Genomic DNA, 68,780 nt, shown 5'->3' with positions numbered 1-68,780 from the left:
AGATAAAGCACACCAAAAGAAGTGCCTACAGACTGGACTGACTGGTAAAGATTCCAAAGGGGTAGCTACGTCAGTCTGTCATGGCAAAATTAAACAGATTGGCGGTTTTGAGATTTTAGCTCCACACATCCTCTTTTAACCACATGCAATTAGCTTCACACACACACACACCTGTCTATGTCACATTCTTTAAAAAGCCAGATGTTTGGAGTCCTTATTTCCAAAAGAAAGTCCCTCTGAGCATGAACAGAGAGCCTTCTCTCTCCCACAAACTTAAGAGGGCAGGTGTGTCTCTTTTTAGAAGTTAATGGCAGGCTCTCATCCTCCCTTGATAATATTCTGAGACCACAAGTCACACGTTGTTTCCTACACATATAAAACTTGTGGCTGTGCTTCTATACCACTGCACTGTATAGTAAGTTGCTTTTACGACAGCGTATCCTTAAAGGAAAACATCTGCAATACAGTTCTGGTCGCCCTATCTCCTAAAGGATAATGCAGACTTTGGAAAAAGTACAGAAGAGGGCAACTAAGACGATCAAGGGGTAGAAGCAGCTTTCCTGGAAGGAAAGACTGAAGAATCTGAACTGAAGAAGAGTAAAGGGGAAACATGCTAGAGATTTATAATATTCTGGATGGAATAGGAAAAGAAGGTAAGAGGAACCTTTTCTCCCTCTCTCATAATACCGGAACTCAGAGTTTCTCTACACAAGACGCATCAGCACATGTTCGTCAAGTGTAGGGAGATGCAATGTTAGCTGGGAAGCATAATTTAAAAAGACAGAGCAGGTGGAGATCTCTCTTCAGAGGGTTTGTTAATTTCATCTTCACCTCCGCGAAGGCTCACCTCTCCAGTCTGAAACTGTACAGGATCCCAACCAGAGGGAAGCCAGGAATGGAAATGGGCTGGAGCTGCCTTCCAGAGCCAGGCTTGGACCTGGATAGGTTATCATGGGTTGAAGTTTCCCTTCTGGCATTTCACAGCCCCTTCACACAGCTCCCATGTATGGCAAATCCTTTGCCCTGCCGCCAGCTCTGTCTTTTTAAACTGCCCTTTCCAGCTAACATTGCATCTCCCGAACGTGTTCTTCATGTGTCAGATGTCTCGCATAGAGAGACTCTCAGGAACAACCAATTAAGTTGATGGGCAATAGATTCAGGAGAGAAAAGAGGAAATACTTCTTTACTCACTGAGTAATTAATTCACTGCCAGGGGACATAATGATGTCCACTAGCAGAGATTATTTTGAAAGGGGGTAAACGGATTCACATAGGAATACATCAGAGGACTAAATGAACTTCCACATCCAGAGGCAGTATACCTCTAAAACCTAGTGCTAGGAGACAAAGGTCATCATGGCCTCCATGCCCTTTGTTGGACCTCCGGGGAAACTCGTTGGCAGGATGCCAGACTCGATGGACCACTGTGTGCATTTGTTATGCTATATATTGGAATTACCGCCCAGTAAAGAAAATTTTGTCAGTCTCTCATATAAGTTTCAGTCAATTAGATCTGCAAGAATCCGCATACGAGTCAAACACCGATTTGGAAGGAAGGAGTCCAGAAAAGCATTCTTTCTTTGTAACTGCATGTGGTGGCAGACACCAACCTCAGAAGAGAGAGAAAGTGGACGGCCTCTTTCGAGACAGCCAGTTCCTGGTTTTGTTCTTATTTGTATTAAAAATATTACTTTTAATAAATTTGCTCCCCAATCAGGTTCATTAATCAATGAGAAAGGGTTGTTTTAGACATTTAATCGCTTAGTTTAGTTGAGCAGAGTAAACATTGACACTTACTTTAAATTGATTGCCGGGTTGGGGTGGGGTGGGGGGCTTTGTTTGGAGCTTCAGTAGATGAGATCTGAGAGATTCCCTACCCCCACCCCCTTTTTTTCTTTCTTGAAAGTGAATCAGGCCCAGTTGGTCTTCTTTCACGCCTAGCAGAACACACGGAGGACAGAGCTGCTGGATGCCATCAGAATTTGCAGTGAATGCGAATACAATGTCTGGCCTCGCCTGATAAACAAAAGAGAGATTAAAATATGCATATGTGCAAATGAGATTAGGTGGACCGGTGGGTGCCTAAAGGGATCAGACGTATTAAATCCAATATTCAAGGAGATTAAAGGAGATGAAAGCATGCAGATGTATAGATTAGGCTGGTTTATGCCAAATCTGTTGATTAAACTGATTAAAATAGGTTGGCACTATTAAAATAGACTAGGAAGGATTAGAGGGAGGCTTCTGTGGGGCTATTGATAGATTTAAAAAAAAATAAAACCCAGAAGGAGGTGAGCCACACGCAAGTCATATGACTTCCAGGGCAAGCCAGGAAATGTACCCAGAGACATTCCTGTTCAGAGTGGCCTCAAAGCATTCTTTGTCTTTGAGACCATGTTTGTTGGAGTAAGGAGTCCTGTTTGGTTCCCCCATAACTTTGCACGGAGGAAGAGAACACTGAGCAAGTAACTCTGCACAGCTCTAGCAAATGAGCCAAGTTGCATGTTGCATGGGGAGGCAGGAGGGCTTGCAAAACAGCCAGAAAGCCACACAGCCTTGGCTACCTTAACCAGTCAGTGTCCCATCTGCAGAACTTGCAATGCCATGTTATGTTGTTCTAGAGCTCCACAGCATTTTGCATGGTAATTTGGTCCCATTGATTCTGACAGCCCTCTCAGACAGAAGGAAAGGCACCCCACTGAGATTTGGGGCTGAGGTTCTAGCAAAGGCACAGTGACAGGAGGTCTGTAAGCCAAACCCCTACATTATTTTTAAAAAGTCACTAGCTATCAGGAAGCCTGATGTGAATGTGGACCATGGAGTCTGAGAAGGGGTTTATGCATCTCCAGTGCCACTTTGCAGATTTTTAAAATTTAAAAATGGTCTTTTCTCTCTAACACTGATCACCTTTCCTTTTATTTCCATATAACTTTGCAGCTATCTTTTCTTGCCAAAGTTTGTGCGTAGCGGGTGGTAGGGAGAATTGTGGTTTCTTTGGCGGCAGCCCCTGGGCAGGTGGAGGGACTTTGCATCTTTAGCAGAGCAAAGTTCACAGGACCCATATCTGGCCCACTGGAGGAGGTGCATCTCTGCATCTGCAAATTCCTCCCCTCACTTCATTCTCAGCTCAGTGTCCCAAGGCAGAATTCCTCTGAAGACCAGATGCTGAGGACAGGCCTCAGGGATGGGTATGCACTTCCTGGAGAGGTCCAGCTCATCAGTGCTGGAAGCAGGGGGGTTGGCCAGATGGACTTTGGGTCAGATCTGTTACCGGAAATGGTTTCCTAGCGAGCAGAGGGAATTAGCAGCAAGGAGAAAGCTATGTAAGAGGGATAACAAGTGGGATACTCCACCAACTTTTACGGGGTCCTCTCCCCAAGGAAACTGATGAGACAGATTCTTCGAAAACAAAGAGTAATTTTTATTTAAAGGGGAAAACTCACACACACAAGAAGTCACTCGCAAGCACCCAAGATTCCTAGGGAAAGCAGTGGTGAAATTGGAATAGATTTAAGGGGTTTTTGAGCAATAATTACCTATCCAAGAAGCGGAGTGGTCCACAGAGGAAGACAGCTTCAAACAGGCAGTGTTCTAGGCTAAATAATAGTGCCTCCATTTTAGTTATTTTACAATAATGGATAAGTGTGCACAATTTGAGGGGGGCAAAGCCTGGGTTCTTATAGGGCAAATCAAGCCCTGAGGTTGGCAACTACCTTAGCCGTTAGGATAAAGATCTTAAAGGTCACCTCCTGGAAATGACAAAGCTTTGAGTACCTTTGATTAGCGCTACTGGAGTGTGACAAAAGAAATCAGAATGGTTACTCCTGGTGTTTCACAAAGAAATGGCTGTTAATTAAATATTCCCGGAGCTTGGCTAATGAATTTAGAGTTTTGATTAGATGTTCCCAGGAAGGATTTACAAACTTATCAGAGATGATTGATGGCCCTCGATCATAGGATAGGATTTAATCAATGGGAAGAAGGGAGATTGGAATGTTCGGGGGGGGGACTCATGTCACGAGCACCTCTATTGTCAAGATTGCACATTCCGCAGCGTGGGGCGGCAGGAGCCAATCACACCCAGTCACTCGGCTTTGCATTCACATTCCATGCATGACTCACTTTCCCAGGCAGGATCCGGCAACGCTTTGTTCAGCCGGCTGGCTTGCTAATGCGAATTAAGGTGCATCAGATTCAAGGGGCTTATGATTTTTGTATCATAAGCAGCTCTTAAAGTAGCAGAGGCTGGGCTGACTGTTCACGGATCCTGCCAGGGCCTTACCAGACATGAGCTGGCAGTTCTGTGTTCAGAGCACCCAAGGATTTTTTAAAAACTGGAAGTGTTTTGAACTGCCTGAAAATTACGTTTTTAAAAAAATTGCTGGGAGTTCCAAATGTGGAACTGCCAGCACATGCGGCCCTTATCTTTCTACTGCCCCAAGTGAACATGAAGGCACCTGTCACCACATTTCCTTCCTGCAAGGTGAGATTCCCAAAGCCTCATGCGCATTGTTCTGACTACAGACAGTAGTAAACACTCTCACTTCTGAAGGGTTGGAATCGCCCCGGCAGCTGCATCTCAGGGGTCCCTAAGCTCATATGGAGGTCATCTCAGTAGCTTCATCGTGACTGTCTGGCCATGTCTGGTGGGTTCTGCTGCAGCATCTAGCTGCCCCCAGGAAGGGACTCCAGCTCCTCCTCGCCCCCCGCTCCTAAAATTCAATAAATGAAGGGCTGCTGGTAGAAGGGAATTGAAGGCAAACTGTCTGGAAGCAGCTCTGCAGGAAGCCAAGATGATCGGAACTGCAAAAGCCATTAGTTGCAGTGAAGAGATATAACGGCCTAATCACAAAAACATTTATTTTCCACTTAAGGGCCATTAAAACATGGATAAACACTAAGGAGATAATGAATTTTCATTCTCACGCATCATCTTGCAAAACAGCCTTGTTCTTTATCGCAGATAAGTGTTGCTATAGCCTCTTTCCCACACCTGACTGAGGATTCTGCATAATGCACACACTTGCACCTTCTGCTGATAACAAGTCCCTGCCGTCTCTTTTCATCTAGGGCCAAGTTAGCAGTCTCGAGGGAATGGGGATCACGGGTGCCGATTTGCTAGATCGGACAGGTCTCAATAAACTTTCATTCCAAACCTTCAAAATGCCTGTTTCCCCAGAGCATTCCTATATTTCGGTCACACCAGTTCCCAGATCTCTCTCCGACCCACACTTGTATGCACTTCCCCATTACATTCCCATTACCAAGAGTACCTGAGTGGGGTACAGAAACCCGATGGTCCATGCCTCCTCCTCCTTGAGATTAAACTGCCATGGGTGGGGGGGGGATACACAAGGGATGTCTTCTGGAGTTAGGATTGCCAGGTCCAGGTTGGGAAATTTCTGGAGATTTTGGGAGTGGAGTCTGGATAGAGCAGGGTTTGTGGAGGGGAAAGGCCTCAGAATGGTATAATGCCATAGAGTCCATCCTCCAAAGCAGCCATTTTCTCCAGGGGAACTGATCTCTGATGCCTGGAGATCACTTGTACTTCCGGGAGATCTCCAGCCACCACCTGGAGGATGGTAACCCTACCTGGAATGCTAGGCTCTTTTGAGGGAGGGGCAGGAGAAAGCAGTGGGGGAGGGGAATCTTACACTTTTAAATGTTTCACAGACTAGCCTCAACTGGTTGGAACAAATTGCCCCAGAGAAGTGGAGTTATCTGGGTATTTGCTAGCGGAGTATCACCTTAGGAAAAAGGTTAAGAGGGGGAAAAATGGACCTCCCCAAAACAGACTCTGCACCCAACCCTCCTCCTCTAGGTTCGGTCCCATCCTCATTTTGCTTGGCTACCCATCTTACGCATCTTCCTTAATGGCCCGTGCCCTCAGGGTGATCAAAGGGCAATGGGTGCATCGTAGCCGGTTCGGTTCCTGAGCTGCCTGGGAGCAGGATGGGAATTGTTTTAAGTAGGGTTGGTCGGTTTCCAAATGTGGGGTGATTTGCGTCCATAAATCTTGTCAGTGTCTCACCGCGCCCCTCCCATCATCCCACCTGTCACCCATCCACACGCATCACCCACAAAACTGTGCGCATGATGTCACCAGGGGCTTTGTATCCGGCAGGTGCACCAAATCTCCCAGCCCTTAAAAAAGTTTAGCGCTACCCTAAAGGGCAGTCATCTCTCTCCCACCTTCTCCACCCCGCCCAGGGATTGTGGCCGGACTTAGGAGGCATCAACAGAAGCGCTGGGGGCATGTTTTGGACAACAGGGAGCCGAAAACCAAAGTTATCAGCAGAGATGGAGACGGTGCTGAGATTGAGGTCCGATCTAAGGATAATTCACAGTTCTCAAATAGATGGGTGGGTGTGGTGGACAGAGTGGAAGTGCCAGAACAAGCACGCTGGTTATTATTATTTTTTTATGTACTTCATTTATAGTCCACCTTTCTCCCCAGGAGACCTAAAGCGGCTTACACCCTTCTCCTCTTCTCCTTTTTATCCTCCAACAATCCAGTGAAGTACATTAGACTGAGAATATGTGACAGACCCGAGGTCACCCAGCAAGCTTTCATGGCTGAACGGGGAATTGAACCTGGATCTCCCAGGTCCTGGTCCAATACTGTAACCACTACACCACACTTGCTGTCAGTGAGATAATAAGCCAGCACTTGGGAGGGGAGTTATGTCATAAGGGTAAGGGTAGAATTTAGTGGGAACTGAGAGACACAGGAGATGTTTTGTTGGGGGCTCAGAATCAAGGGGCATCAGGGTAGGGGGTAGGGTGCCAGCCTCTAGGTGGTGACTGGAGATCTCCCAGAATTACAACTGATCTCCAGTAACAGAGATCAGTTCACCTGGAGAAAATGGCTGCTTTGGAGGATGGACTCTATGGTATTATTCTGAGGCCCCTTCCCAAACCCTGCCCTCCTCTCCAGTCGTCACCCCCAAAATCTCCAGGAATTTCCCAACCTGCACCTGTCAACCCTACCTGACAGAGCCCCCTGCACGGGGATAAGGCATGATTCCATTTTTTTTGCAACCGACATTATCATTTGGTCACACACAGATGCGTCCCCTCCACGCACACGCATTGCCCCCACCCACAAAGGCCTGGAATGTATCACCTCTTCCGAGCGAACAGTTGTCTTCTTCTTTGGGTATCCACTTTATATGAACTAAGTGGACATTATGTTCAAGGAACAAAGCCAGAATTAATCCCGCCTCTGTCTTGCTTTCCTTTCTGCTTGACAGAGGAGACAAGGCCACCGGATAATTAACTGTCCCCTCCGCTCCCACCCCCAGGCTATTCCCTGCTCCTCTTTTGTCTCGATATAGAAAGCTCAGGATTCCAGCAGCCCAGCCAAGGTTGGAAGCTGTCAGCAGCAGCTGGGTGTGAAGCGAGATATTTTCCAGGGCCAAGAGAATGCTACACTCCCAGATAGCAACCAAAGACCCCCTCCTCCCCACATCGACTCCCCAGAAAAACTCTCCAATTTGGCTGGCATACGTAATTTCAGCCCACCCCCTCCAGTCTCCTATCCAGCTGCAAATCCTGGGGCTACCTTTAAATATTTCTTTGTGATCCATCAGCCCATCATTGCTGATTGCCGGACATGAGATCTAATTTCTGGATGCACAGGGTGGGCTCTGGTTACCAAGTGAGGGAATCACACTCTGTACACGCTCACAGAGATGCCTGGCCTTTTCTTTATTTCATTGGTTCCAAAGCTATTGAGACACGGCACCAGCAAGAGTATAACAGTGCACTGCTAAGAGCATTACTCTCCATTTAAGCCCTTCGAAATCAATGGGTTTAGACCGGAACGACTCTGCATAAGATTGTTCTGTAAGCCATGGGCAGACCGTATCCCAAACATGCCTCTGATGGCCAGGAATAGCCCTAAAACTGAACAAATGTTTTAAGCTCCCCGTGATCTTCTGGATACATCCCCCAGAGACCTTATGTGGTATTGGCTGAACCGGGCCTGTGTAGTTTCCAACAGCCATCTCTCGTATTCTGATAGAGGACTGATGAAGCAGGTCTATCAGGGCTTTTTTTCAGCTGGAAAGCAGTGGAACGGAGTTCCGGCACCTCTTGAAAATGGTCACATGGCTGGTGGCCCCGCCCCCTGATCTCCAGACAGAGGGGAGTTTAGATTGCCCTGGAGCAGCGCAGAGGGCAATCTAAACTCCCCTCTGTCTGTAGATCAGGGGGCGGGGCCACCGGCCATGTGACCATTTTCACCAAGGGCGATTTAAACTTTAAAAAACTCCCTCCTTGTTCCAGCTGACCCAAAGTGACATCATTGTGCAATCCTGGGTTCCACCAGTGAGTTCCACCACGTCTTTCCCCCAAAAAATAGCTCTGGGGTCTATCAACATTGGTTTGCCATGCTAGCTAAATGGAACCCCCATGTTCAAAGACAGTGTACCTCTGAATACAAATTGCTGGTTGATATACAGCCAGGGCAGGAGTGGTTGCCTTCATGTCCTCCTTGTGGGCTTCCCAGGACATCTGGCCACTATTTCTAACAGTGGCTGGCCACTGTTAGAAATAGGACACATTGGGCTAGATAGTCGGATCCAGCAGAGATCTTCTTTTGTGTAACAGTCCAAATCTTAAAACTCTCGGGTTTTTTGCTGCCAGCTGTGGACTGCAGGCTGCCAGTCAGCATTCAGTTTAGCAGCTCACAAAGTTTGTAGGTTTGCCAGAACTCACTGCAAAAGACCTGTTCAGACAGTTCATGGCAGACAAGGTGACCAATTCTCACTGAAGATACCGCAAGTTTTTCCCCTGTTACTGGGCCACTGCTGCTGTCTGGTAGCCATAAAATCATCACCAGGCTGTCTGAAGGACCTCAGCCGGGTATAATGCCATAGATCCCACCTTCCAAAGCAACCATTTTCTCCAGGGGAACTGATCTCTGTACTTGGATATCAGTTGTAATTCCAGGAGATATGCAGAGGAGTTAGCCATGTCGTCTGTAGTTGCAAAATAGTAAAGAGTCCAGTAGCACCTTTAAGACTAACCAACTTTATTGTAGCATAAGCTTTTGAGAACCACAGCTCTCTTCGTCAGCTTTAGAGAATCACAGCTCTCTTCGTCAGATGCATCTGACAAGGAGAGCTGTGGTTCTCGAAAGCTTATGCTACAATAAAATTGGTTAATCATAAAGGTGCTACTGGACTCTTTACTATTTAGGAGATATGCAGGGTCCTCACCTGGAGGTTGGCAACCCTGGCCTCTCCCACATTTTCCAGCTCACCTATTAAGACCCTCCCAAGCCCTGTTCGCTGCACTCCCAGCTACAGAAGTGAAGTGGGCAGCAACCAAAGACAGGACTTTTTCGGTGGTGGCACCTCACCTTTGGAATGCTCTCCACCTTGAGGCTCACCTAGTGCCCACCTTATTTACTTTTAGGTACTAGGCCCAATCATTTCTCTTCACCTGGGCTTTTAATTGAAGGGTTTCAATTTTGGGCTGTTTTTATGGTCTGCTTTTAGCATGAGGGCTGCTTTATGGCTATACTTCATGAGCTGACTCATATAGGTCTCTGGAGAGGTGGAGCCCTTCTAAAGAAACAGAGATAAATGATGGTGAATGGAATGGTGGGTTATGTGTGCTCCTGTCACATGCTTTCTTCTTATGCCACCAATCCTGATGGGGGATGGAAAAGCAGACTAGGACCTTCCACATTACTGCCAGGGACTTATGATACCCATAAATACAACATACAGCCAGACCGTAGGTCATGGTTCCCCAACTGTGGTGCCTGCCAACACCCTTGCTGGTGTCCACCAAGTGTTTACAGAGCCAGGTGGGGCTTTTGAACAGCAGGGCTTCTGGCTGGCAATTGGAAATTTGATTGGCTGTGCAGATTTTTAAAAACATTGCTCTAGTAGCAGCTGCCACCACACCATTTTGTGGCTGGCTCTGCCTCCTGTGGCAGCCATTTTGTGGTTGCGCCCATTGGGGGGGGGGACTACTGCCGTAGGTAAACCATTTATCAACGATTGTAGTGTTACAAGGGTATTATGCGAATGCCTTTGAACATATGCAGAGTGCCTTTCTGCATCAGTAAACCCTATCCCGTTTATCAAGCCACAAATCTCAAGGTTCTTTGAGGGAAGCCACAGGAGTTCAGTTTCCAAACTGGTTTAAATGCGTAACATAGCCTAGGCTTACATGTGCTATAGGTTAGGGTGTTATACTAGGTTCTGGGAGACCCAGGTGCGAATCCCTCCCTACTCTGCTATGGAAGCTCGCTGGGTGACTTTGGGCCAGTTACTTCGTCTCAGTCTAACCTACTTCACGGGGTTGTTGGAAGGATAAAAATAGAGGAGAGGAGAATGATGTAGGCCACTTTGAGTCCCCACTGGGGTAAAAGGTGGAATGTAAAAGAAGAAAATAATAAATTAAACATTGGTGCATGAAGAGAGAGCCTCTGGTCATATGCAATATGACTGTCCTTCAGCTCTGAGCCTCAATAACAGCCATCATGCATCAGGAAATTGGGGGAAAGGATTCCTGGGGTGAGGAGTCATAACTCCCAGAGAGATGTAATGATGTGGGAAGCATCAAAGGCCCACATGGCTTCCAGGCCCATCCTCTGATACCTAGAGGCCTTGTTTAGCCACCTGGATCTCCTAACCCTTTATCGTGGCAGTAAGGAGGGATAGAAACTTGCCCAGTTAGGTCATGAAAGCTTATATTTCACTGGTGCAAGGAGAGCCACAGAATAGGCAGAGATTTGCTGACGCTCTGGGACCTCTCTTTCGGAAATGAAGCACTGCAGAGCCCAACCTTACCCCCGCTTCACCGTGAGACCCATTGTCACCATTTCCCCCAATCCCACTACCTCTTCTTCCCAACCCAAAGACTCCTCCCAAAGACACTGCCCTCACCTTGGGCTTATAGGTTCCTCATTTCCCATCCCGCCCTTCCGTATCCCCCCGCCCCCGACTATAACAAAGGCAGCAGCCTAGAAAATTATCTGCAGGCATATGCCTAGTGACACAAACAAAGCAGGTGCTAATATCCAAACCCAGAGAGGACGGCAATCCTTTTCTCCCTGCTTGCTCTTACCCTTGGGCTTATCCTGGCTCCGTGCACCTGTCTCCATTCTCCGTCCTCCCACAGCCAGTCAACAATAGCAGCTGAGAATAAGCACAGGTTTAAAAGGCCTTGAGAGGCGTGAAGTTCCAGGGGCCAAACTCATTCCACTCGTTCCCCTCCCCGCCCTGTCTTTCATCTCTGACCTGCCTCCAAGGCACGGTCCCCTTAAACAACCCCTGAGTCCACCCAAGGTCAAGGAAGGTCACAATGGCTGATTGAGGATAGAGGTCAAATTCACGCTTTTTGTCTTGATCATGCATTGAGTTTTGCCTTTGCCTTCGACACTCAGGCAGACCCCAATTCAATGCAGCGCAAATCCCAAGAACTGGATCCTATGTTGGAGCCAGGGTCACCAGCCTCCAGGGGGTGGCGGGAGATCTCCCGGAATAACAATTGATCTCCAGGCCACAGAGATCAGTTCTCCTGGAGAAAATGGCTGTTTTAGAAGGTGAATTGGCTTGACTCAATAGCGAGATGGCTTGACTCAATAAAAGAAGCCACCTCCTCCAGTTTGCAGGATTTGAGCAAGTCTCTTAATGATAGGATGTTTTGGAGGGCTTTCATTCATAGGGTCACCATAGGTCGGAGGCAACTTGACGGCACATAACACTCACACAGAGGGTGAATTCTATGGCAATATACCCTGCTGAGCCCTCTTCCCTCCTCAAACCCCACCCTCTCCAGGCTCCACCCCCCCAAATCTCCAGGAATTTCCCAACCCGGAGTTGGCAACCCTCCCTGGAGCCTTTCAGACAAGCTAGTTGCAGGATCTTAGGGCAGAAAAAGCTCAGGCGCTGTCCGTCAAACATCATTTTTAGTTGACATAAACAGCTCTAATCTCTTCTTGTAAACAAATGTTTTAAAACCAATACCCATGGCAACTTTGAAGCAAAGACAAGATGATACCCAAGAAATGAAACAAACGCAACTCAGAGACCTCAACAGGTTCAGCTTTGTTTGCAGGTCAGGAGAGATTCTTCCAAAGGACAAAACTGGAGTTAGTTGGAAGGAGAGATGGACAGAGGGTGAAGGTGAAAGAGCTTCCGGATAAGAAGGCCAAAAAGAGGGGGCAATGAGTTTGATGTGTTAAAAAATCCCCAGATGTTTGTTGTTAAGAAAGGTGGAGGTATATGTGTTGTGGAGATTGGAGGATCTGTAGACGGCAAGATGTCCTATAAAGGCAATGCAATCACCATGAGATCCCTGCCCACTGGGTCTAAGTGGAGAGCCGAGCTGGGCATCTCAGGGCCAAGCAAGACGTGACAAATTACACTTGAATGGCACGTGTATTCCTCCCTGTTCACTTGTGCTCCACTTGCACTCCACTCGAGTGGAGTGCAAGTGGAGTGCAAGTGAACAGGGAGGAATACACGTGCCATTCAAGTGTCATTCATCACTTCTAGTTTGGCCCCTAGAGATAAAGCACTAGTGTTGTATGCCAAAGGTCCCGTCTTCAGTCCTGGTTATTGCCACTTAAAAGAAGCAAGGGTTAGGGAAGACCCAAGAGCAATTCTCTGCCCGAATCACCTGAACAGCTCCCCTAGGCATCTCCAGCAGCTGAGCTCCACCCTGGGATCTCAAGGAGCTGGCAGCAGAACTGGAGCTCAGCTCCCAGCTGGTGGCAGTGCAGATAGAGGCGAGGGATACAGCACATGCCCAGACCTACACTGCTGTCTGCTCTCAGGGTCTGCACTGTGCCCGGGTGGAGCTGCTGACACCACTAGGTATTTGCTTGCTCCCATGGAAGGATAAAATACCTTGAAGCAGCCCCTGAAGGAAGCCACCTGGGAGAGCCACCACCGCCAAGCCACAGGAAAGGACAGCGAAAGAAGAAAGTAAAGTAAAGGGCAGCATCAGTGGAATTGGGAAAGGGCAGTTTTAGATGCCTCCTCTCCACCAGCCCCAGGATTGCCAACATACGCACGAGTCCTGGAGATCTCCCAGAATTATGATTTATCTTCAGAGTTCAGAGCTCAGTTCCCGAGGGCTGCTTTGAAGGGTGGACTCTATGGCATTATACCCCACTGAGGTTCCTCGCCTCTCCAAACCCTCCCCTTCCCATGCTCCATCCCAAATCTTCAAGAATTTCCTTTCCCAGAGTTGGCAATCCTCACACTGGCTTGAGAGGTAAGCATATGGCCATTTGCTGTTGGCCTCTTGTCTTCCCTATATTGTGAAGGAGTGGGTTGCTTACTAAGCCCCTTGCAGTACAAGCGAAGCTAAGAATGTGAGTTCAAATCTCACCCTGAGTTTTCAAGCTGGGCTGGAAAAGGCGCCAAGAGGGTGAGTAGGGAAACCCTAACCTTAAATCTCAGCTGCAATTTATTCATCCCCTTGTTCAGGGCATTTTTATAGGGAAAAGAGGTGGTGGAACTCGGTGGTGGAACTCAAGAACGCACAATGACGTCACTTTGGGTCTGCTGGAACAAGGGGGGAGTTTTTTAAAGTTGAAATTGCCCTTGGCGAAAATGGTCACATGGCCGGTGGCCCCGCCCCCTGATGTCCAGACAGAGGGGAGTTTAGATTGCCCTCCACACCGAGCAACGCGGAGGGCAATCTAAACTCCTCTCTGTCTGGACATCAGGGGGCGGGGCCACCAGCCATGTGACCATTTTAAGAGGTGCCGGAACTCCGTTCCACTGTGTTCCTGCAGAAAAAAAGCCCTACCCTTGTTTAGCAATGCTGAGATGATAATCTATAATAATCGTTTGGTGCCAGAGAGAGTAAAGGAAGACTGCTGACCTTTGCAATTCCAATGGAGAAACATCATTTGGGGTTTTGTCCCTGTACAGAAGACGTGAAGTGCGACCTAACATCACGCTACCATTGTATATCAACTGGACCACTAACATTGTGCACAGAGATGCTGGTGAGAACAGGCCTTTAAAATCATAGTCTAGAACATCTTTTTCTCCCCCCTCCCCACCCCGCCTTTTTTAAAAAAAAAATTATTCTGTAACATCCATCCTAGGGAATGAGTTCTGGTGAACTCAAAATACTCTGCACTGATTTGTGCTCTGATTTGTGTCATTGTCGCTGGTCCTAATAAAAAGGTAATATGTGAATTGTAGTTTGTTCAGGGGTTTCGATTTTGGACCAGTATGGCTGCCAACAACTTTAAAGATAATATTGACCTACCTTGCAGGGCATAGCGCAAGATGACAGAGATAATGTGTGTCTATTGGTTTGAATGCTCTGAACAAATGGTACACGGGATTATTATTGTCATCATTCGTAATTTTTATTACTGAACCACTTGATTATGATTCGTTCAGCCTTTATTGGCATATAACAAAGAACACAGGATGGTACAGAGGAAAAAGAACAAAACATAATATAAAACAGTTGAGTGATATCAACAGTTATTTCTGAAACTTCTCCTGGTGCATCTTTATAGCAACTTGTAAAAACTTTGCTACCTTCTCCGTTATAGCAGAGAAATCATTTAAAAGACAGTAAACCTCATGGGAATCAGAAGAACCCGTCATCTTAGCTAAAACAGAGCTTAAATGTTTAAAACAACTATCGGCATGAAAAGGACAATAGAAAAGAACATGTGGAATTGTCTTGATACAGCTACAAATGGTACACGGGATTGTTATTGTCATTGTTGTTGCTAATTTTTATTACTGGGCCACTCCATCCATGCCATCTTCTGGGCATGGAGCAGGGGTCACTGGGTGTGTGGGGGGGTGGGGTGGGGGGAGGTAGTTGTGAATTTCCTGCCCTGTGCAGGGGGTTGGACTAGATGACCCAACTCTTATGATTCTGTCCCTGCAACCTCTATTCATCCCCATTCATTCTCTATCCTCCTCTCCTCTCCGTTCTATTCTGTTGATCCGCATCTCCTCCTCTCTAACCTAGCATCTGCCTTCCCACCCCCCCTCAACAAAACACATGTTCTCATTCCAACTCACTTCCCTGTACTTATCTGCCACTGGCCCCTTCCAAGTGTGTGGAATGCGACCCTCCTCCGGGAAGCAAGAGATTGGGGGTGGGGTGGGAAGGACAGATGAAGGGACGAAGAGGAGCCCATTCATGGTCAGACTATGGACTTCTCTGGAGCCATCTCTGGTCTTCCTTGTCATCACGTCACTCACAGCTGTGATGAGCCGGAGGCAGAGGGAGGGAGGGCAGATTGAGATGGGTGGTGGAGGATGCTATTTTGGATGGAAGGATATAAAGGGAGGGGGACCACGCAAGGCTCAGATCGCTCAGACGGGACCGTGTTACCTTCCAGGCGTGAGAGACGGGGCAGATTTATAATGGAGGTTGGGGTGGGGGGGATAAGGGTGGTGGTGGTCTAGAGGGAGGCATTGTGGATTTTAAAGCATAGGTAGGAAAGAATTGGGAAGGGTAGAATGTAAGACTGAAAGAGGTTCTTCAACCTAGGCCTCTGAAAACCTACCTTTGTTTAAATGATAGCAACCAAGCAAACAAAGTTGGGGTCTAGCCGGTAGAGATGGCATTGTGTTGCACCCTATGAGACCTGCAAGTAGGCTCCAGTTTGCTTTCGTGGGTCGAGATGCTGTAGTGGTGGCATAGACATCACGCATGCATGTGATACAGACCTCCCCAAGTGCAGTTTTCTGTGGGTGGAGCAATGGGGAGAAGCCAGACGTGAAAAGCAAGGTAGAAACCTAGAACTGATGGAACTGTATGTTTTTTAATCTGTCGCCCACATTGAGTCCTAATTGGAATAAAATTGAACTTATAAATTGGTTTTTTAAAAAATACATCTTTTGCTGGACCAGCTGGGAAGCTTCTGAGTTTCACAGAACTCTTCATCCTGCCAAGAAGGGGAACTTAGTGAGAATGGGGTGAATCGGGAAAAGTTTTGTGGGTGAAGAGGGTCATTCAGAAAGGGAGAGAAGGCATTATTTGCGCTATGGGAAGCAGCAAAAGTAAAGGCATGAAGAAGGAGACACAGGAGGCCAGTAGCACACAGAGGAGAGTAAGATGCTCTGAATTTTTAAATAGGACTAGAATCTTGAATCTGAGGCATGTAATAATGGATTATATGGTCTTAATAATAGTAAAGTTTAGTAGAAACCTTTTATGGACTATTTGCAAGGAGCATAAGGGAGTCAAGATTGGGGGGGGCAGCGTGTCTTGGTTGTGTCACAGAGAGAACATTGGAGAGGTGGAATAAATTGATCTAAAATAGGAAGGAGGACAGAGAATAAAGAGGACAATATAGTGGCCTTGGAAAGGAGAAAAGGGGTTGTGGATGACAGGGCAGGAGTGGATGTTTGGGGGAAAGGGCCTGAAACATATTCGGAGGAACGGGGAACTGGTTGGATGAAAAACATTAGATCTGGGGAGTAGGGAAGCCTTCTTAGTCTCCCCTCCCCACCCCCAAGCTTGCTAAGGGTTGCAACTCTCTGCACCTGACATCTTGCCACAGTTGTGTCTGAGCTTCCTTAGGGGGCAGCTGTTTGAGTCCTGCAACCCAGGAGAGATCAGCAACGGGTTGTGAATTTTTCTGAAGTCGTTCTACCGAGTAAGTAATGGCTCTTTTCTTTCCTCTCGATCTTTTCTTTCAGCCTTTAGATCGTCCACCTCTCTCTCCTGCAAGGTTTTCAGGTAGGAGTTATCTCCCAAATGCACAGTTTAGGTTTAAGATTGTCTAGGGGCTACTTGGATTTTGCTAGGTGAAGTAAATTGAGTTTTTGGAGTGGAGAGGGAGTATGGACTAGGGTTGCCAACTCCGGGGTGAGAAATTCCTGGAGATTTGGGAGTGGACCCTGGGGAGGGGAGGGTTTGGAGAAGGAAGGGACTGCAACAGGGTATAATGCCATATACAGCTGCCTTCCAAAGCAGCCATTTCCCCCAGGGAAAATGATCCGTGTTGTCTGGAGATCAGTTGTAATTCCAGGCACCATCTGGAGGTTGGCAACCGTAGAATGGACATGTGGGCGGGGGGTTCCTTTGCTTGGCATGTCTGGGGACCAGGGCCGATTCCAGACGACTAACCTGAAGGCGCTGCATGCCGCCATGTTCCGGATTGTGACTGGGAAAACGCGAAATATCGTGTTTTCCCTGTCGCGATCCGGAACATGGCGGCATGCAGCTCCTTCAGGTTAGTCGTCTGCAATCGGCCCAGCACAAGTAGGCAGTAGGGGGTTACTGATGCAATGCCTGTGCCAAAGGGTGGTGGGGTCCCTCTCATGTCCTCACTGCTCTCTGCTGCCCAGGATGACTGATGCCCAGATGGCTGAATTTGGAGCTGCGGCTCCCTATCTCCGCAAGTCGGACAAGGAACGTTTGGAAGCGCAGACGCAGGCCTTTGACATCCGCACCCAGTGCTTTGTGCCTGATGAGAAAGAAGAGTTCGTCAAAGGGAAGATCACAGGTCGTGAGGGTGGAACCGTTACCGTACAAACCGAGAACGGCAAAGTATGCCATGGACGAGCGGGCTGGGGCATGGGTAGAAAGTCAAAGAACGTGTTTGGGGCAAGGAATGTTGTTGAAAATGAAAGGCGACACATTTCAGAGGGTGAAAGTCAGTGGGGAAAGGTCAAGTGTGTGAAAGTTCAAGGGTCAAATGGAAGCAAGGACAGGGTCGGGGTGAAAGTATCTTGTATCTTATCAGCCCTTTTTCTTGTGGATTTTAAAACAGAAGTTGGGAGGGATCCCTCTGCCCTATTTCTTATTAGTATTCTGAATTAGATTACCCTGTCTTATTTTCCCCTCTGGACAGGGTTGGCGTTAGTAATGAAAGCTTAACAGGATAGCAAGATAGAGCAGAAAGGCCAAAGGGTTTAACGAGTTGACAAGATTCCAAAAGGAAAGTAGTAGGATTTAAGTCCAGTGGCACCTTAGAGACAAGTATCTGATGGAAGGAGTATTGACTCTCGAAAGCTTACACCATGAAAATCTTTAATCTCTAAGGTGCCACTGGACCTGCGGTTCTATTGCAGACCAACACGGCTACGCACCCAAAACTATCCGAAAGGAAAGTGATAGTGGCATCATGCCATCGTGCCTGATCAAGCTCAGAGCCGAAAAGGGAGGGGGGCAGCTGGCAAGTCCTTGGGGAGGGTTCAGAAAGATTAAAGTCAATTGGGACCCGGTAGAGCATTTGGAGAAGGCTGCTCTACGAGTCTAGGTGCTGCATTTCATTCTCCCCACCCACAGACGGTGACAGTCAAGGAGGCAGATGTCCACCAGCAGAACCCACCCAAGTTCGACAAGATCGAAGATATGGCCATGCTCACCTTTCTGCATGAGCCGGCCGTCCTCTACAACCTCAAGGAACGTTACGCATCCTGGATGATCTACGTAAGTCTGGGGGCTCCTGTCAATTAGAGCCATTCTCCTCCCTTTCCCCCTCCACTACTACACACACCTGAGCCATGCAGGAAAAGATCGGCACATAGTATTTCCTCACTATGCTAGCCACTCCAAATGTTCCAGGCCAGCCTCCGTCTCAGTTCTAGATACGGAGCACCTAGAACAGGAGGCAGGGTGACCCCAAATCATTTGTTCTCTTTGCAGAACTAGAGAAATATTCCCCTTGTTGGCTTCCTTCCAGATCAGGAAGAGAAGTGTGGCACAGTTGCTTTTCAAGACTAGCAATGATATTTTGACAGGTCTGAATCAGGTATTTTGTTGCATCAAGCAAGGTATGTCGGTGTGCCTTCTCCCACACCGACAGTGGCTGGAAGCAAGCTGAACCCCAGTGGCTGCTAAGTCCTCAGAATTTTCTTTCCTACCATGCAGAAATCTAACACCACTGTCTCACAGATATCCAGACAATGGTTCCTCTCCCACTGCAACCAAATACCTTCTCCCATTCACAGAGGTTTTTTTACTTTCTCTTCCTTTCCGCAGACATACTCCGGGCTCTTCTGTGTAACTGTCAACCCTTACAAGTGGCTGCCCGTCTACAATGCTGAGGTAGTGGCTGCCTATCGGGGCAAGAAGCGAAGCGAGGCCCCTCCTCACATCTTCTCCATCTCCGACAACGCGTACCAATACATGTTGACGGGTATGAACACCATGTTGCAGCTTGTCTTTTGCAACGCTTTCCCCCATGACCCAGCTGCTGACCCAGCTCATCATGAGTGGACTCTGGAGAACTCTTTCTCCCAAGCAAGCTGACAAGCCTTGTATACCTGAGCTTGGCTGGGTCATTCCCCCAAATTCCCAGCGAGGCCCTTTTGGTGATGGGAAGGGGCCCATTTTCCCACTGGAAAAATGGGTAAGATCCAACCCATGATCAGTTGTATGGGTTGGTGGCCTCATAACGGATCACTTGATTTTCCCATGCCTGATTACGGCACTTTTGATGACTGGCAGCTGAATGGGTGAACTGGCACCGCTGTGGCTGTGTGGAAGTTTTGTTATATCTAGACTGGCCTATACCTGCAGCAGAATGAGTTGGTATAGTCCAGACCTGGTTGAATGGACTTTACCATTGCCAGTGGGGATGACCGCTTTTATAAATGCTTCCTTGTATAACAAACTACCCGCATACCAAAACTTAACAGAGCAATGAGAGGGTCGGCAAGATCTTGCACCTGTGAATTGCATGGAGAAATATTTGGGTTTATTTTTAACAAGGGGGAGCATAGAAAAAATGCACCCACCACCTTTGCCCTCTTCTTGCATTAAGACATTCAGACTGAGGCTAACACTCTCCAAGCTAACCCTCGTCAAAGCTACACTGATCAGGGCCCTTTTCACACTGCTTACCTTCACTCGCAACGACATGGAAGATCGCGCTAAAAACACGGAAGATCGCGTTTTCTCGCGTGAGATTTGCGCGACATCGCGATCTTCCACGTTTTTAGTGCGATCTTCCACAACGTTGCGAGTGAAGGTAAGCAGTGTGAAAAGGTCCAATAAATCAACCTCTGAAATCTACATTGCCCATTTAACTTGGGCCATTTCCACACGTCTTACTTGCCTGCGGAACATCACGTGAAAGACCCGGAAGACAGCATCTTCTCGCGCAAAATCACGCCAGGAAGATGCTGTTATCTGGGAGTTTTGCATGAATTGCGCAAAACTCCCAGATAACAGCGTCTTCCTGGCACAATTTCGCGCAAGAAGATGCTGTCTTCCGGGTCTTTCATGCCATGTTCCACAGGCAGGTAAGACGTGTGGAAACGGCCTTGGTTTGAAACTGAATTAACAGCCATGGGCCGTTTCCACACGGCTCCCCACTGCTCGTAACAACCCGGAATATCGTGAAAAAACCGTGGAAGATCGCGTTTTCTTGCGCGAGATTTGCACGACATCACGTGACGTCATGCAAATCTCGCGCGAGAAAATGCAATCTTCCGCAGTTTTTTTCGCGATATTCCGGGTTGTTACGAGCTGCGGGGAGCCGTGTGGAAACGGCCCATGTCCCCCCCCCCCAGCAAAGAATCCTGGCCTGTAGCCTGAAGGAGTACAGTCCAGCCTTCCACTTTGAGATGCTGCAGTCTTACTCTGCATCGGCCAGGTTCCCATGATGGGCAGATCATCAGCTAATGTTGCAGTCACATGTGAACCTGTCCTGCAAGGATATATCGGGGCTGGGCTAACGGGAGGATCCAGGAACCCAGCTGGTTTGGTGGGAGGAGGCTTTTTTTACCCCACAAAAGTTGTCAACCAGTTTTATAGAGTTCCATTGGTTGAGAGTGTAATCTTTCACCTCACTGTTTTAACATACAACCTGGGCGATCAGCCTAAAACCACTTAATCCTGTTCTTCATCCCGTTCTTCTTCCAAACAGCTGTCTAAATCCTCCTCTTTGCATAAGTAACTCATAAAGTACAATGACATAAGAAATATGTAATAGCCACAAGGCATAAATGATATTTAAGGACTGGATAAATCAGCAGAGAATAGCTTTGCCAGTTGCTTGGCCACAGCTTGTAGCAACAGAACTTCCATGTTGAGAGTCTAACTGCCAGATACGGGGGTGAGGTGGGGGTAAAGGAACAACTTTCGGCATCTTACCTTGGCCCTTTTCACACTGCTTACCTTCACTCACAATGACCCGGAACATCGCGCAAAAAACAGGGAAGATCATCGTGCAAATCTCGCGTGAGAAAACGCGATCTTCCACGTTTTTTGCGCGATGTTCCAGGTCATTGCGAGTGAAGGTAAGCAGTGTGAAAAGGCCTTTGCCTGTGATATTTTTGGTTGACTCTGATTAGTCCCTGCTGGGTAAGGTGGACTTTCCATCTGGCCGAGCATTTGACCATCCTTACATTATCTGTTTCCTTCCAGACCGAGAAAACCAGTCTGTCCTCATCACGTGAGTACCAAAATACATTTAATTTTTTTAAAGCTTTAGCTGTTAAAATAAAAAAAGCATGTTCCAATTGTTTAACAATTGCAGATGTAGCATGCCACTTCCCATCCTTAGCTGGGGAGGGGTTGTAGCTCAGTTTCAAGGCACCTGCTTTGCAAACAGAAGACGCCAAGTTCAGTTGTTGGCATTTAGGTGTCAGCGGGAATGATCTGCTCCCGCCGAAGACTCTGTTGATCTGCTGCAGTCAGTGGGTTGGGCAGCTTCCTGTGGTCATATTCTCTCTCCTTCCTCTTTCCAGTGGAGAATCTGGTGCAGGAAAGACGGTGAACACCAAACGGGTGATCCAGTATTTTGCCAGCATCGCAGCCATTGGTGACCGCAAGAAAGAGCAGGCAAACAGCCCAAAGGTTCTTGCCAAATATTGATCCTGAAGCACGGGCCTGCTCCCATTCTTTTCTCCTCCAGGCTTAGAGTTTGGCTACACACTTCTCCAGAGGGGTCAGCCCTTCTTCCCCATGTCCCATCTCAAGTTAGAGAAGCAGATAGCTGCTCTGCAGGCAACCATTTCATGGAATCTCTTTGCTGGCTATGTTTGTTTGGATAGGATAAGGCATAAAAGCAAAAAATTAAAATTCTGCCCCAAGATCACCCAAATGCCAAGCCCAAAAGCTGGAATAAATACAATTGATTAAAATTGGCACCTTATTTTACATAGTTTATTCTGCTTTCATTAATAATAGAGATATACTGGGGTCCTAGAAGGAGATACGAGAATAGGGCATTCTTCTTTCAGTATTTTCCCTATGGGATTCTGTAAATTCACAGGGGTTTTAAACAGGCTAACTTCCCCTTCCTCCTATCCCCCCACCTTTCATCGACTCTCACTTCTGCTGTCTTACCATTCTGTGCCTCTTGGAGCATATTCAGTCCTTATTGGGCTAATTTTTATTTCCCTTCGGTTCATTTGCAAAGCCCGATCTTTCTGCGTAGCAGGGGATTCCCTGATGTATGTGGATACCACTGCCTTTACTGTGGGTAGCCCCACCGTGCGGCGTGCATGACTGGCACATTGCAGCCAGTCACTTTCTTATTAGACAGAGCAATAATCCAGAATATTTAGTACACTTTGTATACCTTATCTCGATAATCCCTCCAGCAACACTTCAAGGTAGGCCAATGTCAGAGGTTGATGACAGAGGGAACCATTGCTGGGGTCCCAAGTTTTGTCATAACCGGTGGTGAGTGGATTGGGCTATCGGAAGGGACTGGGCCCTCTTCCCTCCCTGCATGCACACACATCGCTTCTCCTGTTTCTGGCTGGCTGGAATTTGTCCCTGAGCAGCTGACAGGAGCCGCTGGGGGGACATACACTGAACAGCGAATGGCTGCTAGTCCCTGTGCCTCGGCAACTTCTTTGATCACTAGAGGGGCATGGCAGCTGGGAGCAGTTGTGGGCCTGTCCATGTGCTCGTTTCTCTTGGGCCCTTGCTGAGCATTGGTACAGTGCGCAAGTGGACCCTCCTAATGGTATCTTGATAACAAGGGCAGTATTATTGTCATCCCCCTCTGGGGCTGAAGACTCCATAGGGAACTTGCAACAGAGGCAAGATATGAACCAGGCACTTTGCAGCTCTTTGTCCCCCCTTCGGCTTATTATTGCCAATCCTGCTCAGACACATCTCTAAGGTTGGAATTTCAGTGAACCCATCTCATGGCCCCCACACTTCCAAGCCCATCTTTGAAACTGGAAGGATTAGAAATTTTTTGGACAAGGAAGGAAGGAAGGAAGGAAGGAAGGAAGGAAGGAAGGAAGGAAGGAAGGAAGGAAGGAAGGAAGGAAGGAAGGAAGGAAGGAAGGAAGATGTTTAAAGGAAAGTAGCAATTCCCAGTATGCTAAATTCTACATCCAGTACTAATTTCTGTGCTTGTGCCACGCAATTGCAGGATACAGGATACAGAGTAAAACAAATGCAAGCTATAAAGTAATACAGAACCCTGATAAACTAGGACTGAGTCTACTCAGAGACACCAGCCTAACTCTATCAGAGGTGGAAATTTTGTGTCCAGGCTTATCACTACAAGTGGAATGCTCCTCCTAAGTAATTTTCACTGTATAGAAAAGAATCATGTCAGGCAGATGGGTTTAAGCCTAGCCTTCTCCCTGACATGCTCATTTTCTATGCACGGGGATTTTTTCCATATGGAAGTATTCAGTCATGTGAAACCCCCCTCCTTCACAGCATGTTGGGACTCAGGCCTCTCCCCTTGTGTTCAGTCTATGCAGCCGGAGCCCACCTGAGTCCCCAATGATCCAGGCTTCTGCATGGCAGAGGGTGGGCAGGAGATGCAGAGATGTGAGAGGTCTGGGGTCACACCTGCCAATGCTGCTTCTCTGTTCTGATCTTGCAGGGGACACTGGAGGATCAAATCATCCAGGCCAACCCCGCCTTGGAGGCCTTTGGCAACGCCAAGACTCTGCGGAATGACAACTCGTCCCGATTCGTGAGTCCTCTCAACAATCTGGCAAAATAAAGGAGACACAGGGAAGGCCCCTCTGGATGACTTATGCTAAGGATTGGGGGTGGTATACCAGTTTTTGCCCTGCTGGGGTGTTATTTTGTTTCTCTCACCTTTCCTGCCTCCTAGGAGCTCATAGTAGCATCACAACAGCCCCATGAGGTAGGCCTGGCCAGTCTTGGAATGAGGGCTGAACTGCATGTTACGTGGGAGATCTGAAGTATTAACAACTTTTAAAAAGAGCTGCCCAAGAGTAATTGGATTGGACAGTACATGGAGAAGCCATATTTTAACTTTCCCCCTTACGTTTTCCTGGTGGAAATGCTCTGCCTTGAGCAATTATTAGCCCTGGTAGGGAAACAAGACAAGCACCCGTATTTTACTGACTAAAATATTTCTGTTTGCTGCTTTCTGAGGGTTCACAGCAGGTAGCCAACAATGTGCCAGCAGGGAAAAAATACCTCAGACTCCAAATCCATGTCCACAAAACCGAAGTTGGCCGAATCTTCTGCAGCCCAACCAATTCCACCCCAAACACCTCACAGGGTAGTGGCCTCTGTCAAAAGACCTCAGAAATCAAATTGATTTACAAGCCGCACTACCTAGGGTTGTGTCAACCTCCAGGTGGGAGCTAGAGTTCTCTCAGAATTACAGCTCTTCTCCACACTACAGAGAGAAAATGGCTGTTTTGGAGGGTGGTCTCTATGGCATTATACCCAGTTGAGGTCTCTCCCCTTCCCAAACCCAAGGCTCCACCCCCAGATCTCCAGGAATTTCCTATCCAGAGTTGGCAACCCCAGATGACACAGGGAGGGCATCTTTCATACATCCTCTGGCAGGTTTTCCATAAAACTGGCCCCATGACCGAGAACTTAGGCCTAAGGTCACCCTGAGAAAGACTCCTCGATCTGCAAAGATTGGGTTTCTTTTTCCTTTTCTGGAGCTAAGGGAATTCTACCAGGGAAATTGTACAGCAGGAAAGATTTAACACACTCACACCCCTTCACAGCTCCGATCCAAAAGCCCCTACATACAGTTGCTTTTTAAGGCTGAAAAATACTTCCGGAGATCTGATTACGGATCTCCCACATAAAGCGTTGTGCCCAAGGCCGGCAAGTGGGCGATTGGAACTCTGGGCTCTCTGGTCCAGGATCAGCCCCTCTCACCACACATTCATTCCTTTGTGTTTCCGTCTAGGGTAAATTTATCCGGATCCATTTTGGGGCCACGGGAAAGCTGGCGTCTGCCGACATAGAAACCTGTGAGTGAGATGGCTAACAGAAGTTTGTTTGTCTGTCTTATCCACGTGTCTGCCTGCGAGCGCGATCCTAAGAACGCTTTACTGAGAGTAAGCCCCTTTGAGTAAAACGGACTTACTTCTGAGCATCGCTCTGTAAATCAACGTCTTTTTCTTTCTGTCTTTGCTTCCTTTTTCTATCTAGCCATCCCTTTTGCCTCTCTCTCTCACTTCCTTATCTGACCACATGTGCACTCCTTCTAGCAAACGTGCTCTCAATTAAGGCCAAGGGATGGGACGGAAAATGAAAAGCAAGAACCCTGCCATATTACAAGCATGCAATTCGAAGTAGCTTAACTTGCTTGGCCTTGAACGGGCAAGAGATATTTGAAACAGCAAGACCGTAGAAGCAGGGACAGAGCTGGTTAGAACCAGCAAGATAAGCAAGTAGGGAAAATTCTACTTAGTGCTAAGAAGCAGACAAAAAGAAGGGGGCTTCAAAGCCTCAGCAAGAGGGTGGGGGGCTTTGCCTCAATTATATACAAACACAGATGTTGTTGTTGTTGTTCTTGTTATATTAGATTTTTAGTCCTCCCTCCCCGCCAAGCAGGGAGTGCCCCCAATTCTTTCTGCCGTGAACAGCAATCTGATTATTGTTAATTAAGGGAATTATTGACGTTGGAGAACTTTGAAAAATTTAGTCCCTTGCCCATCGTTGGGTTGTCTAGTTTACAAGCCCAGCACTCATTTTCCTCATTATCACCTTGAGTTCTGCTGCAAGCAGACCAGACTAGAGAGTGTATGACTGCCGCACGACATTATCCAGTGAACATCAAAGCTAAGTAGTAAGAAGACATTCGAACTGGGGTCTCCGTGCTACTCCAAGCCTTTTCTAGACTATGATTTTCATAAAGAAAGGAAAGATAAAATGGAGTTTGGGGAGTGATATTTGCTCCTCCACTCTTCTCACTTCTTCCTTTTTGTTGACATAACAGCTTTGGCTGATTTTTCCATTCCACACTAATTTCTTCACGTGGCCTGGCTCTTCTGCCCCACCCGCCCTCGCATGCAACTACTCATTCGTTTTCATATTCACTCCCTTAGATCTCCTGGAGAAGTCCCGTGTTATTTTCCAGCTCAAAGCTGAGAGAAACTACCACATCTTCTACCAGATCTTGTCTAACAAGAAACCAGAGCTTCTGGGTGAGTCTTCATTGTGGGTGGGTGGGTGGGTGAATGGGAGCACTTGAGTTCCCGCTGGGTCCTTAACAGGGACCCATTAGCAGGGCTTTTTTCTGTCAAAAGAGGTGGTGGAACTCAGTGGGTTGCCCTTGGAGAAAATGGTCACATGGCTGGTGACCCTGCCCCCTGATCTCCAGACAGAGGGGAGATTAGATTGCCCTCCGTGCCATGCGGCGCGGAGGGCAATCTCAGCTCCCCTCTGTCTGGAGATCAGGGGGCGGGGCCACCAGCCATGTGACCATTTTCAAGAGGTTCCGGAACTCCATTCCACCGCATTCCAGCTGAAAAAAAGCCCTGCCCATTAGAGAGAAAGCTTGTATCCCCTATTTTTTGGGCCGCCAAGAAGGGTAGGGGGTCTGGGGAACAAAATTCCAGGGGCACGGGTCATTCTGGGAGGCCATGACTCTAGATAAGTCCCATGATTTATTTTCATATATTGTTTGGATTTGATCTGGGTAGAGCAATGAGCAGGGGAACCTAGAGAGTATTATTGTCTGAGGTGCATGGTAGCTCTTGGCAGTCCCTTTTTTTCCAGTTTTTTTTGTTTTGCCTGGTTTGGCGTCCATTGAAGGATGCTGTCGCCTGTAACTAGACTTGAGTAATGGGCTGTGGGAGGAAGGAAGGCATCTTATCTGCACGTCTTCTGGTATTAATTGGAACTTTTTTTGCCACTTCGATGGCCTACACAAAATATACGTGGCTTTGACCGTAGAGATGATAGGGCCACAGCAACACCACTCTGGCCGTTTCCACACGGCTTACCGCTGCTCGTAACAACCCGGAAGATTGCGCAAAAAACGCGGAAGATTGCATTTTCTCGCGCGAGATTTGCGTGACGTCATGTGACATCGTGCAAATCTTGCGCGAGAAAACGCCATCTTCCATGTTTTTTGCGCGATCTTCCGGGTTGTTACGAGCAGCGGTAAGCCATGTGGAAACGGCCTCTGTGTCAATAAAGACTTAGAGCCAAGCTACATGTGACGAATTACACTTGCTTGGCAAGTGAACAGACTCATGTGTATTCCTCCCTGTTCACTTGCCATTCACTTGCACTCCACTTGATCAAGTGGAGCACAAGTGAATGGCAAGTGAACAGAGAGGAATACATGTGAGAGCCAAGCTACAAGTGACACCTGACACAGGTTGGACACTTGTCAGCTTCCCTCAAGTTTTGATGGGAAATGTAGGCGTCCTGGTTTTACAGCTTGGCTCTCCATTACAGCTGCAAGACCAGGATGCCTACATTTCCCATCAAAACCTGAGGGAAGCTGACAAGTGTCCAACCTGGGTCAGGCGTCACTTGTAGCTTGGCTCTGAGTCTGTTCACTTGCCATGCAAATGTAATTCATCACTTGTAGCTTGGCGAGGCAATGATAGCTTTCAGTTTAAAACTGGACGGTCAGGCTGTGAGCGTCAAATGCTCATCTTTCTCTATATGGCACAAATGTGAAGGCAGAGAGAATAAGCCCCAGGGGTTGGTGCTTTCTGCCCCAGCATCCGAAGCCGCCTTCCAGTTCATGACCTGGCTTGTTTCCATCTGTTTCTTCCCCGCTCTGACTCCGAACAGATTTGCTGTTGGTCACCAACAACCCTTACGACTACAGCTACGTCTCCCAAGGAGAGGTGACTGTGGCCTCCATCGACGACTCAGAGGAGCTGCTGGCTACCGACGTGAGTGATTTTGAGTCAGGAGGGAGAGGAAGGTCATTGTGCCAGCCTTCCAGGGGCAAATACAACGTTCAGCAAAAGCAGGAGATGGGTCAAGAAGGGCACGGTGTGGGGAACCTTGTCAAAGGGCCCAACCAGCTGTGCATAGCCGGAAGAAATCAACAACACACCAAGAAAGGTGCAACCATCTGGCTCAAACAAGGCCAGAATCTTGCCCTGGAAGTATTTATAGCAGGCCAGGGACCTTGTAGTCCAATCAATTCTGAGGGGGTGGAGCTATCTTCTAGAGGATGTAGTGGTTAAGAGCAGCAGGACTCTAATCTGGAGAGCCGGGTTTGTTTCCCCACTCCTCCGCTTGAAGCCAGCTGGGTGACCTTGGGTCAGTCACAGCTTCTAGGAGCTCTCTCAGTCCCCCCCACCTCACAGGGTGATTGTCGTGAGGATAATAATAACACACTTTGTAAACCACTCTGAGCTGTCCTAAAGGGTGGTATATAAATCAGTTGTTGTTGTTGCTGCTGCTGCTGCTGCTGTTGTTGATGATGATGATGATGGAAGGTTAGGAAACAACAAGGATGTCTGACTTAAGTTCTGCCCTCCCCAATGCTTGTTTTCTCACCCCTATGTGCAGAGCGCCTTTGACGTCCTGGGCTTCACTCCAGAGGAGAAAGTTGGCGTGTACAAGTTGACAGGAGCCATCATGCACTACGGCAACATGAAGTTCAAGCAGAAGCAGCGGGAGGAACAGGCGGAGCCAGATGGGACCGAGGGTGAGAAAAGGAGGGACGTTGTTGCAGAGAGAGGACAGAGGAGGTGTGAGGGTTGAAGCCTAGAGGAAGAGGTCTGAAGGACTAAGTAGTGTGTAGGGCTGCTTCTCCAGCTGAGCCTTCCAAGCCATTGCTTGGGTGACGCAGTGAGAAGGTCATCAAAGCACCACAGGAGTTTATTTTGCTTCTGGCTGCCAGTGGTGTGGGAGGTGAAGGGCACTGCCTCCTGGACCCTCAACCCTACAGCACTGTTGCCTGTGTATAGGCCTCCACTTTCAGAGGTGAGGCAGCAACCAACAAAGACAGGGCCTCATTGGGAGTGGCACCTCAGCTCTAGAGCTCCCTCCTGACAGCAGTTCATTTGGTGCCCAGCTTGTCTAGCTTTAGGAGCCGAGTGAGGACCTTTCCTTCTTCTTAGGCTTGTGTGTGTGCGGGGTGTGTGTGTGTGTTCAGGAGAGTCTAATTCCCACTTTTCTACATCTGTTTTGACTGACAAATGTTTGTGCTGGTTTAATTGTGGATTTTGCTGTTATCCTGGTTTTGTTGTTAGGGATCTCCCTTCCTTTCATGTTGGTTTTATTGTTAGGGTAAGACTATTTAAAATAATTTGGGGCTGCTCTGTCACTGTTTGGAGTGGGGAGAGCCCTCAATCATAGCTGACTTATGGCAAAAAAAATACACCCACTGGTGGGGTTTTCAAGGCAAGAGACTAACAGAGGTGGTTTGCCAGTGCCTGCCTCTGCAACTCTGGCCTTCATTGGAGGTCTCCCATCCATTACTAACCAAGGCCAACCCTGCTTAGCTTCTGAGATCTGATGAGACCAGGCTCACCTGGGCTATCCATCACTGTTCAGTGTACTGTATGTTTCCGTTGTTGCTTACTTTTATGGTGTGAACTTGGTTCTGCACATTCTGTGGGCCAAGCTACAAGTGACGAATGACACTTGAACAGCAAGTGTATTTCTCCCTGTTCACTTGCCCTCCACTCAATCCACTTGCCGTTCAAGTGTCATTCGTCATGTGTAGCTTGGCCCACAGTTATCATTTTCTTAACTAATCAATGGGCAAAATGATGAAACTGAAGCTATCGTACTTTGACCACATCATGAGAAGACAAGACTCTCTGGAAAAGGCAATGACGCTAGGAAGAAAGTAGGCAAAGAGGAAATCCTAACATGAAATGGATTGGCTCAATAAAGGAAGCCACGACCTTCAGTTTGTAAGTCTTCAGCAAGGCTGTCAATATAGGACAGCACTGGAGGCTATTACTTCACAGAGTCGGCATAAGTCACAAGGAACTTGACAGCACATAACACAAACAATGACTGGGAGTGGGAAAGGAAAACGAAGGTTGCAGGCAGTGGCTGCTGGTAAACTTATTTCCAAATGCCTTTTCCTTCCAGATGCAGATAAATCTGCCTATCTGATGGGCCTGAACTCGGCTGACCTCTTGAAGGGGCTCTGCCACCCCCGGGTGAAGGTCGGGAATGAATACGTCACCAAGGGACAAAATGTCCAGCAGGTGAGGAAGGGTCTCTCTTGAAGGCAGTGACACAGCTGGGCCCAGAACGTGATGCCAGCAATCCCTGAACGGATCTTCCAAAGTGTAACGGAACCTCAAAAATGTGGCATTGGGAAAGGAGGGCTTAACTCCCGGCCCCATATTCACACTGCGTTTCCATAACAGAAATTGGCCCTCCCAGGCTGCTTATGACTCCAGCAGGGGAGAAAGGGTAGCAACTTTTTCGAGTGAAAAGCAGACCGGGGTAGGGGGGACATTGTGGGCTGGTAGTTAGTGTCTTCGGCTAGGACATGATTGGGAAGGCCAAATCCCCACTTAGCCATAAGCTGGGAGACTTTGGGCCAGTCATTTGTCTTGGCCAAGCCTCCCTCACAGGGTTGCTGTGAGGATAAATTCTGTAAGGACAAAACAGGAGGGGAGAAGCACATGTGGCAGTGCTCTCTTGCGCTCCTTGGAGTAAACATGACACAGAGAGAACGCTTTTTAGCTGGAAAAATGCCACGTGGGAGGGGTACTAAGCCAGTTTGGGGTTATGCTTAATTGCAGCAGGACTCTAATCTGGAGAGCCAGGTTTGATTCCCCGCTCCTCCACTTGAAACCAGCTGGGTGACCTTGGGTCAGTCACAGCTCTTCCAGAGCTCTCTCAACCCCACCCACCTCACAGGGTGATTGTCGTGAGGATAATAATAAGACACTTTGTAAATTGCTCTAAACGGGCGTTAAGTTGTTGCGAAGGCTGGTATATAAATTGAATGTTGTTGTTGCTGCTGCTGTTGTAATTCCAGTGCTGCAGTCCCGATCCATGGCTAAGCAACACATCAGAGGATCTGGTCCTGAATCCCCATCCTGACATGCCATCTGGGCTTCAGCCACCTTCCCTAGACTCCCCTGGCAATGCGACAGGCAGAAATTTGCCCCAAAAGAGCTCTCCCTGGAGTAGAGTTCCAACATGATGGCTTTTAGTCTGTGATGCAGCGGTTTAAGGGCCCATTTCCTGGAGAGATGCAGAGAACTCACACACTATAGGCTTAGCAACGCTTGCAAAAACATGTTGGTTCTCACCTTTCCTAGATCCTTTGCACTACACATTGGGTGGCAGCTTCCATTCTTGCCTTGACTCGTGCTTTTTGTAACTGGACCGGCAACTCCCCCTCTTTCCCTGCAGAGTTTTCTCACTCTCTCTTTGTTCCCTCCCGTTGCTCCCTTGGATGTGCGGGAGGGCGGCTTCTCCGGCAGGTGTACTACTCCATCGGGGCCCTGGCCAAGTCGGTGTATGAGAAAATGTTCAGCTGGATGGTCGTGCGGATCAACAATTCCCTAGAGACCAAGCAGCCGCGGCAGTATTTCATCGGGGTGCTGGACATCGCGGGATTCGAGATCTTCGATGTAAGAGAACCCCTGAAGGGGCTGGGCAGAGCAAGATAGGAGCGTTGGCCTTGGAGAGGCCTCACTGCTGGGAGTGGCGCCAACTCACTGGCATGGCCAGCTTTACAGTAAGGCAAAGTGAGGGGGCAGATTGGAGGGTGCAGTAGCCTCTGCCACTGCTTCTCCTAGGGTTGCCAATTCTGGATTGTGAAATTCCTGAAGATTTTAGAGGCGGAGCCTGGGAGGGTGGGGTTTAGGCAGGGGGAGGGACCTCAGTAGGGTGTAATGCCATAGAGTCCGTCTTCTACTGCAGCCATTCCATCCAGGGGAACTGATCTCTGGTGTCTGGAGATGAGTTGTAATTCTGGGAGATCTCCAGGCCCCAGCTGGAGGCTGGCAACTCTAGCTTCACCCTTGCTCTCCCACCATCCCATCCCCATAGGAGCCAGAACACTTCATGCCCCATCCTTCCTTGTTCCCATAGCATCTTTAAACAGTGGGGGGATTCTGAAAGCCCTTTGGGGTGTGTACAATTTAGGATTGCCAGCTCCAAGCTGGGAAATTACTGGGAATCAGGGGGAGTGAATCCTGGAGAAACCTGGAAAAAGTGGGGTTTGGGGAGGGAATAATGGCATCATTCCATAGAGTCCCAAAGTAGCCATTTTCTCCAGGTGAATTGATCTCTGTGGCCTGGAGACCGGTTGTAATTCCGGGAGATCTCCAGCCACTACCTGGAGGCTGGCAACCCTAGTGCAACTTGCCACGCTGTGTTGAAAGATGCTTGGGGATCGAGGAGGGAAGGAGGGGGATCTGATCCCATGGAGGGAAGGGGAGAGAGCCAAAGAGTCGGGCTGCCCCTGCTCACTGGCTTCCTTCCTCTCTCTCCCGCTCCAGTTTAACAGCTTTGAGCAGCTCTGCATCAACTTCACCAACGAGAAGCTGCAGCAGTTCTTCAACCACCACATGTTCGTGCTGGAGCAGGAGGAATACAAGAAAGAGGGCATCGAGTGGGAGTTCATCGACTTCGGCATGGACCTCCAGGCCTGCATCGACCTCATCGAGAAGGTGAGCCTATGAGGCCGTCTCTAATGATGGGGGCCTTCACGGTTTGCAGGATGTGGAGACAAAGCGCTGGAGGAGGAGCGCAGTGGTTAGCATGAAGAAGAATGGGGGCTGCACCAAGACAAAACGAAGAAAAGAAGGCAATTGGTGCAAAGTGAAGAATCTTTAATAATTGGGATTGCAATACAATACGATAATAACATTCGATTTATATACACACTTCAGGACAACTTAACATTCGCTCAGAGCAGTTTATAAAGTGTGTTATTATTACAACAATCACCCTGTGAGGGGGGTGGGGCTGAGAGAGCTCTGAAAGAGCTGTGACTGACCCAAGGTCACCCCGCTGGCTTCAAGCGGAGGCGTGGGGAATCAAACATGGCTCTCCAGATTAGAGTCCTTCTGCTCTTAACCACTACACCAAACTGGCTTGTACTATTATTAAAGATTCTTCCCTTTGCACCAATTGCCTTCTGTTCTTCACAGTGGTTACTAGAATGTCGTACTTGGACCTGGGGTAACTGGATTCAAATCCCTGCTTTGCCCATGGAAGCGTGCTGGGTGACCTCAGACCATTCACAATCTCTCAGCCTAATCTTCCTCTCAAGGAGAAGGTGGAGGAGAGAAGAACAATGTGATAAACCACTTTTGTTTCCCCGAGGGACAAAAAGTAGGATATATAATTTTTAAAATAAGTGAATAAAACAGGCAGACCCATGGGCCTGATTTCAACATGTGGTAGATCACCCACCACAGTTTGGCAGTCAACAGTGCCCTGCCAGGATCACATATTCCTCCTTGCTTCTTTCCCTGGGCCATTTCCACACGACTTACTGGCCTCTGGAGCGTTGTGCAAAACACGAGGATGATAGCATCTTCTCGTGCGAAATCATGCCAGGAAGATGCTAGCATCCGGGAGTTTTGCGCGACATTGCGTCTTCCTGGCGCGATTTCGCACGAGAAGATGCTATCTTCCGCGTGTTTTGCACAATGCTTCAGAGGCCGGTAAGTCGTGTGGAAACAGCCGTAAGTGATTAACAATAATTCCCTATTACATCTGATTTGGCAATGCCATATTGCCTGTTATCCATAGTTCACACCAGTATCTAAGCCAGGTTTTGATCTCTGGTTTATAACAACAACAACATTCGATTTATATACCACCCTTCAGGATGACTTAACACCCACTCAGAGTGGTTTACAAACTATGCCATGACTGACCCAAGGTCACCCAGCTGGCTTCAAGTGGAGGAATGAGGAATCAAACCCCGTTCACCAGATCAGAGTCCCGCGCTCTTAACCACTACACCAAACAGCAACCTTGAGTTTTGTGACAGCTTGACTTCTGTGGCAGGCCGTAGTGTCTTTGAAAGGGATAATAGGAAAATAAAATTCAGCTGGAGCAGTGCAGTCCTTGAAATCCAACAAGTTGTAAGCAATCCAGGCTCCTTTTCTCAGTCCTCCCTTGCAGATGCTAACTGGGTGGCACCTTTGCCACTTTATATAAATTGGATTATGCTTATCTTAAGCATTTTATGTTGGGACGAGGGAAGGAAGTTGCTATGCAAGTGGGCTCCATAAAGCAGAGTAAGTTAAGAAGAGCAGGAGTCGAGACTGGTAGCACCTTAAAGACCAACCAGGGCTGTTTCCACACGGCTTACCTCTGCCTGTAACGACCCGGTAGATTGTGCAAAAAACGCAGAAGATCGCGTTTTCTCGCACGAGATTTGCGCAACGTGTCGCACAAATCTCACGCAAGAAAACGCGATCTTCCGTGTTTTTTGCGCGATCTACCGGGTCGTTACGGGCAGAGGTAAGCCGTGTGGAAACGGCCCAGATTTCCAAGCATTTGAGTGTCAAAGCTCCCTTTGTCAGATATGACAAAGGGAGCGTTAGCTCTCGAAAGCTTGTACCTTGGAAACCTTGTTGGTCTTTAAGGCGCTACTGGATTCAAATCTTGCTCATCTACCACAGAGCAACACAGCCACCTACCTAAAGAGTCTCATTTCAAAAGATTTGAGAATCACTGTACAAAAGTAGGTGTGATCCTCAATGTAACGTCTAGCTTGACCTGAACACATAGTGCCTGCCATCTGTAAGAATTTGTCTTACTTATCCTTTAAAAATTTTCTTCCTGATTAATCGAGGGCATGTGTTTTGATCAAAACTTCCCTTTTTGTGGTACTCCAAAGTATCCAGGCAGCTTCTCCATTCAGCCCCTTTGGCTCTTCGCTTGTTGTTCATTCCCTTTCCCCTTCCCACTCAGCCGTTGGGCATCATGTCTATCCTGGAGGAGGAGTGCATGTTCCCCAAAGCCACCGACATGACCTTCAAGGCCAAGCTGTACGACAACCACCTGGGCAAGTCAGCCAATTTTGGGAAGCCGCGCAACACCAAGGGCAAGCCTGAAGCACACTTCTCCCTCATCCACTATGCTGGCACCGTCGACTACAACATCATTGGCTGGCTGCAGAAGAACAAGGACCCGCTGAACGAGACAGTGGTGGGCCTCTACCAGAAATCAGCCCTCAAGCTTCTGGCCACCCTCTTCTCCACCTATACTGGAACTGATGCCGGTGAGACGGGGAGGAGGTGGGCTGGGGTGATGGAGGAAAGGCAGCTGTGCTTGAGAAATAAAGAGAAATGTTATCAGAGGGTGGAGGATGGGTAAAATGGAGATTCAGACCAAACCGGAATGTTGGGACTTGAGTAGATGCAAGTTGATTCCAACGTATTTAGAACCAAAGAGTTAGAAAGATAGACAGTTTAGGGCATCTGTTTACTGCTCGAACTATCCTTTGATGTGTAGATTGCTAATCTCAGAAATTCCCCCTCTTGACATCCTTCTGTTCCTGGCTTTGTTACATTTTTCTCTCTCTCCATCTTGCACCATGGATACATGACTTGTCTTGCTCTCCAAGTCTATTGTTAGTCTAGATTATTATTGTTAGTCTATCGATCAATCGATCAATAGATTCCTCTCTCTCCTCCTTTCATATCAGAGTATGGAGTTCCTATAAAATAACTCGTTTCTTTTTCTAAATGTAAGCAAGTGTAAGTTTGTTATTTTCTCTCTCACCCTCACACCAGCCAGCACACAAGCTCCAACCGCCCATCATGTTTTCTCTGCAATCGATATTACTCTGCTACGGCCCAATTGTGGATTCCTTTAAATAGGTTTCTGGAGCCAGCATGCTTCCCTTTTAATAGGTTCCGGGCCCAGTTTCTCTGACCTTTTTAATACAAAAGAGGTGACAGAGGGGTGGTCGGGGTAACAAAACACCCTGAACTGGCCCTGGCAGCACAAAACAATGGAGACGTCCTTGTGGGTTAGCCCTGAATAAAACACTAGCATTTTGCTTTGCCCTGGCTTAGGATCTTTTCCATCAATACTTGTGTGACTTTTAAATTCCAATGTCATTCCCCCACCCCCATGCATGGGAATAATTCTAGAACCATTTTGATGTATATGGGCCAGTTCTTATTAATGTAGGTCGTACCACTTCAGTCTGCAGGGGGGCGGAATCCTTTCATGTGAAGGCAAAAAATCCTGATATATCAAAAATGAATATACAGAGAAGGCCTGGCTAGAGCTGTTCCCTCCTGATATGCTAGTTTTCTGTGCAGAAAGGATCGTTTTTCGTGGAGGAGCCCTCCCCACCTGCCTCCACAGTCTGACTTGGGCCGTTTCCACACTACTCACCTTCAATCGGAATGCTGTGGAACGTTGCGAACAAAACCCGGAGGATAGCGTTTTCTCGCACGAGTTTTGCGCAATGTCGCACAAAACTTGCGCGAGAAAACGCTATCTTCCGTGGGTTTTTTGCAATGTTCCATGGCATTCTAATTGAAGGTGAGTAGTGTGGAAACGGCCTCTGTAGCCAGTGAAAAATGGGCAGTGGGGGGAAAGGCCTTTAATGTGTAACATCAGTGGACGTCTGTTGCTGTGATTCTGTGAGAAAGGAAGGAAGAAGGATGCCGTGCTGGTCGGTCTTTCATCATTAAAGCTCTTGAAGGTTGAATACTTGTAAGGGGACATCAGGGAGGGAGATTTTTGCCAAGCTGTGGGTTCACAAATTGGGTGTGAAAAATGGCCTCATTTTTACCCTCCAGGTGATGGTAGTAAGGGGAAAGGCTCCAAGAAGAAAGGCTCGTCTTTCCAGACCGTCTCGGCACTTCACCGGGTATGAGACCAGATATCAAGGACGAGTTGGGAGGATGCCCTCTTTACTAAAGGAGAGGGGGGCCCACACCCAAGAAGGCCCTTCTGTGATGAGAAAGGGGGGGACCTGGGAAGGCAAACATGGAAAGCAATGGGGAATTTGCTGTAGTGATACCCAAATGGGACAAAATTTGTTGCAATAATTAGAAAGCTTGGAAGGGAATAGAGCCAGAGAGGAGAGAGCTCGTTCTTGCTGGGGTGCCCTGCTATCACCCCATTTCTTTCACCCAGAGCCTAATTTAGATGTGCCAGGCCTGGAAATGTTATCCTCTGGGTCGAGATCCATTTCCTTGTGTCATCAGGATGGGTCATTTAGCATGACTGAGCACCTGGACTGATGATGGTTGTCACGTTGGGGACTGAAGGAAGAAGCAGGCTGGAGAATTGCTGACATGTCCCCCATCTCTCTCTCTTTCTCTCTCTCTTGCTCTCGTACCTTCAACAGGAGAATCTGAACAAGCTGATGGCAAACCTGAAAACGACACATCCTCACTTTGTGCGGTGTATAATCCCCAACGAAAAGAAGTCACCTGGTAAGTAAGCAGGGTGGGGTAGGAGAGGAGCACACCTGTTCGGGGCATCACTTGTGGACGGGGCAGCTTTCCCTGTTCTGCATCATCATAACCCAACCGCAGCACCAACAAGATCCACATTGGTTCGCGTATCAGACTAGGATCTGGGAGATCCAGCTTTGAATCCCCGCTCTGCCAGAGATGCTTGCCGGGTGACCTTGGGCCAGTCTCCCACTCTCAGCCTAACCTACCTCACTGGGTTGTCCTGAGGATAAAATGGAGGAGGGGGAAATGCTGTTGTAAGCCACTTTGGGTGCCCGTTGGGGAGAAAAGTGGGGTATAAATCTCTAAACAAATGAATCTGCGTATATTAGCTTATTTTGTTTGAATTTATTCTGCTTGAGACAACCAAGGAGAAGGGGAAAAGGTTGTGCGGGGGCCACGTTCTGAGCTCTGGAAATCCTACTAATAAGGTCTTGGTCAAGTGTTTCGGGGGCTCTTGGCTGCTTCCCTCTCGGGGGATATTTATTTGATATTCTCATCCTGCAAGGTGCATTACAGAATAACACACGAGAAGACTCTGCCCTTAAATCTTGAGAAGAGGGATAAAGATTTGTTCGGTAAATGGGGGACTACTTATTGAAAAAGGATGAGGCTCTCCTCCAGTCTTTCTCTCTTGCCCTCTCCTCTGTTCACTTTCCTTTTCCCAGGCGTGATGGATAACCCTTTGGTCATGCATCAGTTACGCTGTAATGGGGTTCTGGAGGGGATCAGGATCTGCCGTAAGGGATTCCCCAACCGAATCCTCTACGGGGACTTCAGGCAAAGGTAAGTCCGGGAGTCAAACAGGATATATCCCTTCCTTCCACTGAGGCCTGTCGCTGAATTATGCAAAGCAGAGAAATGGCTTTCTCTTTAGACTACAGCATGATCAGGCCAATGATTTGGGAATAACGTAAGGGACACGTCACGCTTAAGCCAGATCTGCCTGGTTTGGAGACTTACTAAACGGTTTCCGTGGAGGAAGACTCCAAGGAGCTGATCGCCTCTTAAGATTAGAACTGCCTGCTTGTGTGATTGCATCTGGACCCAGTGGGGCTGGTGGCACAGAAGGCAGGGTGGTCAGTGACAGGCTGAACGAAGGAAAAAAGACAATTGGATTCACTCTGCTAGAGTGTGTACACGGGAAGGATGCTAAAAGGAATTTGGAAGATTACCCCAACAAAGCTGTTGTGAAATGCGTAAGAGTTATACAAACATTAAAGATGCTTCCCTTTGCACCAATTGTCTTTTTTTCCCTTCGTTTTGCCTTGGTGCCCCCCGTTCTTCTCTACTGACCAATGATATGCGGAGCCAGGGCCAAACTAGACAAGACAGCTGGCCCCGAGTCAGGTCAGGGTTCTGTGCACTGAATCTGCACATGCAACCCTGCAATGGGACAAATATGGCACTGGGAGAGGCAGAGGCCCTTCCTTTCCCCGCACCATAGTCCCGAATCTAATCAGGCTCTGGTGCACTTGCAATCTTTGTTTGCCGGTGACATGATCAGAGGTCCCTGACCAAACTGGCAGCCAAATGTCTCATCTAGTTTGGCCCCAAGAAACATTAGACAGAGCCAACTCATTTGGATTTTGTCCCCATTCTCCTTCCTCGCACCATGGCAGAAGATGACCACAGCATTTAGAAGACGTTCTAGAAACATTTCTTCAATTGTACAAAAGGGGAACACTGATGCCTCTGCAGGTCCCAAGCGAATGCAAAGTTTCTTTTTTCTCCTGGGTTTAGAACAACCTGGGATTGCCATCTCCAGACTGGAAACTCCTGTCAATTTGGGGGTGGGGGGAGTAGAGCCAGGAGAGGGTAGGATTTGGAAGGGGAGGCACTTCTGCAGGGTTTAAATGCCATAGAGTCCAACTTCCAATGAAACCATTTTCTTCAGGGGAACTGATCTCTGTTACCTGGAGATCAGTTGTAATTCCAGGAGACCTCCAGCCACCATCCGGAAGATGGGACCCCTAGAACAACTATAGGCATATCGTTGTCTCCCTCTTTTTGGAAATTGAAATCTCTACATTAAACAGCTTTGGAATGGAAGTGCTTGCGTGGGTGGTGGTAATGCGCATCACATGGGCCCCATGCACCAGTGAACTCGCGTGGCCTTGGCAGGGGAAGCTTATCGAATGGTTCCCTTCCCACCAGGTATCGTATCCTGAACCCAGCGTCCATCCCAGAGGGTCAGTTCATTGACAGCAGGAAGGGTGCAGAGAAGCTGCTAGGCTCTCTGGACATCGACCACAACCAGTACAAATTCGGCCACACCAAGGTGAGGGGGCACAGCTGTTGTGGGCAAGGAGGGCATGTGGAGTACGGATGCTTCTGTGGCTGCTTGTGAGTGATCCAGAGGCAGGATCTTTTTTCTTAGAGGGCTTATCCACATGGCAGACTGAAACTGGTTTAACATTCCCACACCTCTGGGAAAGCCAGGATTTCAGGTGTCTCCACTATCCAAGGCTAGGTGGGTGGTAAACCCAAAAAGGGCCTTCTCGATTGTGGCTCCCAAAGTTTGGAACTCCTTCCCCAGGGAAATTGGTCTCCCTCCCTCTGTTGTTGTCTTCCAGCAACAAGTGAAGACTTTTTTGTTTGGTTTGGCATACCCCCTAGTAAACTCTTATTTGCCCCCCTCCCCGGTTGTGTGTCTGTGTCTATATGTTTTATTTAACTGTTTGAAGTATCTTATGCATATCTAGCTATATTTTAAAATTGTTTTGAATGTTTGCCACTTTGGGGGCCTTAAGTTGGGTGGAAAGGCGGCATTCAAATGTTTTAAAATAAACAAATGAAGACAGGATGCTGTTCCACAGATGTTATTTGCCTCTCTCTGGTCTGATAATAGCCCCTCTTTACTGCTCTGGATGGGCAGCTTGGGCAAACCGAGGAGCCATTTGTTTTCCTGTCAAAGGCCTTGTCATTCCAATAACTGCACAACAGGCAGAAATTCAACTGGAATAGATTTTCACAGGGAAGTGGAGCAACAGATGATTATGTGTGAGCAGGCAGGTGATAAACGAGTGCAGCTGTCTGCTTAGATGTAGCCAGATGTCCTGCTCACACTGACATTTCTTCCCTCCTTGCCTCTCCTAACAGGTGTTTTTTAAGGCCGGCCTGCTGGGCCAACTGGAGGAGATGCGGGACGAACGCCTTTCCCGCATCATCACCCGTATCCAGGCGCAGGCCCGAGGCCAGCTCATGCGCATCGAGTTCAGGAAGATCATGGAGCGCCGGTGAGTGCCGCATTCCTGGTGCTCCTCTCAGGAACCACTTCAGATTTTGGCAGGTTGGGGAAACAGGAAGATTCACCATAAGGCCTGCTAATCTCGGTCGAGACTAAATTGCCAGACCTCCCACGAAATCCAGATATGTCATGACCGTGGCCCAATATTTTGTCCTGCTTGATGTCCCTTCTTATAGGAGGGTGTTTACCGTGGCCGTTTCCAAACTGCTTATCTTCCCTCGGAACGACCCGGAACATCGTGCAAAAAACGTGGAAGATCACATTTTCTCACGCAAGATTTGCGCGACGTTACGCAAATCTCGCACGAGAAAGCACGATCTTCCGCATTTTTTGCACGATGTTCCGGGTCATTCCGAGGGAAGGTAAGCCGTGTGGAAACAGCCCTGGGCTAGATGTGCGTCTATGCTGTCAATGGTACTGGAAGGGAGATATAAAAAGATCCCATGCACAAAGAGATTTTGCCCTTGCACTTTGAGTGAAGTGGAATCGTTGGAACATGTCTTCTTTTGCTGCCTTTTACAAAAAACTGCGAGATAAGATTATTTCTCCCCTTCTTGATAGACCAACAGTTTTTGCGGGTATGGCCTGCTTGGAGAAACTTTCAGGAGATGAAAACTTAACTATCACCAGGCTTATAGCCAAGTTTTGTGCTTATGTGATAAAATTTCGTAGCGAGCGATAAGATTATACATAGAGATCCATTTTTCCTTCCGTTTAGTATGATATTTACAATTTTAACATTTTAATATGTATTTTAAACCTTATGATGTGTTTATTATATTCTATATTTTATATATCAGAAATTTAATGTGCTTCCCGTCTTTGGGAACGCTGTAACTATATATTGACGATTCTTAATGATCGTTGACTGTAAATGAATAAATGAAACAAATTGCCAGGCAGAGCAGTGGGATTGGAGCCAATGTATTTTATAGTATTTTATTGTTGTTTTATGTATTTACTAGCAACCAAGCCTGTTGTGTAAACAACAGGCTCTAGAAAACTGCCTCAGGAGGTTACACTGCCGCGGCAGCCCTTCCAGGGCCTCTGGAAGGTTGTGCTACTGCGATAGGCCTTCCCAGGCCTCCAGAAGGCCAGATAGCCGTGCCAGACCTTCCCAGGCTTCCAGAGGGCCAGGCCACTGTGCTAGGCCTTCCCGCCACCATACTGGGCCTTCCTGGGCCTCCAGAAGCCCTGAGGAGGCCACCATGGTGGCAGGAAGGCACGCCATATTGGTGATGACTCACTTTATATTCCTGTAGAGGGGCCTGCGAATGCGCCTGCATGGGGATAAAAAGTGAGTTGTCACCAATACGGCGTGCCTTTTATATAGTAGGATGATATATTGATGTCTATGATATTGTAACCTGCCCTGAGCCTGCTTGTGGGGAGGGTGGAATATAAATCCAGCAAATCAAATCAAATCAGATGTTTGCTGCCAATGGTCTGCCTGCAGCCATGAGCGTCTTCCTCCTGCTGGCATCTTGCTGAGAGCGCCCTGAAACCTGGTGCTGGCTCTGCGTTTGGCATGCCTAGCTGGTATCCAATGTACAGGAGACATGCCTGGTTTCTTACTTCCTGCCTCTGCCTCTTGTGTGTCTCTACAGCGACGCCCTGCTGGTGATTCAGTGGAACATCCGTGCCTTCATGGGGGTGAAGAACTGGCCTTGGATGAAGCTCTATTTCAAGATCAAGCCTCTGTTGAAGAGTGCAGAGACTGAGAAGGAAATGCAGGTGGGTCTCCCCGTGAGGAGGGAAGGTAGAGACAGAGAACCAAGCCAAAACCACAAAGCATTTTAAAAGGCCTGAAATGTGTCATCGATTAGTCAACGGAAAACCTTTTGATTGACCAAAGTGATACCCGCCCCCCATTAACTGGGCAGATGTTTAAAAACTTGTGAATTATTTTTTGATATCAGTGCTTATAAGAACCACAAGTGACAGATGCCGTCTTTGAAGAGGCAGCCCCTTCCCACAGGAGGGATGCGCCTTCTCTGACGCTGCCTGTTGCGGTGTGAGCGTCCGTCATCTAAAACTGAAGATGGAAAAGTCTTTTCCTTCAGAATTCTTGCTTTATTCCTCGGCAAATGTATGCCTATTTCATCAGTACTTTTTTGAATGGATTAATGTGACCAGTCAGCCAAAAAGAAGGATCATCCACCTGGCAGCCCCCATTTTGCACCCAAGACTCTTTTTCACATGCACAAACCAAACGAATATGATTCCACTTGCCACCTCAGCTATTTCCAGGGCCTCCTCTTGATTGAAACATTAGATTGGGCACAGCATAGACCTGTTGGTGGTGGCTTTTTAGCACAGTAGAATACCCTCCCTGGGGAGTGCATAAGGCAACCACAGTGGCCATTTTCTGTAGAAAATGTAAGGCTGTTGTTTTCAGGTGGGGATTTGGCAACTAATTTTATTGGTAGGAATGTCCTGAGGGCAAGCTGTACTGTTTTTTGTTTCAGTAGAAAAGAGCAAGAGCCCAGTAGCACCTATAAGACTAACAAAATTTATGGTAGGGTATGAGCTTTCGTGAGTCATAGATACCTGAATTTTCTTCAGAATTTTCTTCAGATACCTGAAGAAGTGAGCTGTGACTCACGAAAGCTCATACCCTACCACAAATTTTCTTCAGAAACCTGAATTTTCTTCAGAATTTCCTTCAGATACCTGAAGAAGTGAGCTGTGACTCATGAAAGCTCATACCCTACCACAAATTTTCTTCAGATGCCTGAATTTTCTTCAGATTTTTTCAAAAATTTCTTCAGATACTTGAAGAAGTGAGCTGTGGCTCACGACAGCTCATACCCTACTACAAATTTTGTTAGTCTTATAGGTGCTATTGGACTCACTCCTTTCTGCTGCTACAGACAGACTCACATGGCTACCCATCTTGGGTTTTTTTGTTTGTTTTAATATCATTTTATTTATTTATTTTCTTCAATTATACCCTACTTTTCTCCCCATTGGGAACCCCCAAGCAGCTTATCTTGTTCTTCTCTCCCCCCTTTTAACCTTATAACAAACCTGTGAGGTAGGTTAGGCTGAAAGTATGTGATGGCCCAAGGTCACCCCGCAGTCTTTCATGGCAGAGTGGGGATTCAAACCTGGGTATCACAGATCCTAGTCCCACATTCTAACCACTACACCACACTATCGCTTTAATTTTAATCAATCTTAACCAGCAGGTCAATTATTTGTAAGCCAAAATGACTGATGGGGAAAGCAGCATATAAATGTTTTTATCGATAATATCCCGACTACTGTGTGCCATAGACTGAAAACAGGCACAGTGCAACAGATTGCCAAGCCTCCCTCTACAGGGGAGGGCTGCATCTCAAAGGGTCATTATCCAACCATGCAGGGGGAGAAATTACTTCTCACTCCTAGCTATTATGATGAGCAAGCTTTTGTGGTTGAACAAAGCCCATCTGCCAAACTTTCTGCGAAGAATCTTGGAGGAATTAAGATGAACTTAAAAGTTCAGCGGCAAGATAAACAGCCAGTGGGCAGCTAGGGGAATTTGGAAGGAGGGGGAAGGGATTGCAGATCAGAGAGAGAGCATTTGCTTTGTGCGCAGAAGGTCCCAGATTCATCCTCTGTCATCACTAAAGTTATCAGGTAGCAGCTTTTGGGAAAGATCCTTCTCTGCCTGAGATTCTGGAGAGCTACTGCCAGCCAGAGTAGAAGATCCTCATCCACTGAGAATAACAGTCTGGTTCAGCATAAGGCAATATTTGTGTTCCATTTGCTTTCTAACTTGGGCTATCACTGAATTGTTCATGGAGTTTTTTTAGGGCAAGTTAATACATTCAGCATGTGTTAACTCCCTGCACACACAAAAAGCGCCCATCAAGCCAAACCTTTTCCCCTTGACATTTACAGTGCAATTCTGAGAATTACTCCAGCCCATTGAGCTTAGAGTGGAATAACTCTTCTTAGGATTGCACTATTAGTTTTCTCCATACAAGTAGGTTAAAATAAGCAACCCTGCATTTGTGGCCTCAAGTGAGATAGTCCAGAGAAAAGCTTTTGTGGCTCGATTCTGTATGAACTGGCCTCCTTTAAAGCAGCTGTGGCTGACTGAGGCCTGATACTCTGTTTGCTCTACTGAAGACCATGAAGGAGGAATATGCAAGGCTTAAGGAAGCTCTGGAAAAGTCAGAGGCCCGGAGGAAGGAATTGGAAGAGAAGATGGTCTCTCTGCTCCAGGAGAAGAATGACCTCCAGTTGCAAGTGCAGGCGGTGAGTATATCATGACCCCCCCATAGGCCCAATGTCTGCATTGACACTTTCCATTTCTTCAACATATGGACTCTCTTGTCATTGTTCCTTCATCCCCAGGAGCAAGACAATCTCAACGATGCCGAGGAACGTTGCGACCAGCTGATCAAGAACAAGATCCAGCTGGAGGCCAAAGTGAAAGAACTGACCGAACGGCTGGAGGACGAGGAGGAGATGAACGCCGAGCTCACGGCCAAGAAGCGGAAGCTGGAAGACGAATGCTCGGAGCTCAAGAAGGACATTGATGACTTGGAGTTGACTCTGGCCAAAGTGGAAAAAGAAAAGCATGCGACGGAGAACAAGGTATGCATAGAACAGGCATGAAGGAAGGTTGTGATGGTAAGATGGTAAGACAAGAAATGTAAGAGACATGTTGGACTGAGCCAAGAATCAGGAAGATGAGTTGAGCCTTCTTCAAGCAGGCTTCATCCGTGTCACCTTCCACTGCTGTTGCTGCCCAGTAGCTCATCTTCAAGGATTCCTCTGCTCCCATCACCTTTGGAACATTCAGTTCTCCTCTGCTGATGTGACCGTTGATTCCTGAAGGGGGTGGAGGCATCTTAGTCTGGTGTCTCAGCTTTGACCATTCCGCCTTGAGTGACTCTTCCAGGAGTTTAGACTCTTGACCCAGTCTGTTAATAATAGGACATTTTGGAGGTCTTTCATTCATAGGGTCGCCATAGGTTGGAGGTGACTTGACGGCACATAACACGCACAAATTTGGAATTATTCACTAAGTAAAATGTCTCTTGGGCAGGGCTCATTTCGAGGGGGAACGTGCAGGAACGCAGTTCCGGCAGTTCCCCAAAGAGGTCACATGTCAGGTGGCCCCGCCCACCCTACTCTCGGCCATTTTGGGCCTGTTTCAGCCTGGATTGGGGCTGAAACGGCCTGGATTGGGCCTCTGACGGGTGGTGGATCACTCTCCCACTCAGCAGCGGCCCGATCCTGACCATTTCGGGCCCCTTTTCGGCCATTTTCAGCCCCTTTTTGTCATTTTGGGCCCAATTTCAGCCCTGAATGGCCAGGATTGGGTCCAAAACAGCCAGGATAGGTGATGTCAGGGGATGTGGCATATGCAAATCAGGTATGCTAATGACACACTTCCAGTGATGGCAAGGGGTGTGGCATATGCTAATGAGTTATGCTAATGAGTCCCTCCAGCTCTTTTTCTACGAAATGACCCCTGCCCTTGGGCCATTTTGGATTGAGTTGTCAAGGGCTGTTTTCTTCAGGTCTACTTATAGAAAAAAAGTTGTGTTGGCTTAACCGGCTGGTTGCGTTAGGCTCTTGGATGCATGTAAGATATTTCCCCATCCATTTGCACTCCCAGGAATGGCTCTGCTCTGTGGAGTTGGGTGTTGGCCAAAGGGCAATGGCTTGGCCACATTTTGAAATCTTCCACTTAGCATCCCTGCACGTATATTTCAAGTTCTCCTACCTCCAAACTCCTCACCTCGTGGTCTTCCGTCAGGTGAAAAATCTCACGGAGGAAATTGCAGGCTTGGACGAGAGCATCGCCAAGCTTACGAAGGAGAAGAAGTCCCTACAGGAAGCTCATCAGCAGGCGCTCGATGACCTACAGGTTGAAGAGGACAAAGTCAGCACGCTCACCAAAGCCAAGCTGAAGCTAGAACAGCAGACAGACGATGTGAGTGCGAGGCCAGGATCCTTGCAGATATGATCTCGGGCAAAGAGAAGGGTCTTTCCCAGTCCCAGGCCCTTTTAAACTGGACATCTTCTGCAGTGGGCAGATGACCTGCAGATACCTAGTTGACCCTCTCTGTACCCTACTTCGGGGAGGCATGTTCTGCTGGTCGCAGCTTCAGAAAAGCGTTTGAGAGTAACACCCCGTTATTATGTTCCGGTATAGTTGGAAGGTTCCCTGGAACAGGAAAGGAAGATCCGCATGGATCTGGAACGAGTCAAGAGGAAGCTCGAAGGAGACTTCAAACTGGCGCAGGAGAACATCATGGATCTCGAGAACGACAAGCAACAGCTGGAAGATAAGCTGAAAAAGTAGGAGGTTCCTCTTCTTGGAGCCACTTGTGGAAAGGTGGGGGGGCGGGGTAGAGAAGCGCAGCAAGAACAAAGGGGGAGAGTGCCCAGGTCTGGCCGCTGGGGCTGTCTGCAAGGGAAGGGGGCAGGCAGCACTTGCTCGTTTGTTTATTTAAATAGAGTTCCTTAATGTGCACTGTGCTTTACGGAGAGCTAAAAACAAGTCCCTGCCCCAAGGAGATTGCTGTTTAACATGTGCACCAAGGGAGATGTCAAAGGGAGAAGAGGGAGGTGAAGACCGGTGAAGGTTTGTCCCTGCAAATCAATGGAGACTCCTTGCTGCTTGTGTCTTCCCTTCTGCGGGACTTGCTTTCTGGCCCTCTCCTTCTCCTGGTTACGGGCTAGCAGGCTGCTTGTGGAATCAGGGAGGGAGCAGGTTGGTCTTTTGTAAGGGTGTGCACTGGCCAGCCATCAACTTCTTAGGAAACCATGAAAGCAATATATTCTTGAATCCAAAGTCACTGTGGGGCTCTTGAGGGTTCGGGCATTCTGCTTCTCACCCTTTGATGGTGGCACAGGGAAGCTGCCTGGCAAAGAGAAAGGGGAGGCTTTTCATTTCTTGAAATTCCCTCGGCAGGAAGGAGTTTGACATCAATCAGCAGAACAGCAAGATCGAAGACGAGCAGGCCTTGGCACTGCAGCTGCAGAAGAAACTGAAGGAGCTGCAGGTCAGGGTGACATGCCCCGTGTGCTCCTGGAGCTGTTTGTCCTGGAATGTTCTGAACACTCCACTCTAGATCAGCCTAGAACGCCCCTGCCCCCTTCGCTCCCTAGATCAGCTCTTTGTTTCTCCTAGATCTTCTGTCTAAAGCAGAAGGATACTTCTAGAATTTCCCAGTTCTGGGAATTTTCCTCCAGTCTGGAGCTTCCCTCTTTACCTCAGACAAAAGAGGGTGCTTGCTCCATAATCATAGATCCAGAGGGGTTAGCCATGTTAGTCTGTAGTAGCAAAATAAAAAAAGAGTCCAGCAGCACCTTTAAGACTAACCAACTTTATTGTTGCGTAAGCTTTTGAGAATCACAGTTCTCTTTGTCAGATGCATCATCAGACTCTTTACTATTTTGCTCCATAATGTCACCAGCATCAAAGTCATCAATACACCAGCTACCAGCAAGCCATCTGAGCATATTAGTCAGGCAGGAAAGCATGTGTTAAATGCTTTACGAATTTCCAGTCACAGATCTGAGACCCAAAGGCAGGGCCATCTGTCCCTCAGTCCTCGTCCTCTTAAACTGTCTAAGCGATCTGCATCTAGAAAAATTAACAGATTGGCTGTCATTCTCCTTGCACTATGCAGGCGAGAATCGAGGAGCTGGAAGAAGAGCTGGAGTCCGAGCGCACGGCCCGGGCCAAGGTGGAGAAGCAGCGTTCTGACCTCTCCCGGGAGCTGGAGGAGATCAGCGAGCGGCTGGAAGAGGCGGGCGGTGCCACGACGGTGCAGATCGAGATGAACAAGAAGCGGGAGGCCGAGTTCCAGAAGATGCGACGTGACCTGGAGGAAGCCACGCTCCACCACGAGGCCACCGCAGCAGCCTTGCGCAAGAAGCACGCCGACTCTGTGGCGGAGCTGGGCGAGCAGATCGACAACCTGCAGCGGGTGAAGCAGAAGCTGGAGAAGGAGAAGAGCGAGCTCAAACTGGAGCTGGACGACGTCGGCTCCAGCACGGAGCAGCTGCTGAAAGCCAAGGTGCAGCACTGGAGGAGGAGGAGGAAAGGGGGCAGAAGCAAGTATGCAAAGTCTCCAGCCAGCATAGCTTCACTGGTGCTCTCCCATATTGAGTGAGCGTCCGATTGGAAGGGGTCAGGTTAAGACCTTGTAGAGGCCAAGCCAAACTGAGGCACCCCTTGAGACATCTCCACAGGGCTGGGTTTGGGGCAATCTCTGCAGGGCTGGGTTTGGCCCAAGACTGGTGGCCATCAATTGGTCCTTTTGAGGGTCAGTATAAGAGGGATGCAGTCTTTGCCTGGTTCACTTTCCAACCAAGCCCACCCACATGGCAAATGGTATATCATTCACAGAGTCTGAATACAAATTTCACATCTGTTTCCTGATGGTGCTTTGCCATCTTCTGGGCATGCAGCAGGGGTCACTGTGTGTGTGTGTGTGGGGGGAGGTATTTGTGAATGTCCTTCATTCAGGGGGTTGGACTAGATGACCCTAGAGGTACCTTCTTACCCTAAGATTCTATGATTCTATTGGCCAGGCTACAAGTGACGAATGACACAGGTTGGACACTTGTCAGCTTCCCTCAAGTTTTGGCGGGAAATGTAGGCAGCTTGGCGGAATGTTGGACAAGCGACAGTTGAAAAGTCCATTGGACAGCAGTCAGAGAGCCAAACTGTAAAACCAGGACACCTGCATTTTCCATCAAAACTTGAGGGAAGCTGACAAGTGTCCAACCTGTGTCATTTGTCACTTGTAGCCTGGCCCTATGAACTGAATGGACTTAGGGGACTCAACGTCCTTCCACCAGGGCCTGTTTGAAGGTTTTGTCCAGCTTAGTTAGGCCTCTTTATTGAGCACTGAGCTGCTTCCTCAAGCTCCCAGCTACTATCCAGAGCCGGGCCTGGTCCTTTCTGGCTTCCCCAGTTCCATCCTTCCTTCTGGTCTCTGCTGGCAGATGAATTTGGAGAAGATGTGCCGCACCATGGAGGACCAATCGGCAGATTACCGGGCCAAGTTCGAGGAGACCCAACGGACCCTCAATGACACCAACACCCAACGGGCCAAGCTCCAGACAGAAAATGGTACCACACGTCTCTTGCCCCCACTTCCTGTTCACTTCAGCCATTTTGTTACATTCCACTTAGGGAATTAAATGTTTCCTAATGCCGGTCTCCTGCCTGCTCTCAGGAGAACTGACCCGTCAGCTAGAAGAAAAAGAGGCTCTCATTTCTCAACTCACTCGAGGAAAGCAGTCGTACTCCCAGCAAATGGAGGATTTAAAGAGGCAGTTAGAAGAGGAGGCCAAGGTAACAGAATCACTCGGGGCCGATTCCACACAGCTTACCTTAAGCTGGGACGTTGCAGAACATGCCGGAAAAAACGTGGAAGATTGCATTTTCTTGCACGAGTTTTGCGCGGCATCGCACAAAACTCACGCAAGAAAACGCAATCTTCCACATATTTTCCGGCATGTTCCGCAACGCCCCAGCTTCAGGTAAGCCATGTGGAATTGGCCCAGGGATCAGTGGGTCTGAGTGAGGGGACCGTGATGGTAGAGATCACAAAGGATTCCACTGAAGGGAAGTTGTGGAGCTTACATTCAAATCTCTTTCACACAGGCCAAGAACGCTCTGGCGCACGCGCTCCAGTCAGCCCGCCATGACTGCGACCTGTTGAGGGAGCAGTATGAGGAAGAGACGGAGGCCAAAGCAGAGTTTCAACGATCGCTCTCCAAGGCCAACTCTGAGGTGGCTCAGTGGAGGACCAAGTACGAGACGGACGCCATCCAGAGGACGGAGGAGCTGGAGGAGGCCAAGTATGTATGTGAGGGAGCTTTGAGGTGAAGACTACTGAACCCCAATGCTTCACATTATCTGGTGCCCTAATGGATTCGCCCTGCTCTGCTTCTGCCCCCTGATTGGAAGCCTCACCTCAGTTTGAGGACTGGGGCAAAGCGGGAGAAGTCAGGGCAAGGATAGCTGGAAGTCGAATTCTCCAAAGAATCAGGCCCACCTGAAAAGGCAGAGTTTGTCACACAACTATCTCTGGCCCGTCTGGTATTTGAGCGTCACTTGAAGCTTGACATCTTGCGATTCCCTTCTTTGGCCAGCACGAGTGCCCCCTGACCGTATCGAACTCTAGGTTTGGCTCCGTTGTAGTTTTAGGTCTTGACCCCTCAAGGTCATTTTCTCTCTCACACATACACCACCTGCCTGGCTGGCTCCTGCATTCCCACCTTCCCGTTGAACGTCCTCTCCCCTCCCTAAGCCCCTTCTCCCACGGACATCACGCCTCACAGGTGTTTCCTCCAACGGCGAAGCTTTTGGCTCGGGTTATATTTCAAAATGGCAGCGTATAAGACGAGCAAAAAGCTTGTTGGTTGGAGGAGAGATCCCCAATAAAAAGATACTAAGGTAGGTGGGTAGGAAAAGCAAGCCGGGGTGGCCTGTCTGTTGTGTGGGGCGGGGGCTTCTCTATGTCCCAAAGGGTTGGAAGAGCAGGGGTAGGTGGCAAAGAGCTCCCAGGCACCATCCAGGCCACCAAGACCAATCCCACAGCCTCTAACCACGGCCCCATGCTGGCAGCATATGGTGACCCCCCCCAGGCCTGCAGATGGGGAGGAGCGACAGCCGTCTGATGATGTCATTGCCATCTGATGATGTCATCACTGTTGCCCTCTCCTCTCCTTTATCCTAAGAGGGACAGGAGAGTGACTGCCCCACGATCTGGGGATGGGTCAGGTCTGCTTCTCTGGCAATTGACACACTGTGGCCCCCTCCCCTTGCATGTCAGGAAGAAGCTGGCGCAGCGGCTGCAGGAGGCTGAGGAGGCCGTGGAGGCCGTGAATGCCAAGTGCTCCTCGCTGGAGAAGACCAAGCACCGTCTGCAGAATGAGATCGAAGACCTCATGGTGGACGTGGAGCGTTCAAATGCCGCTGCGGCCGCCCTGGACAAAAAGCAGAGGAACTTTGATAAGGTGAGGGACTCGGTTCGGGGCAAAGGGGTGGGAGGAAGAAAAAGGGGAGCAAAGTCCCAAAAAACAGGCAAGCAAGAGAGTTTGGAGAAAGGAGTGAATCCGATTGAGCGTCACCTCTTTTTCTTCTGTCCCTTTTTCCTTCCACCCCTTCAGATCCTCGCTGAGTGGAAACAAAAATTTGAGGAATCCCAACTGGAGCTGGAGGCCTCGCAGAAGGAGTCCCGGGCACTCAGCACCGAACTCTTCAAGCTGAAGAACGCTTACGAGGAGGCGCTGGAACATCTGGAGACCTTGAAAAGGGAGAACAAGAACTTGCAAGGTTAGTCGGGATTAGGGGAGAGGCGGGAACACAGCGTCCCTTTCCTGAAGCCTCCGGGATCCATGCACGGCCTCACTTGCCAGGGCCAGCCCCACCTGCAACTTATCCTGCCCAACTGAGCATGAACCAAGAATCCTCCTTCTTCCTTCCATGCAGAGGAGATATCGGACCTCACCGAACAGTTGGGTGAAGGAGGAAAAAGCATGCATGAGTTGGAGAAGGTGCGGAAGCAGCTGGAGGCTGAGAAGATGGAGCTACAGGCTGCCCTGGAAGAGGCAGAGGTAACCAATGCCTGGATTACCCAGCGGCCTGTGAACACCACGCTTGGCCTGTCTCTCTTTGCCTCTCTTCCCTGCTTCTCTCCTTCCCTGGCTCTTCCTGTGCCACGCGCTTAACCAGTTTAATCATCACAATGTCACCCCCATCCCCGAACCCTAGACAAATTCCAAGGACAAATCTACCACGAAGTAGGGAAACTAGACACCGAATGGACGTGACCTCCATTTATGTCTTGAGGTTGGGCTGATGATCTTCTCACTGCGCTCCACTGCCTAGCCCGGTTCTGGTACCAGAAATGAACCTAGCTGGATGAAAATAATTTATGCAGCACAGCACAGTGAAGTGAAGTTGGGAAGGGAGCAGGGCACCCTTGCCTGTGTGCTCTACTTTTGATAAAGTAATAGGTCTCCTTCCTTGCTTCAGATTTGAATGGTGGAAACATGTTCAAATACATGAAGATCCCGCCCTCATCCTGTCTAGTTTAGCCATAAAATGGCTGCCACAAGCAGAAGAATTTGGCCAACATTAAAGGGCAGTAAACTGCCAGTTACGTCATTCATAGACACAGTTGCTAGGGCACCATTTTGGATTTTGTGCCTGGGGCGCCAAAAGGCCTTTTCCTCACCATTCCGGAAAAAAATGGTGAAACTGCAATTTTGTGCTGGAACTGTGAGGGAAGGCCTTCTTGACACTCCAGAAACAAATAGTGCCCTGACTGGAAAACACATCATGTGGATATTCCATGAAGCTGTTTCCCATTTTATATTTCCTTTCCCCTCCTGACCCTCACTTGAACAGATCTCTACAAAGAACTTGGGAAGCGGGGTTGGTTTTTTTTCCTTTTGCAAGCAGAGGTTCTCTGCCTTTAACAAGCCACCTGACAGACAGGCAACAGATAAGCTCTTGGGATCTTGAAACGCTCTTCCTTTCCTACCTGCTGTGCTATTGTTAAAGGGAGAGAGAGCAACACCAGCTTGATCTCCGTCCTTCCTCTTTCCCCTTCATTCACTCCTCCGTTTGCTACTTTTCCCATGGCATCCTAACTCTGCAGGCCTCTCTGGAACATGAGGAAGGCAAGATCCTCCGAGCCCAGCTGGAGTTCAACCAAATCAAGGCCGACATCGAACGCAAGCTGGCCGAGAAGGACGAGGAGATGGAGCAGGTCAAGCGAAACCATTTGCGAGTGGTGGATTCCCTTCAGGCTTCCCTGGACGCGGAGACCCGCAGCCGCAATGAGGCGCTGAGAGTCAAGAAGAAGATGGAGGGCGACCTCAATGAGATGGAGATCCAGCTCAGCCAAGCCAATCGGGTGGCGGCCGAGGCCCAGAAACACCTCAAGATCGCTCAAGCTCACCTCAAAGTAATGAAGCTTGAGACCTTTGCCTAACCCATTGTGTGTGTGTTGGCGTGGGGAGGTTAAGGGAGCGGGTTCACACAACCATTTAGATGAGGGAACTGTGGCAAAGTCTATGCCCGCCTCTGAAAATTAGACCTAAAAACCCTTGTAGGTTGGTTCACGCAGCTTGGGGCATGTCCGTTCCATGCCTGTACATTTTAAATTGTTCAGGACAACCAAATCCAACTGGACGATGTCCTGAGAGCCAATGAGGACCTGAAGGAGAACATTGCCATTGTGGAGAGGCGGAACTCCCTGCTGCAGGCTGAGCTCGAAGAGCTGCGCAGCGTGGTGGAACAGACGGAGCGTGCCCGGAAGCTGGCCGAGCAGGAACTGATCGAGGCCAGCGAGAGGGTCCAACTCCTCCATTCCCAGGTGAAAAGGGCCCTTCTCACCCCAATTCTAACCAGGTGTGCGTCCAGGTTTCTCGGATCACAGAGCCCCTCAGATGCACCTCCTAATATTCCTGACAACAGAGCAGTCCAGTGTAGCTCTAATCCCCGTATTGCCCCTGAGGCAAAAAGGATAGCGTCATCTCCAAGGCCATGCAGTAAGTTCATAGCTGAGGTAACATTGGAACCAGGCAGGGACTTCACACCACCCATCCCTCATCTTGTCTTGTTCCTTCCTCCTGGCTCGTGTTTGTTCTGACTCCTGCCTCTCCACAGAACACCAGCCTCATCAACCAGAAGAAGAAGACGGAGACCGACCTGTCCCAGCTTCAGTCTGAGGTGGAGGAGGCCGTGCAGGAGTGCCGGAATGCTGAGGAAAAGGCCAAGAAAGCCATCACCGATGTGAGTGAAAAGGAGATTTATTGGTTTATTTACAGAATTTACACCCTGCCTTTCTGCCCTCATCCAGGCCAACAGGGTGGCTAACAGATGAAAAACATACTTTAAAAAAACACATCTGAAATACTGATAAAACCGAGCAAAAACAGAATGTGGAAGGGGGGGTGGCCCTGAACTGAGCAGGCTAGCTGCCCTCCAGCCAGTCGATTTACTATCTTCCTGACCTCTCATTCTCCTTGAAATGATTGATGGAGACAGGGTTGAAATTACTCAAACTATTTATATGAAATAGATAGCAATTTGATGCTTTCTGGATTTCTGGATTTTCACATTAGAAAAAAGAAAGCTGTTAATCATTACTTAGAGAAAGTGTAGATTTGACATGATACATAGAATCATAGGGTTGGAAGGGACCTCTAGAATCATTTAGTCCAACCCCTTGCACAATGCAGGTAGTTCACAAATACCTCTCCAAAACAAACAAATATTTGTTTCGGAGAAAATCGGAAACCTTTTCGTTTAGATTGTTTTTGTTGTTGTTTTCCTTTATTATGTATGTTTTGTACGTTGATGAGTTGTTTTTGTGTTTGTTTTCTTAGTATATGTGTAATTGTAGTTTTTTGAGGTTTGTTTTCAATTATATAAAACTTTTAATAAAAAAAGATAAGAAAAAGAAGAAAAGTAATTACTCTGAGGGAAACTATTCCCCAGCAGTTTCTCGTCCTCAAAAAATTTGCTTGAAAAAATTCTCCCCATCTTAAATGAACTTCTTCCCTCCGTGCCACAATTGTCAGGCGGCCATGATGGCGGAGGAGCTGAAGAAGGAGCAGGACACCAGCGCACACCTGGAGCGCATGAAGAAGAACATGGAGCAGACCATCAAGGACCTGCAGATGCGGCTGGACGAGGCCGAGCAGCTGGCCCTGAAGGGCGGCAAGAAGCAGCTCCAGAAACTGGAGGCGCGGGTGCGGGAGCTGGAGAACGAGCTGGAGTTGGAGCAGAAGCGCAATGCGGAGAGCATCAAGGGGATGCGCAAGTGCGAGCGGCGCATCAAGGAGCTCACTTACCAGGTGTGGTGGCTTGGAGATGGCCTTTCTAGCTGGACCTACAAAGCTGTGGTGGTTTAGGATAAGGAGTTGACGTGCGCCGTCTGTGTGCAAGTGCAGTATTTGAGGGCAGATCAGGATGTTAAAAGAGCCCTGGAGGAAGTGGAGCTCGGTGGCGCCAGCAGTGCTGGCCAAGCCTACCCCATCACCACTGGTGTCACAGCCCCCATGGCACTACCAGCACTGCAGACTCCGCTTGTTCCTGGCCACCAGAGATAGTCCTGTGGGCAGCAGCCTTCCAGGAACTTTCCCTGATGAAAGAGCCGGTCCACGCCTGGCGGTTCTGTAGTGGCCACGTCCTCCTCTGAGAGGAGCAGAGAGAAGGGTGGGAGAAGTGGACATCAGAGGAGAAGCTAGTCAGGGAGGATCCTTCTATAGGTTGGGAGGAAATTTCACACAAGTTCTGAATTTGTGTGGCAATTCTCCATGACCGTTTCCACACGTCCTAAAAGGGAGGGCCCACTCACCGAATGCTGCCGGCTTTTCCTCTTCACTCCAGACGTCTCCGTTTTCAAAACGGTAGTAGGCTGTTTGGCTTCCATTTTGTCAGTGCCTTTTGGGGACTGTGGGAAAGTGTGTTCCGAGAAAAGGTACTGACAAAATGGAAACCAAACAGCCTGCTACCGTTTTGAAAACGGAGACGTCTGGAGTGAAGAGGAAAAGCTGGCAGCATTCGGTGAGTGGGCCGACCCTTTTGGGACGTGTGGAAACGGCCCATTTCAGTTCAGCAGTTTGAATTCCCAACAATGACTGCTTTCACTCATGTTGGACAATGCACTTTAGCAACCATTCGCAATTGGATTTCCCTGTTTCTGTGTCCACACCGGAAAGTCCAGTCGCAAACAATTTCTGAAGCGCATTGAAAGTACATTGTCCAACATGTGAAAGCAGCCATTGTCAGATTTTACTTTTGTGCAGGAGGCTTTAACCCAGTCTGAGACCCTGAAGTCTGGCCTACAGGTTTCAAGGCAATGGCGTTGATGTGGCCCAGGGCTTTTTTCTGGGAAAAGAGGTGGTGGAACTCAGTGGGTTGCCCTCGGAGAAAATGGTCACATGGCTGGTGGCCCTGCCCCCTGATCTCCAGACAGTGGGGAGTTTAGAGTGCCCTCCACGCCACCGAGTGGCGTGGAGGGCATTCTAAACTCCCCTCTGTCTGGAGATCAGGGGGCGGGGCCACCAGCCATGTGACCATTTTCAAGATGTTCCAGAACTCCCTTCCACCCCATTCCAGCTGAAAAAAAGCCCTGATTCAAATCCTTTAGACATTTCAATTGTCCCCAAACCCCTAAACCTAACGGCATTCTCAGAAATGGGAATGCTAAGTGGGGGAGTCAGATTAGGAGGCCATGAACTTGTTATTTAGAAGAACTCACATCCCCATCCCAAACCAAAAATGATTTTAGCTGTGGAGAACGACAGAGACAGAATATATTCGGCTGCCATATGCCAAGTCAACCCATTGGTCCATCTCAGTCAGTATTCTTTATGCTGACGGAGGGCAGCTCTTTAGGAGATCAGATAAGGGAGACTCTTTCTCACCACCTGCTCCCTGGGACCTGAGATGTTGGGAACCGAAGCAGAGACCTTCTGCATGCCGAACAGAAGATCGGCCACTGAGCTCTGCAGTGCCAAGTACTGGCTTTCCCTATTCTTCCATCTCACTTCCATCCAACTTTCCTTCCTCTGCAGACGGAGGAAGACAAGAAAAACTTGCTGAGACTCCAAGATTTGGTGGACAAGCTGCAACTCAAAGTCAAAGCTTACAAGAGGCAGGCAGAAGAAGCGGTGAGCTCCTCTCCTCAATTGTTTTGCTGGCCCAGCCTCCTGGTCAGATCGCAGCGCCTTGGCAATTTAAGAGCAGCTTTGTTAAACCTGAGTTGCAAACAAGATTCGGCTTCAGGTCCTCCCCTGCTTTGAAGGTCTCCGCTAAAAGTGGAACTAGGAGAGAGACCTCTGTCTCTCTCTTCCACTAGTGTAAGAACACTAGCTCAGAGCTAGGTCTTGCAAGCCCACTAGTACAGCCCCTCAACTGCTTTAACAATGTCAACCTTTGCTAAACCTCAGCAGCTGATTGTTCTGTCAAGCTTTGCAAGAACTTAAGCTGCTTCATATGAGCTTTGTTAAACCTGAGCTGCAGAACATAGGCCCTTCACATAGCCCTTACCTACCCTTTGCCCAAGTTACAGCTGTGGATAGTTTGGAGGATTAATTCTGCATGTTTTTACTCTGCCTTCCCCCCTCCCCATAAGCAGTACTTCAGTCTCTCTGACACTGATACAGCAACAGGCACACCCAAGCCCCTTCCCCAGCTACGATCGAAAGACCCACCCCCTTCTAATACAGGCCACCACCTTGATTTCCGTTCTGTCGCCCTAGGAGGAGCAGGCCAACACCAACCTGGCCAAGTTCCGGAAGGTTCAGCACGAGCTGGATGAGGCCGAGGAGCGGGCAGACATAGCCGAGTCCCAAGTCAACAAACTGAAGGCCAAGAGTCGTGACGTGGGAGGAAAGGTGAATGTTGTGGCCTGGAGGAAGGGGAAATCAGGGAGAGGCAATGGGTCTAGTGGACGCTTGTGGGATTTGAAAGCTTGATTATCCTCTCTTGGAGAGGTCCCAGAACAGAGGGGAGGAACCGTGCCCTTTTGGTGACTTCTTTTCTCTTTCCACTTCTGCCCTCACTACCACATGCCCCACTCCCCTTTTTTGCTTTTTCACTGCCCTCTCCCCTCTTTCCATCTGAAATGGGAGGCTGGGACAGTAAGCTCTCTCCAATATACTTGGCTTGAGGGGAGGCAGAGGTATATTTGTGACATCACCAGCGCTAGCCTGTAGGGAACCACCCCTGCTGGCTTGTCCGTCATTCCCTGGAAACTCACCTCTTGGGGTTTCTTGTTCCCTTTTCCACTTTGCTGATTTTCTCTTTTCTCACTTCTTTTTCCATCTGAAAAGCAAACTCTTTTTTTCCTCTTGTGGCTTCTTTCTTCTCCCGTTGTTCCTTCAGTTGTTTGCTGCTACCCTCTAAATCGCCAGACCCCATAGAAGCCTCCTGCTTCTGCCTCCTAAGCAGGGCAAGGGCCAGATGTAGTTGTTCAGTTTTGAAAAATGCAGTGTGGTGTAATGGTTAGATCTTCAGACTAGGGGATCCCCCACATTGTTTTGGTGCTTGCTGTATAATCTTCAGTTGTCACTCCCAGCATAGCCAACCTCACAGGGGTGGGTACATGGATAAAACGAGGAGAAGGTAACAGTGGGTACTCCCTCAAGCTCCTTGGAGGAAGGGCAGTATAAAAATATGAGATAGAAATGCTCTCTGCTTATGCTCAGAGGCATTTTTCCCCTTGTTACACAGCCAAAAGTAAAGTCTGGGCACGAAAAAGATTTGAGATACAAGTTATGGACCACACCAAACCCTATTTCTGCTTCGCCCTGACTTCTTAATTTTATCATTTGTCAACCAGCCCCATAGCCACACCTTCCCCCATTAGACCCCAGTCTAATATTTGGGATCTCCATCATTCCAGAAGAAGGAATTTCTTCACTTTCCTTTTACAATTATTCCTTCTTAGCCGTTCTCAGTCTTGTCTTGTCCCTCCGCTTGGCCTTCAGGCTGCAGATATGTATTTGTAGGCATATGTATTCATCTTTCTCCTTGCATCTCTCCGCTGCTCACAAACATTTTAAAACTGTTGCGAAACAGTTCCAGGAGTCGGGGAGAGGCAGAGGAACAGTGGTGGTCACTGGCATCAGCCAATAGGTGTCTATCCAGACTAATTTTCTTTCTTTCGACATTTGTATTTCAAAGTCTCTCTGCACGAGACACCTCAGCGTTTGTTCGTCAAGTGTAGGGAGATACAATGTTAGCCAGGAAGCGTAGTTTAAAAAGACAGAGCTGGTGGAGATCGCTCCTCAGGGGGTTTGTTAATTTCACCTTCACCTCCCTGAAGACTCTGTCAATTTCACCTCTCCAGTCTAAAACTGTGTGGGATGGCAATCAGAGGGCAGCGAGGAATGGAAATGGGCTGGAGCTGTCTTCCAGAGCCAGGATTGGACCTGGAGAGATTATAATGGGCTGAAGTTTCCTTTCTGGCATTTCGCAGTCCCTTCACACAGCTCCAGTGTATAGCAACACCTTTGCCCTGCCGCCAGCTCTGTCTTTTTAAACTACCCTTCTGGGCTACCGCTGCATCTCCCGACACGTGTTCTTCATGTATCAGATGCTTCATGTAGAGAGACTCTCCCTTTTCTCTTCTCCTGGGGACTCAAAGCAGCTTACAACCTCCCCCTTCCAGAAGAATAGAATTTAACTAACCAAACAAGAAAGGCATGACTCCAACTCCTGGACAGGTCCTGGATCCACAGGGCCACTTCACTCAAGGCCACGGGTTGTAGGTCACAAAGGGCCAGAAGCCCAGGTCACAGGCAAAGGGTGTCCCCTGCCTTCTTCCCCTGCTAACTTTCCCCCAATACAGTGGCAATCTGCCCAACCATTTCCTCTCCTCCAGCCCCAAAGCCACTCTAGGGCACAAAAAGGTACCTGCGTTTTAATGGCAGAAAAAGCATTTCCAAGCAGCTCCACTAAGCACAGAAGGCCTTACGTTGGCCTTCCCCCTCCCAGTTTCTGCCTTCTTCTCTCTCTGTCCTCCCTTTTCTCTTTCTTCCCTCCTTTACCTTTTTCCTTTCTTCTTTTCTCTTCCAGAAACTTCACGATGAAGAGTAAGGAAGCTTTGAGTCAGCAACTGAGCCGAAGCAATTTCTCCCGCCACCCACCTTCTCTGAGTAGGATTTAGCACAAATGTAGGATAATTAATAAAAATGAACTGCAGATTTGATCTGTGTGGCACCCATCTCCACCACGTGCCAGACGGGGGTGAGAGGGAGGGAGGTGTCACTCTGTGTCTTTAACAGCATTCTATGGGCATCCTACTGGATATTCACTTTGTTGGAGGTGGTAAGGATGAAGGGGTCTTGCCAGGAAAAGAGGGGCACTACAATCTCTCTACACAAGACACCTCAGTGTGTGTTCATCAAGTGTAGGGAGACGCAATGTTAGCCGGGAAGCGTAATTTAAAAAGATAGAGCCAGTGGAGATCACTCCTCAAGAGGGTTTGTTAATTTCATCTTTGCTTCCCCAGAGGCTCTGTCAATTTTACCTCTCCAGACTAAAACTGTGGGATCACAGCCAAAGGGCAGCGAGGCATGGAAATGGGCTGGAGCTGCCTTCCAGAGCTGGCCTTGGACCTGGATAGGTTATAATGGGCTGAAGTTTCCCTTCTGGCATTTCACAGCCCCTTCACACAGCTCCAGTGTGTAGCAAAGCTTTTGTCCTACCCCCAGCTCTATCGTTTTAAACTACCTTTCCAGGCTACCATTACATTTCCCAACATGTGTTCTTCACCTATCAGATGTCTTGTGTAGAGAGGACAGTTTAGGTGAATAGCTGTGTTGGTCTGCAGTAGAACAGCAGGACTAGAGTCAGATGAAGAAGGGAGCTATGACTCTCAAAAGCTTACACTCTGAAAAACTTGCCAACCTCTAAGGTGCCACTGGACTCTAATCCTGCTCAGTCTCAGTGGGCAGCGACAGAAAGGCAGTTTTTTGCTTGCAACTTAATCTCTTGTAAACCAGAGGTGAACAATTTTGACTCAGAGAGAGATCACTGCACCCTCCAGTGGCCAGACTGAAAAATCAACCTGGTGGGTTTATCACAGCAGCCTGGGCAGGGTTTATTTTCTGTCCTGCAGTGCAACCTGGTGGCTGATGTGAAAAACTGCAATCAGTTCCTATAATTTTTTTTAAAAGGCTGTGAAATGGAGAACAAGTATATCTCACCCTTGTCAGCCTCAGGCCGCTCACTCCTTAAGTGCCCAGTAGAGGGTGCCATGCTCCATCTCAGAGCCCACCCAACGGCTCCCACACTGCCAGTTTCCTTCTATATCTGCAGGGGGAAGAATTCCTCCTCTGAGCCAAGAAATGCCCCTGGCAATTCCACTCAAAACCCTGCAAGGAGACTAAAACACAGAAACGCAGTTCCTACACAGCCCTACAGGGGGAGGCCTTCTAGCACTTCTGTGACAGTGTTTAAGTGGCTGGGCTGCAAGTCAGCACTCTGCTGGTTCAAATCCCACTACTGCCACCTGCTCAGCAGGTGGCCCTGGGTCAGCCACTCCTTTTAGCCCCAGCTTCCCAATTGCATTATGAGATAATAACTCTTTGTTCACCACTCTGAGTGGGACACTAATCTGTCTACCATACCAGTATATATGCACAGTTGTTATTATTATTTATTTTGTGCACTCCCCAAAGAGGCAGCCTCTATGCCTCTGTCCGCCACACACAGATAACCTTCTCACCACTCTTCTCCGCAACCCGCCTCCCCATTGCGCCTCTGCCAGCCCTCCCCAGCCCCTGCTTCCTTCCGGGCATGGATTTGCCGATGCTTCTGTAGATGCCCTGAGGTCTTGAAGGCCTTGGGGCACTCAGGGCAGACGTACGGGCGTTCCCCAGTGTGGGTTTTGACATGACGACGGAGGAGGAAGGAATAGGTGAATGTCTTGCCACAGTCCGCACAGAGGTACGGCTTCTCCCCCGTGTGCACGCGCCGGTGCTCCGTGAGCTGAGAGGCAGTGATGTAGGCCTTCTGGCACGTCTCACACTTGTAAGGCCTCTCGCCCGTGTGGGTGAGCATGTGCTTGGCCAGCACAGAGGAGCGTGAGAAGTTCTTGCCGCAGCAGTGGCAGCGGAAGGGCCGCTCGCCCGTGTGGATGCGCTGATGCCTCAAGAGGTCCGAGGAGCGGAAGAAGTTCTTCCCACAGTCCCCGCAACAGAAGTTGCGCTCACCGGTATGGAAGCGCTGGTGCTGTGCGACGTCCCAGGGCCGCAGGAAAGTCTTGCCGCACAGAGAGCAGCGGTGCTTCCGTTCGGCCCAGTGGATGCGCCGATGCTGGGCAAGGTGGGATGAAGACATGAAGGCCTTCCCGCACTGGCCGCAGGCAAAGGGGCGCTCACCCGTGTGGGAGCGGGTGTGGTTCTCCAGCTGCACTGCCTGGGCAAAGCCCTTGCCGCACTCGCCACATTTGAAGGGCTTCTCTCCGCTGTGTGTGATTTCGTGCCGCAGCAAGGCTGAAGAGCGGAAGAAGGCTTTGCCGCAGAGCTTGCAGCCAAAGCCACGCCCCTCGGGGTGCGAGCGCATGTGGTAGCGGAGGTCCCAGGAGCGAGGGAACTCTGCCCCGCAGTGCTTGCAGGGATGGGACAGAGGGCATCGGGCGGAGCCTGCTGGAAGCCTGGCTTCTGACATGCCCAGGGGATGCAGTGGATGCTCCTGAGATTGTTCAGCTCATGGTAAAGTCTGTGGAAGAGGAGGTGTGAAAAGGTTAATGGTGACTCTTTGGAGCATGAAGGCAGCCATCTTGTGTGGCATCTCGCTGCCGAAGCCTCGCTGCCGAAGCCTAAGTAGCATAAACCCACCACTAATCAGTAGATTGACAGCTAGAACTCCTGGGGGCTGGCAAGCTGAAACAGGAAAATTGGTTCAAGTCTCATCTCTGCTAGGGGGGCTTATGCTTTTAGCCTCCCCCCCCCCCCAGCAACAGCCTGGATAGCCCAGGTGAGCCTGATCTTGTCAGATCTCAGAAGCTAAGCAGGGTCAGCCTTGGTTTATAATTGGATGAGAGACCTCCAATGAAGACCAGGGCTGCAGAGGCCAGCAATGGCAAACTGCTTCTGTTAGTCTCTTGCCATGAAAACCCCAGCAAGGGGTCGCCATAAGTCAGCTATGATGCCGAGGGCACTCTCCACCACCACCACCTCCCCAGCAACAGTAATACAGACCCACCTTGCAGGATTGTTGTACAATTACAGCCTTCCCCCTTTGCCCCTCTTGGAGCACACTGCAGCATTTACGCATGCCAAACACCATCATTATTAGGAATAATTTGTGGCCTGCTGCCCTCCTTGGCCTCTCTCCAGCTTTTCCTTCTCCACCTTGCACAAGCTCATCTGTCTCTACGGCCCAGTGGGAGAAAAATTGCCCCATCTTCCTCCTTTTTCCTTGACCCTGCCCCACTCTGTCCTTTTACAGCAGCCAGCCCTTTCCACCCCACTTTATTCAAATTATTTTCCCCCACACTGCCCAAACCCACTTTGTGCTTCCACTAAGGCAACCTGATTTTCAGCAGTCCGACAACATCCCTCCTTTCCTCCATAGTTTGAGTGATTGTGAACATTCCATGAACCACCACAAAAGTCAAGGAATCCCATATAAACAGTAAAGCTTCTAGCACACCCTCCATTCCCAACCTGCCTTCTTCACTTCAGCTCAGTCCCCAAATAGCCCCCCCTTCCTTTGCCATCACACTCTCTTGCACCGTGTTTGTGTTGGGGGGGGGGCTTTCACTTTTGTTCTCAGGTCCCCCTCCCATGGGTCCAACATAGATCCCATTTGTGGGAAAGCTGGGGTATAAATTTGATAAAATAAAACTGTGAGAGGCAGACGGGGCACTCTTCTTTCCTCTAACCTGGGGAGGGTGCAGTTCTGGCACACACCCTGCATATGGAGTAGATACTCACGATATAAGCTGTCTGGCTCCAGTGCTCCTCTCCCCCACCCCCTGCTTCGTTCAGCTGCCCAATGGAGCCATTAGTATGGAAGGGGTCGATTGACTGGGGGGGGGGGGGGCAAGGAGAGCAAATAGAAGGCCACGAAGAGTGTAGGGACATAAATGCAAGCAGTGGGGGAGTCTTTGGGGGGGGGCAATGAGAAAGGCAATCGGTACAGATTCAGGGTGAGGTTTTCAGGTCAGGCAGATGTGGGGGGAGATACTGAGCCACTTGGAGGCATGTAGTAATAATCCCCCCTCCCTGTGAAACGATTGGGGCAGATGCAGCTGGGGGAAGAGCAGCTCTCCATGGGGTCCGAGGGGCGGGAGTGGACCGCAGTGCTCTTGGGGTACATTCCAGGGTCTGGGGGCAAAAGGAAGGGCGGTGGGAATTCTGTGGGAATGCAAGGTGGGGGCTTGTGCAGAACAAATCAGACAGGAGCAAGGGGCACCCAGAGATGCGGAAGGATGCTCGGAGGAGGCACGCACGATGTGATGCTATGGAGCAAGAGATTGAGGTTTGCCTGACAGTGGGGGGTAAGGGCCAAGCTTTCGGGTACAGATCTTTGAGATTCTGATAAGGGCATGGGAGCGACTATAGATGAAGCATCTTCCCCCTCCCTCCCAAAACCCAGGGAGTCTGTATGTGAATGCAAAGAGGGCGTTCCGGGGCCAGAGTTGGCTCAAGGGGTGTGGGGGATTGGGGGTGCCTCCTCCCCCTCCAACATTCCTTACCTGCTGCTGGCTTGGCTCTCTATCAAGCTGGGGGGGGGGAGGCTGGAGGGGGGTAGCTGCTGCAGCGAAGCCTGGTTGTGCCACCACAGCTCCTCCCATCTGCTTGTGTCACTGGGAGGAGCATCACCCCACAGCCACCGCCTTCCTCCTCTCCTCGGAGCAAGCCCAGCCATCTGGCCCTCCCTCCCATCTTTCTATGCACACACCTTTCTGTCGGACCGCCTCCCACCCACCCCCCTCAAAGCCTTCTGGGACTCTTGCACCACCACGCCATCCATGCTGGGGGGGGAGTATGCATGCATTGCTAGCCTTGAGAAAGTGTGCAATCTTGCGCAGCACAGGCACTCACCTCCATGCTCAAATGTATACATGCATGCCCTCACCTCTTATGTGCCTCCCGTGCCTGCAGCAACAGCACTTTCAATGCTTTCCCCCTCACAGGCCTTTGCAAACTAATGGGATGTTCACCTGTGGGCAGCCATGCTCCCACCTAAGCATTCTCACGCCTGCCCCTGCGTAACCATACCCTCACGAGCCAGTCAGGCACGCTGGCATCCTGACACAATAAATGGGCAGACACTTGCATGGAAATGCATGCCTGCACCCTCGTTCAATGCACTTGCACAAGTGCGCACAAACACAGCTGCACATGTGCTGCTATGGCCTCCCTCATTCTGACAAGGAAAAGCACAACACAATATGCACACTGATTGCTCAGAAATAGACAAACAGTGTGGTGCCCTGGCTTGTGGATCAGGTTTTAGACTACAGATGGGTTTGAGTTGAAATTAGTCACTGGGTAACCTTGGGTAACCACTAACCCCAGCTCAGCCAATCTGATTTTGCAGAGTTGCGAAAGTGAAACCAACAATGCATGCTGCCAGATAACAATTAGGGTTGCCAGGTTCAGGTTAGAAAATTCTTGGAGATTTTGAGGATGGAGCTTGAAGAGGTTGGGCTTTGGAAGGGACCTCAATGGGGTATAATGCCATGGAACCCACCCTTCAGAGCAGCCATTTTCTCCAGGGGAACTTGTCTCTGTTGCCTGGAGATCTCCAGCTACGACCTGGAGGCTGGCAACCCACAAACAATTTTTCTGTGAAAGGCTAAAGAGGTGCAGTTGGCTCTCCACCTTAATCTTCCTTGGGAAGGGTAGTAAAAATAAATATGCGTGCACATCCCAGCATACAGGCATACCTGCACAGGTGTGCATCTAACTGCTCGCATGCAAATATACAGAGGCCACAGTACCACATTCAAAGCACCTTTAATTTGGACGCCCTAGCAAGTTAAATAACTCTCCCCTCTGAGTCAAAATCAGGGTTAAAATGCCTTCCCAAACTTCCCAGAAAAAATAGAAAAGGAGCGTAGAGAAGGTCCTTTCTGGAGGAATGCAACTTGGAACTAAGATTAGCTGTTGCAGAGGGGGGGCTGAAAGTCCATTGGGTCCCAAGTCAAATATTGCAGAGGTTTGAATCCAGGTGGAGGGAAACTGGCAGAGGCAGGAAAGGGGAAACCAAGACGCTGTGAGAGGCCATGGATCGGGAGCTGCTGTGCAGGGCAGGGCTGCAGCTTTGGCTATGTAGCTTTCCTTGGCAAAGGAGTGGAGATTTTCTCATCCACGATCTGTGTCTGTAAGAGAAAAAAAAATAACTAGAATTTTATCACTTCTGCTCCTGCCCAAAGAGGTAGGTTAAAACTGCCCTCCCAGGCATAAGGTTTGGGGCAGTCCCTAAAAGGAAGTAGGCACTGTCTGGATTTGGGGCCAGCTAATTTTTGCTAGCTACTTTTGGGAGATGCCAGGATATTACCCCTGCCCTGGCTGGACTCACCTTGCTCCGATCCCATTTCTGCCCTGTAGGTTTTATAGGCATCGAAACAGAAAACAGCTACGAGGATAAGGCTGAAGACCTGGGTGAAAGATACAGATTGTGAAAGGCACAAAGCAAAGCACATGGTGTGTGTGTGGGGGGGGGAGTCTGTTCTTCTCGAATGTCCTGCATTTGGCAGGGTATCCCAGGCTGGGCCAAATCTTTCCTTCGCCTTGAGTCCAGCTAAGAAACTGGGAGCCAGGAGAGAATGCGTATTTCTTTCAAAAGATGTGTGTTTTCCCCAAGTTCGGTGTGATGACAACAGAATTAAAATGCATTGGGTTGCATTCTTCCATGCCTCCCAACTCAGCGTGGCGTAGGGTTGCCAGCCTCTCCAGGTAGTGGCTGGGGATCTCCCGGAACTACAACTGGTCTCCAGGCCACAGGGATCAGTTCACCTGGAGAAAATGGCTACTTTGTGGGGTAGACTCTATTGAATTATGCCACGCCAAGGTCCTTTCCCTCCCCAAACCCCACTTTCTCCAGGTTTCACCACCCAGATCTCCAGGAATTTTCCAACTTGAAGCTGACAGCCCTAGCATGGCACCTGCCCAGGTGGCACAATCTACTGAGTGATGTGGCAGGATGCAACCCAAGAGTGCCATAACTACAAAGCCCAAATCCACCCAAGCCATTTATGATCAAACGGGCAAGCCTTCTTCCAACTGCTAAAGCTTGCTATTGTTTCCAGCTTCCCTTTCAGACCCTCTGATTCCAGAGAAGGGGAGCAGTTCCTCAGGGGTGGGTGGGGCCAGGAAGGGAAGTTATACAGGGAGGGAAGGTGGTCACTCACAAAGGCAGACACGGCAGACCCCTCGTGGCTGGCAGCGATGACAGCAAAGGCCACGACGACGAAAACAATTGCGGCGCTGATACAGCGAAGGAAGTCCTGCATTAGGTGAGATAATGGGACACTGATGTCTATTGCAAGGGGGAAGGAGGACTGTACCGGAATGTAGCCCATTGTCCAAATATCTCAACGCTTCAGAATTTCAAAATTCCCGACTTGGTAGCGAAATTACAAAACCCAGTTCCCCGGACATTCAACAGACTAGCCAAAATGGGTACAGACAGCAGCTGGGCTTCAGTACCAGAAGCAGATTTGTTTCAGCAGAACGCACATCAATGCAGTTCAGTGCTGTTCAGTCAACTCCAGATCTTTTACAGGGAGCACAAAGGCCGGCACAATCGACAATTGGGAAGCAGGCTGTGAAAAGGAAGGGAAGTGTTACCCACCAGGCAGGGCCAGTTGACGCGGGTCAGACGCTCGTAGTAGTGCGTTGCTCGCAGCCCCAGAAAGGCCAGGGTCACCAACACTTCCAGCAGAGCAGCACCCATGTATGCCGAAATGGAGGCGGTCAAAAGCAGGAACACCAGAAAGCAAAGGCCCTGGGGCATGGGGGGAGGCAACGAAGAAGGGGTGAGCAGGGCGGGGGTAACATACAAAGCTGCTGTCTAGTAAACCAGGCCATGGGTCCATCTAACTCCATATCCTCCAAATGAAAGAGTGACTATCCAGGGAATCAGAAGAAAAAGGTGCGGTCCAGTACCGGTGTCCTGAATTCCCCTAGATGGAAATCACAAGGACTTAAACCTCTGGCTTTGTGCATGCAGAGAAGGTGCGCTACCCTCCAACCACAGTCACACACATCTAAGTGCAGCCATGCAGGATCACACACATACACACACACATCAGTATCTAGTAATCGGAGGTATTCTGCCTCAATAAACCCTTCTGCAATAAACGTATCCAGTCTGCTTTTAAATCCATCTAAGCCAGCGCTTGGCCCACATCTGGTGGCAGTGAGTTCCACAAATCAGTTTCTCGTGTGAAGCAGGATTCCCATTTGTGTGTCTTGAATCTACTGCTCACCAGTTTCATAATTCCATATTCAGGGAGAGGAAGAAACATTACTCTTTCTCT

At 48.9% G+C, this 68,780-nt stretch overlaps 2 protein-coding genes across 3 annotated transcripts; one reads left to right on the top strand and one right to left on the bottom strand.

The window, feature by feature from the left end:
- Nucleotides 1-17,313: 17,313 nt before the first annotated feature.
- LOC129340475 (myosin-6) lies at nt 17,314-60,439 on the top strand. Of its 2 annotated transcripts, none has more exons than XM_054995297.1 (39): nt 17,314-17,517; nt 18,259-18,402; nt 18,955-19,111; nt 21,346-21,373; nt 21,669-21,777; nt 23,780-23,872; nt 25,085-25,148; nt 26,229-26,327; nt 27,934-28,037; nt 28,666-28,804; nt 30,205-30,323; nt 31,560-31,709; nt 32,583-32,753; nt 35,017-35,326; nt 36,864-36,934; nt 37,418-37,505; nt 38,195-38,312; nt 39,684-39,807; nt 40,629-40,765; nt 42,384-42,510; nt 44,896-45,024; nt 45,124-45,366; nt 46,538-46,714; nt 46,937-47,082; nt 47,699-47,789; nt 48,420-48,809; nt 49,744-49,870; nt 49,977-50,095; nt 50,408-50,604; nt 51,582-51,765; nt 51,919-52,084; nt 52,241-52,365; nt 53,415-53,723; nt 53,931-54,134; nt 54,428-54,553; nt 55,345-55,620; nt 57,346-57,441; nt 58,033-58,167; nt 60,353-60,439. In XM_054995297.1, the coding sequence occupies exons 1-39, from the start codon at nt 17,317-17,319 to the stop codon at nt 60,371-60,373; spliced, it is 5,814 nt and encodes a 1,937-aa protein (XP_054851272.1). In that variant the 5' UTR covers nt 17,314-17,316; the 3' UTR covers nt 60,374-60,439. The 2 variants fall into 2 exon arrangements, with proteins under 2 accessions (XP_054851272.1, XP_054851271.1); XM_054995296.1 differs by having other exon boundaries at nt 17,317-17,517; nt 35,017-35,342; nt 36,874-36,934.
- A 1,563-nt stretch (nt 60,440-62,002) lies between these two features.
- Nucleotides 62,003-62,982, bottom strand: LOC129339992 (zinc finger protein 239-like). The gene has a single exon (XM_054994537.1). The coding sequence runs from the start codon at nt 62,948-62,950 to the stop codon at nt 62,003-62,005; it is 948 nt and encodes a 315-aa protein (XP_054850512.1). The 5' UTR covers nt 62,951-62,982.
- Between the last annotated feature and the right edge of the window lie 5,798 nt (nt 62,983-68,780).

The sequence above is a fragment of the Eublepharis macularius genome, chromosome 12 (assembly GCF_028583425.1).
Source record: "Eublepharis macularius isolate TG4126 chromosome 12, MPM_Emac_v1.0, whole genome shotgun sequence".
NCBI classification, from domain to species: domain Eukaryota; kingdom Metazoa; phylum Chordata; class Lepidosauria; order Squamata; family Eublepharidae; genus Eublepharis; species Eublepharis macularius.
The sequence above is the reverse complement of the archived record's forward strand: the minus strand, read 5'-3'. Positions and strand labels throughout refer to the sequence as shown.

What these genes read in the sequence shown, in the direction of transcription:
- LOC129340475 (XM_054995296.1), top strand. Translation starts at nt 17,317, where the DNA reads ATGACTGATGCCCAGATGGCTGAATTTGGAGCTGCGGCTCCCTATCTC. An exon ending in GCATCGACCTCATCGAGAAG is followed by an intron (nt 32,754 to 35,016) that starts GTGAGCCTATGA and finishes CTTCCCACTCAG; the next exon opens with CCGTTGGGCATCATGTCTAT. An exon ending in CTGGAAGATAAGCTGAAAAA is followed by an intron (nt 47,083 to 47,698) that starts GTAGGAGGTTCC and finishes TTCCCTCGGCAG; the next exon opens with GAAGGAGTTTGACATCAATC.
- LOC129339992 (XM_054994537.1), bottom strand. Translation starts at nt 62,950, where the DNA reads ATGTCAGAAGCCAGGCTTCCAGCAGGCTCCGCCCGATGCCCTCTGTCC.